The 72089-nt window shown below is 41.5% G+C and overlaps 1 protein-coding gene across 1 annotated transcript; it reads right to left on the bottom strand.

Moving 5' to 3' along the window:
• Positions 1-17109: 17109 nt before the first annotated feature.
• Positions 17110-27632, bottom strand: LOC126108395 (speckle-type POZ protein-like). The gene is made up of 2 exons (XM_049913606.1): positions 27067-27632; positions 17110-17596 (listed from the first exon to the last, which is right to left on the bottom strand). Exons 1-2 carry the CDS (start codon positions 27630-27632, stop codon positions 17110-17112), a joined length of 1053 nt encoding a protein of 350 aa, XP_049769563.1.
• Positions 27633-72089: the final 44457 nt, after the last annotated feature.

Below are 72089 nucleotides of genomic sequence, written 5' to 3' on the forward strand. Positions count from 1 at the left end.
TTAACTAAGTGGTAAAACCAGTCGACCACCATTCACTGTAGGGTCAGACCATACCGAAATGAAACTAAGGCACGGTTCACAGCAGCGGGTAGTAATGGGCTGCTCTACTTATGACAGACGAAATTTGGCACCGGTTTATAGAGACAGATCTTCTGAATTTAATTCCCATGTCTTTGCAGCTGGAAGCTACACAGAGAGCTGTGGAAGTTGTCCAGAAGAAGGAACTAGGCCACTTCAAAGCAGCTGGAAGATTCAGTTAACCTCTGTCAACTTTAGAACACTGCATCAGGTATTCACAACCAACAAGAAATGAATCTAGTACTTGGAGCATTGGCAGAAAATCCGTACTTCCAACACGAACAGAATATAATGTTACAGCGGCATTGCAGCAATATGGACCACAGGTAGCATGGACTTGGAGCTAGAGATTTCAGGTCTCCAGCATTTCGACTTGGAGAGCACAAAAGAATTACCAAATATTTTTGGCAAGTGATGTCTTCTGTGGGAAAAAAGGACTGAGAGGGTTTCCGAAACGAGAACTTGTACTGAGATTTCAGACACGTGAAAAGCTTTCTGTAGCCAGAACGAAAAGCTTCACAAACCTTTCAACTATTGAAAGGTGACACAAAAGCCCTGCAGTTTGGCGCTCACTTAATTTTCTATCGTCACGAGACTGGAATCTCTTGTCCAGGACTGATCTACTAGGGTTGCAAGTTTAAAAGGCAAAAAGTGTGTCTCAAACAAGTCTTCGGCAGGGACAATTGCTCTCATTACTTTTGTTACCGGTATGAATCCAACATGCCGTTTCCTGCCTCCATCCATTCCGTTTCGGCGCAGCAGGAGAGAACTGAATCGTCTATGTGCAATTCCTGTCGGCTCTGAGATAAAGTGTCAGCAGTCTGGTCGAAGGCAGCTTTCACTTTTCACTGACTTCTTACAACACTTAGTAAACAACGGGAAACCCACACCTGAAGATGCAGCGATGTTTATTCTCGATGGCCGTCACGCCCGGACTCGTAACAATCATATCGCTCGCTTAAAAGAACTGCCGTTCCGCAATTGATTTCCCGATCGATAGTAATGACAGTTTGAAAGCCAGGGGATGTTCCCATAGCTGACGTTGACACTTGTTGCAAAAATATTACATCAAACATGACATGTATTGAATCATCTAGTGCACTAATTGTGACCGAGGTTGTTATCAAAATAGTATTTAGTGTCAGTATACTGTGGACTGCCATTATAGTTCAATTCTTTTATCTTGGCGGCTCGCGCATGCCCGCCCAGACGCGGGAGATTGCTGCGTTGCCAGTTGCACACTACGCACGCGCCAATAGAAGCAGCGCCATAGTATAGCATAGATCGCAAGCTTACGTGTAGGGGGGAGCGCGCAATTCATGAAGTAAAGCCACCACGGCCGCATTAATCCTTTCGCTGCTACAGAGACGTGCTCCCTGCATTCCGCGCTGTGCGCGATTTTGTCACTGCACTGCTCGCCTGTGCAGACACATCGTGTTCCCACTGCTTTGACACTCTTATAAATCGATTCCACAAAAACTATTTGGCCCAAAAATTAGATTTTTACACATCTTCTTGACTGATACCTTCCCCCCATAAATGACTTAATTTTGTTTCGATGTTCAACGCAGTTATTATGCAGCATTAAATATAGTAAACCATTGCACGAAATTTTGAAGAGTTGCAGAGGTAAAAGTCCATAGAGTATACTTTGCGTATGGTCGATTTTAGTTGCCACAATGTTGAGAAGGAAATGTGGACAAGATACCTAAATTTCATATAAAATTTACTGTATAACAATAGCTCATTTAAGTACCACATAGGTGTCGTATATAATATTGAGAAATATTCCGTTTTTCGCGACTGTAACAAAAGTTTTATTTACACTGAGCACGTTTGGCTTTATTTTAAAGCACTTCAATCAATCAAAAGGAAGTAGACAAAATACATTAAACAAAACTGTGGACTTACAAAAACATTAGGACTTGAATATACCGTCTATCACTGAAGTGCTCTGAGCTATGTCAAATATAATTTTTGGGTGTGGCACAGACAAACATCATTTATTTGCTAAGACACTGATCTGCCAACACAAACGTTGAATATTCTGTTACCGCAGCACAAAACTACGAAAGGTGACTTGGCAGTGGAGGAGACAAAATACTGCCCACTGAAGATGCTTTAAAAGAGAGAAACGCATCTGGTCTAAATAAGTCCCTTATTACAGTTGCAGAAGAGGAATATATTTCAGTACCATTGGTAAAACTACGACTGTGGAACAAAAACAAGAAAGAGAACATGAGTACCATTGTGTATGTGCCATACCTTTCATTGATTGAAGTGCTTTAAAATAAAGCCAAACGCGTCCGGTGTAAATAAAACTTTTATTACAGTCGCGAAAGACGGAATATTTCTCAATATTATGTACGACACCTATGTCGTACTTAAATTAAATGAGATATGGTTATACAGTAAATTTTATATGAAATTTAGGTATCTTGTCCACATTTCATTCTCAACATTGTGGCAACTAAAATCGACCATACGGAAAGTATACGCTATGGACTTCTACCTCTGCAAACTCTTCAAAATTTCGTGCAATGGTTGATTACATTTAATGCTGGACAATAACTGCGTTGAACATCGAAACAAAATTAAGTCATTTATGGGGGGGAAGGTATCAGTCAAGAAGACGTGTAAAAATCAAATTTTTGGGCCAAATAGTTTTTGTGAAATCGAATGATAAGCGTGTCAAAGCAGTGGGAACACCATGTGTCTGCACAGGCGAGCAGTGCAGTGATGACAAAATCGCGCACAGCGTGGAATGCGGGAAGCACGTGTCTGCAGCAACGAAAGGGTTAATGAAGAGACAAATCACTAGAAATTTCAAAAAATTCGCGAAGTAAGGCACTTCGATATTGTTTTTAAATAATGAAAATATTAAATACCACACAAGGTTTGAACTCATAACCTTTCGCGTAGCAGCCCAACATCCTACCCGCTACGCTAACGCACCTCGCGTGAGTACATATCCTCATGAGGACTATAACACGTGACGCAAAATACTGACAAACACTGTTGGTATGATTATGAATTACTCACACTTCGTCGAAGTACAATAGGAAATAAACAATTACCACTGTTCTTTATTGCGTAAAAGCGGTTCGTGAGAGTGATACGCACACTTTTCCTTGCTATCGCCTGAATTAGGAGTCTTATTGCTTGTTTGGTTTAATTAATTAATAGAATATGAAGCAATTGGTATAAAGAATGCTTTTTCCAAACTTTCTATAAAAGAAAGTCTGCTATCAAGACATTGCTTTTGTTCAATTACTTTATTTATGACTGAACGTTTCTAAAACTGAAGACACTCGTCCATGCTCTGCACTGCAGTCGAGATGTGGCAACGTCGTTCTCTGTTCATTGGCTGACTGTGTTTTGTGACGTCAGATGCGCAGAACGAACCGAAACTCGGCCGCCAACATAAATGACGCGCACTTTAGATAGATGTAACGTGCTGTGATGCACCTGCGAAATTACTGGTAGAGCGGGAGAAAAATCTTTGTAATATTGTGACATTAACTGGCAGCTGGATGCTGGAGTCTGCAATCAAGGCTGGATTTTAAATTGTTGTGTAGAACAGGAGCTCGAATCGCTAAACAGTGTTGCGAGTTTTATATGAGAAGAGATCCTCGTGACTTTGTTTCTGCCGTCTCGTCGTGTGGTCGGTCTCTCTCTCTCTCTCTCTCTCTCTCTCTCAGCTGGTGTGTTCCGCCGCCGTGGTCGGACCGCCACTCTGCTCGCAGCGCCCCTACCGCCTGTTCCCGCCCCGCCCGCTGGTTCTGCGCATGCGCGGCCCTCAGCAGCATTCGTTGTCCACATTCGGCTTCGCGCCCCCACCTACGAGTTTTCCCCTTGGCGACTGCACTGCCCGTCTTCGCAGGCAGTCTGATGACAGGAAATGCGAAGCGTGAAAGTCACCCGCTATTGCTGTCCATACGCGACTAAAAGTGCTGAATACTTTTTTGCCTAAAACACAAGACCGAATGTTTAGACAGGATTTCGTTGCTTAGACAGTAACGTAGCATGTTACAGGTGTACTGCTCTTTCCAGGAAGAACTCTTTCTCGGTCTTCAGTTTGTAACGTCTATTAGCAAAGGACATATTTTGTAGTAAAGAGAGAACATTGTGCACCATATTCTGTTATTGTATGAAATTATGTATTTTTTTTATTATTATTTATTTTAGATAATATCTGTGTCGGCGAGTACTGAAACCGCACAGACGATAAATATCATACAAAGATGAAAAAATACCACTAGTATAAATAATACAGAACGAACATTAATTTCTCTGTCTTCTTCTTGGAGTTGTACGAGTAAGATAGCCTGTGACGTTGCCGTAAATGCTAACGTAGTCTTCTTTTGTCATGGTCAACGGATGTACGCCATTACGTAATCATTGTAAAAGGTGTGTATTAGTTAAAATATGTGAATGTTTTGAATAGAGTTATTTAATGAAACCTTGCATTATTATTTGTGATAGCTTGCTCGGAATATTATCCCATCCTTTTAAGAAATTTTCAGTTATTTAAATATTATCCGTGGTGCACAGCTGCGCTACGAACGAACGAGCCGCTGCCGCGGCGCATTCAAACTGCATTAAGAGAAATCTATCATACCGCAAAGAAGCGGGAAGGTAATAGTGAAATAAAATCATCTTTTTCAGCTTCCGGACTTGCAGAGCAGTGCAGCAGATTTTATGATGTGTTTTGCAGGTTGACGCGGGCTGCTGATAATATATTGCTAACAGTACAAAAGAGATAATTTACCATCGTAACATAATAGGAATTTTGCTGTGCTTAGTTCTGGTCTGGCAAACCTTATAGTAAAAACGTATTTTTCTCCGACGATAGTCTCATGTTCTTGTGCTAGTCGTGGTAATTATTGGTGTTTTACTCTTAACAAAAATCCACTGCAAAATTTTGATGTTGAACAATCTTTGCGAACTGTAACGTCAGTATTTCATAACAAAGTAATTTTCATTTTCAATAACGATAAAGTAGGGAAGATATGTTGACTTTTATAGTGAGTTACAGTAACGAGAAATGTTCCTTTAATAGAAAGCCAGATACAGAACAATAAGAACCCAATATATTCTGTTTTGTTGAAAATTAATGATTATAAAGAAATTCAAGGCACAGCATTACTAAAAGGTATTTCGCGGCTCTTTTCGTATATGCGTTGTTACGCAAATAATAATAATAAAACAAAGCAAAATAAGAGAAAAGAGTTTTTACGAAAAGCGAAACTGACACGAAAAGTTTCATTGATGACATTCGGATCTCGGGAATTTTTTTTATTGTTTTCTCCTGTTCTGGCGTGCGCCGACGTGCTGTTATCTGAAAATCAGTCCCACAAAGTCAGCGCTGTGTAAACAGGCCTCAAACGCATTTGCCGGGGACACACCTGTCTAAAGTGTACTGTACAATACTCTTGAACTTCTTCCACTGACACCTACATTGTTAGTGCTGCAGAGATTATATTTTTGTGCTGACCGCTCAGGTAGTCTGAGCTCTTGCTAAGCAGAACAATATTCCTAACTTTCTTTGTATTCGTGCTTGCGGCCTTATTCAGTGACACTGTAACGGTTTTGTGATCGCTGATTCCCTGTTCTGCCCTAACAGATTCCAAAAGTTCGGGTCTGTTTGTTACTGGCAGGCCTAAGATGTTATCTTCTTCAGGAGTCGGTCCTCAGATTAATGGCTCGAGGTAGTTTTTGGGTGAAGCTCTTGGACCAGTTTCTCGTGATTCTCTGGCCCTACCACCAGTCTTATGCTCGGTTTACACTAGCAAGTTATTGCAGCAATTTACATTCGCGGAGGAACTTGCCGCGCGATTTGCGAGTGTAAACATATCGCCAAGACGACTTGCGACCGTAGCAATTTATTGCGGAAGTGACTTGCACACGTTTTCCGCTTCCAGTGTAAACACCACGCAAGAAGTATCTGCAAGTAACTTGCAGCTTTTAGGATTTATTTCTATTTCCTGCAAGTAGGAAGCGCAAGTTATAGTAAGCATGTCGTCTTCATAACACTCATATTTAACATTTCACTTAATGTGGTGACTTAATTTTATGCAACCATCTTATGTATTATATGCAAACAAATTTCAGAAATGGGGAAGAAACGGGAATGGATGAAGCAGGTTACAGAACATTTTATTGAAGCCGTGGAGAGCTACCCCGAAATACGGAACGTGCATAACCGAGACTTTAAGGATAGAGTGAAGAAGATGAGCGCATTAAATGAAATCTCGTCGATTTCGACACATCTATGAAAGAAGTACATAGAAAGTAGCATAACTTGAAGATACAACCCCTTTGCCACCTGCATCCACTCGCTTGTTGTTTTAGGAGTCTAGAAAAAGACGATGTGTAATTATTACATGTTCTACTTACTTAGCTTGTCACTTTACATTTTATGAGCATTAGAATAAAAAAAACATTTTTATAAGCATATCATTCTGTAAAATGCAGTTTATTTCAATACAAATTTAATTTTATTGTTGTGTTTTCACATACCTTCAAATAATTTTCCCTTTTCAAGACGTTAAAAATGGCTCTACATACATCGGGTACGATCAGAGAAATCGTGCTGACGGGAATATGAAAGAAATACATTAGGGACTTGTATGAGTCTCCTACAAAGAAAAGATTTCAAAATTCAAACTTTTTTTGGTTGTATGTTTCACATAAATAAATGAAATGCCTATTTTATTCCTATCTCACCGGTAGCTATAAATCAGAGTGACTAGCAAACGTTCTTTTGCTGAAATAGCAGTACCGAAGTTTGTGTCTCGTTTTGATATGACGGGCGCTGTTAACATCAACAAATATTCCAGATCATTTGAGGACATTCTGCAAAAGTTTTCAAAAGTATCCATGTTCTCGATACTAAGTTCTTGCAAAAGGCACCAATTTGCGATGTTCTCAATATCTACTCTCTAACCCAAATACTTCTCTTTTTCTTTTTCACGTTTTGCATTACAATTACAAGAGCTGCAGCATATCTCACCCGCCTACTTGTCTTTTTACACTTCGGCTCACACTTGTAGTGGTACTGAAAGCATATGTAAACAGTATCAGCAAGTTGTTGACGCAAGTTTCTTGCCAAAGCACTTGTGGAAGAATCTTGCTTAATTCTTGCGCTGCTGTGTAAACACAGCTGCAAGAGGCTAGCAATAACTTGCAGCAATAACTTCTGCAAGCGACTTGCTAGTGTAAACCCAGCATTAGCCACCTAAATCTCCTGCTGTGTAGACGGCAGGTTAAGGTTCCCACCTAAAACTATAACGAGGCCAGGAAGTCACGAGAAACATTATCCAGGTTTCCCCTAAGACTGTTCCGCCACTGTTGCTGCTGAAGGGGGGATCAGTAGAAGCATCCCATTACCATGTTTGATTTACCTTTAACGCTAGACTTGACACAAATTATTTTACATTCGGGATGTGCACCAATCTCACTACTGTGATCTTATTTTTTACTGCTTTAAACACCAGCGTACAACCTCTCTTTATAACATACATTCTGACCGGAATTTAGAATCTCATTGCCACTGTTTTCGGGTTTCGCCCAGCTTTCTGTCCCTAGTCCTTTGTGGCAATTGTTACTGTTTACAACCGAGATTAGTTCTGCGACCTTTCCGTAGACACTCCTGCAGTTAACTAACAGCATGTGGGCTTAGAGAGAACAGTTGAAGGAAGGCCAAGTTCTCTGGATTATAGCGCGCTGCGTTTGTGACGGCGCTGGATCGGTGGTAATAAACGCGTCACGAGTTGCGCGGATTCTGGGAGCAATGGCTGCCCAAAGTCAGTCTGCAGCCAAAGGTCTGTAGCCAGAGGTCTTAAGGGGCTCCGGAACACCCTATACTTGCACTGTTAAAATAACGCTTATAAATTACATCTTTCCTCACAAAGTATTTGAGGTAGGAAGTTGAAATTTTTACAGATTATTTATTGGAATATGGGCTACAACTTAACACAGGGATTTTACAAAATTTTAGTTCAGTTATTAAAGATGATTTTTTTTCAATTGTAATGAAAATTCACAACATTTTTTTGCAATTTTTTATTTATATATTCAAAAATATACAGCTTTATGGAAAAAGGCTGTGTTAAATTATGCAGAAGGTACTGTGTAACATTTACTGAAAGTTTGAAACAAATATGTGTGGAAGATCCTTAGAAAACATGTAATTAGTATGAGAAAATAAAAGTTTTGGGAATCGAGCGACAAAGATTGGATTAACTTTTTAGTGCATTCCAGGTCCATAGGATGGATTATCTTCATGCTCTGCAAACTCCTCCTCCAGCTTCCTCTTGTTCCTCCTCCTGTTTACTCTTTCTTGTATTTATAGACTCTTTACAGCCGTGTCTGCAGCCCGAAGGCGTTCCTTGTCTAAACCAAGCATCGCTCGTACCATGTTAGAACCTATCTTCATTCCCATATTTCTAAATACCTTGCACCTTACAATGTTGCCATCATTGAAAGTCGCAACAGCATCATACACACCAAAGTGAAGTGTTTCTATTCCAACAAATACAGTCTTGGGGATTCTCGACCATATAACACTATTTACACTTTCATTGGGGTTTTGGGTTTTTCCGTGAATACACTTTATCAACAGTTCAGGTGCTGCTAAGTCTCTGAAAATAGGTTAGCCACAACACATACTTTATCTCACATCACTAAAATGTACCTGATGAACACGGACGTTAATAATAACACTATTTGACAGCAGTTTGACAGCGCCACAGTGGGTCACGCCCATGCAGAACACGTTTCAAAAAAAATTTAAAAATAGTTGTAGTCTTCGGAATTGAATAAATTATATATCTATTAAAGGTAATAGTCTGCAGATTCAGAAAACGCAAAAAAGTAAAAATTGAACTTTTCATGATTTTGAGCCTTTCCGGAGCCCCTTAATCGGCGAGTAGTCCAAAGATATTTCTCGCATCATCAGTGAGGGCTAACCTGAGACAGCCTTTTACTTACAAGATTTTCTAAAGTCCTCCGTTCCGAAATCATTGATATCTGGAAAGCATGTCAATACACAAGGCAATATATGAGCTCAGTTCTTAATTGGTGGCTCAGTTACAGTAAGTCGAGTACGCGAAAGGATTTCGTCCGCTACAGTCGTGAGGCAGATTTTTTGGAAAAGGAGATCACAATGAGTGTTTAAAAGACGCCCTCGGCACTTCTCCTAGCCGTAATGTGAACAGATACTTTGAGCTGAAACATATTAAAGCTCTCTGTTGCTATTTATTGATTTGTGGACCACTCTATAGGAAACGACACAAGCCCGAGACATACAGAAGCACTGAAAGCGGACAGCCTTGCCTGACAGGCCGACAAATTGTCACGGCACCTGTTCCTCGACCATTGTAGTACTTGCACTGCTTAGTAGATTTTGCAGTAAGTTTGGAAAACGAATGCCAATTCCCCGTTTGTGCAGCAGTTACCGTAGCTATTTGTGGCTGACAACCGAAAAACATGTGGGAGTCGGGCGAAAGAATTGCCGGCAGCACATGTGATCTTGCTCTGTGTGGTATCACTCGTCTGTACGCACAAACGGCTTCTAAAATGTTCTTGTTTACGGTTTTGCGTTGAATGGTTTTGTCTTAAAACTAAAACATGTGTTAAAGGAAGTGATTGTACATAGGAAATTCATTAAGAATTACTTCGCCAACCTCCCTAGTTGTGAGAACTTCATGAAAGGATGTTTAGTTCTTAAGGATTAATGAAGGATAGTTATACTTGGAATCTTTGTTCTCGTTTATCAGTCGTTAACTTTAGTTCCTTATTTTTCATTCTTTAACTTTATGAGTGTGTTTGCATATTTGAACTGCACATCGCGAGTTGCGTACTGCAGAAACATTTTTATGGAAACTGATAAGATACCGCTTGCATTGCATACCGCTCCCAATTACGGTAAATGAACTTTGGTTTATGACACTTTTTTCATTATCTTAATTGTAACTGGTTGCAGAACAGGTGAGACTTCCGTTCGCACAGGTAGGCCAATAAATGTAATTGCCAGCAAAGTTCATGTCCACTGTAAGGTACAGTGACTGTCAGAATGTATCTGCGAAAAATATCATATCATTATACAGGTTTCAAATAGGTAAATGAATTCAGAAAGATGTTATCTTGTGAATTTTCATGCACTTTTAGCACAAGGTCAAATGTGTAAAATTTTATGATCATTTTCTCTATAATGAGAGTAACAGTTCTGATATTGTGATTGTTTGCAACTCTAAAGATAAAGATTAACAATATTCAGGGCAGTCATTTCAACCTGAGTCATTTGTTTTGCAGTCAAATAGCATTTTTAAAAAAGGGCTGCTCTCTCGCAGGCGTATTGTTTGATTTACTGGGTAGCCTGGATTCCGCATCGTGTAGCGTCTGCTGCACACACCCCCGCTCAAAATTCAATTTTAACACAGTACTGCTGCCCTGCATTGAGATTTACGTGTTTATATATCAAAATACATTTTACCAGTTTCTCAGATACCAACCAGACATTTACAAACACGAGTTTAAATAAACAGGAACACGTTTCAGAATATATGACGTTCCCTTACTGAGCAGATACCAGCGGTGAACACAGGTGTGTTTGACGATACGGGGAAAGGAGATGGAGTTCTGGGCTGTTTCCCCTCTACTGAAGCGCGCTGTACCGCTCCAGTGTGCAGTAATAGCAGACAACACCAAATGAAGGGCGTCAGGCGCATTCCGAATTTTTGGCGAGGGGCATAACATTGCACTGTGTTAGCTACGCAAAGAGTGTTTAACATCACGGCGGAGGTGTGTAAGATTGTGTGTGACACGGAAGTTATGGATGACCACGGAGCAGTGAAACCTCAGTTTATATCTGCCACCTCTGGGGAAGATCTGGAAGAAAGAAGCACTCATGTTAACTGCGATATTTCCTGGTGACGTTCATCCTCTGTTTTCAGGCCAGCTGATGTTTTTAAGAAATTCATCTAAAATGAATGTGACACCAATGGAAAGTTTTTTAAAAAAATGTCGGCAACGAGATGCTCTGTGCTGGTAGGCCCCATGCCTCCATTTGCAGAGGATTTGTCAGAATTACAAAGGGTGATTGAACTTGCAAATAACTTGGACTTCGGAGCCACACACTGAACTGAAGGGCTTTCAGAAGTATTTGAAATTATTCCAGTATGTCTTACAAATGTTTTAAAAATTATTACCTGCAATAAACATACGTAAAGTTATACTTCCAACTACAGAAACAATGACAGATGTTTTAAGTAGTACTACTAAGAGTGTCGAGAAAGAATTAAATCAACTGACAAATGTTGTTATACTATTTACGCAGGAATTTGGGAAGTAGCAGAAAATATTGGAATATCACCTGAACTGAATGTAATGATTCATGACAGAGAGAAACAGAAAGACAGAAGAAATCGCTTTGTTGGTGAAGCATCAGAAGACGATTTAAAACAGAGCATGAAGGACAGATTTTAACTAAATGTTTACCACGTTATTACACAGCTGTGGGAAACTTAAGTGTAAAGTGTGCTACCACAGACAACACAGACACATTCTGTTTCTTGTGGAACTACATAAGCGAACAAGATTCTCCAGTAGCAGGCCATGTGGAAAACTTCAAATCTTTCAGCGGTGTAGATGTCAATAAACACGGCCTGAAAGAAGAAATTTTGCTCTTAAAAAGATCCATGAAGCCACTTCTTCTGCGCCTTCTCAAAGCTCTTCGTAAGTCCAATTTTAATGACGTACTGCAGAATACAATGATGGCCTTACGAATTGTTCTGCACTTTACTTTGCCTGTTAGCATCGCGCAAGCAGAGTGGCCACTGAGTGTTCTTGCCAGAGTTACGAACTGTTACAGAACAGCAATGGGGCAAGAGCGGCATGTTGGATCAGCTTCGATAGCTATGGGTCACAGTTTATCCAGTCGTTACACTATATTCGGATTATAGAAGATTAAGCTTACAAACGTGCGATTCCTGAAGAGGGGCAGCAGCCTTTTCAGTAGTTGCAGGGGCAACAGTCTGGATGATTGACTGACCTGTCCTTGTACACTAACCAAAACGGCCTTGCTGTGCTGGTACTGTGAACGGCTGAAAGCCAGGGGAAACTACAGCCGTAATTTTTCCCGAGGGCATGCTGCTTTACTGTATGGTTAAATGATGATGGCGTCCGCTTGGGTAAAATATTCCGGAGGTAAAATAGTCCCCCATTCGGATCTCCGGGCGGGGACTACTCAGGAGGATGTCGTTATCAGGAGAAAGAAAACTGGCGTTCTATGGATCAGAGTGTGGAATGTCAGATCCCTTAATCAGCCAGATAGGTTAGAAAATTTAAAAAGGGAAATGGATAGGTTAAAGTTAGATGTAGTGGGAATTAGCGAAGTTCGTTGGCAGGAGGAACAAGACTTTTGGTCAGGTGAATACAGGGTTATAAATACAAAATCAAATATGGGTAATGCAGGAGTAGGTTTAATAATGAATAAAAAAATAAGAGTGCGGGTAAGCTACTACGAACAGCATAGTGAATACATTATTGTGGCCAATATAGACATGAAGCCCACACCTACTACAGTAGTACAAGTTTAAATGCCAACTAGCTCTGCAGATGACGAAGAAATTGAAGAAATGTATGATGAGATAAAAGAAGTTATTAAGATAGTGAAGGGAGACGAAAATTTAATAGTCATGGGTGACTGGAATTCGATAGTAGGAAAAGGAGGAGAAGGAAACGCAGTAGGTGAATATGGATTGGAAGTAAGAAATGAAAGAGGAAGCGTCTGGTAGAATTTTGCACAGAGCACAACTTAATCATAGCTAACACCTGGTTCAAGAATCATAAAAGAAGGCTGTATACATGGAAGAAGCCTGGAGATACTGACAGGTTTCAGATAGATTAAATAATGGTAAGACTGAGATTTAGGAACCAGGTTTTAAATTGTAAGACATTTACAGGGGCAGATGTGGACTCTGACCACGATGTATTGGTTATGAACTGTAGATTAAAACTGAAGAAACTGCAAAAAGGTGGGAATTTAAGGAGATGGGACCTGGATAAACTGAAAGAACCAGAGGTTGTACAGAGTTTTAGGGAGAGTATAAGGGAACAGTTGACAAGAATGGGGGAAAGAAATACAGTAGAAGAAGAATGGGTAGCTTTGAGGGATTAAATAGTGAAGGCAGCTGAGGATCAAGTAGGTAAAAAGACGAAGGCTAGCAGAAATCCTTGGGTGACAGAAAAAATATTGAATTTAATTGATGAAAGGAGAAAATATAAAAATGCAATAAATGAAGCAGGCAGAAAGGAATACAAATGTCTCAAAAATGAAATCGACAGGAAGTGCAAAATGGCTAAGCAGGGATTCCTAGAGGACAAATGTAAGGATGTAGAGGATTATCTCACTAAGGGTAAGACAGATACTGCCTACAGGAACTGGTAGAAGCAGAAGATCAGTTTGGATTCCGTAGAAATATTGGAACACGTGAGGAAATACTGACTCTACAACTTATCTTAGAGAACCACTTGTATGAATATCAATAGCTCAGATTGAAACCCAGTTCTAAGCAAAGAAGGGAAAGCAGAAAGGTGGAAGGAGTATGTACAGGGTCTATACAAGGGCGATGTATTTGAGGACAATATTATGGAAATAGAAGAGGATGTAGATGAAGATGAAATGGGAGATATGATACTGTGTGAAGTGTTTGACGGAGCACTGAAAGACCTGAGTCGAAGCAAGGCCCTGGGAGTAGACAACATTCCATTAGAACTACTGACAGCCTTGGGAGAGCCAGTTTTGACAAAACTCTACCATCTGGTGAGCAAGATGTATGAGACAGGCGAAATTCCCTCAGACTTCAAGAAGAATATAAAAATTCCGATCCCAAAGAAAGCAGGTGCTGACAGATCTGAAAATTACCGATCTATCAGTTTAATAAGTCATGGCTGCAAAATACTAACACGAATTCCTTACAGACAAATGGAGAAACTGGTAGAAGCTGACCTCGGGATGATCAGTTCGGATTCTGTTGTAATACTGGAACACATGAGGCAATACTGACCTTACAACTTACCTTAGAAGAAAGATTAAGAAAAGGCCAACCAACGTTTCTAGCATTTGTAGACTTAGAGAAAGCTTTTGACAATGTTGACTGGAATACTCTCTTTCAAATTCTGAAGGTGGCAGGGGTAAAACACAGGGAGCGGAAGGTCATTTACAATTTGCACAGAAACCATATGGCAGTTATAAGGGTAGAGGGACATGAAAGGGAAGCAGTGGTTGGGAAGGGAGTGAGACAGCGTTGTAGCCTCTACCCGATGCTATTCAATCTGTATATTAAGCAAGCAATTAAGGAAACAAAAGAAAAATTTGGAGTAGGTATTAAAATCCATGGAGAAGAAATAAAAACTTTGAGGTTCACCAATGACATTGTAATTCTGTCAGAGACAGCAAAGAGCAGTTGAACGGAATGGACAGTGTCTTCAAAGGAGGATATAAGATGACATCAACAAAAGCAAAACGAGGATAATGGAATGTAGTCAACTCGGGTAATGCTGAGGGAATTAGATTAGGGAATGACGCACTTAAAGTAGTAAAGGAGTTTTGCTATTTGGGGTGCAAAATAACTGATGATGGTCGAAGTAGATAGGATATAAAATGTTTACTGGCAATGGCAAGGAAAGCGTTTCTGAAGAAGAGAAATTTGTTAACATCAAGTATAGATTTAAGTGTCAGGAAGTCGTTTCTGAGAGTATTTGTATGGAGTGTAGCCATGTATGGAAGTGAATCATAGACGATAAATAGTTTGGACAAGAAGAGAATAGCAGCTTTCGATATATGATGCTACAGAAGAATGCTGAAGATTAGATGGGTAGATCACATAACTAATGAGGAGTTATTGAATAGAATTGGGGAGAAGAGCAGTTTGTGGCACAACTTGACTAGAAGAAGGGATCGGTTATCAGGACATGTTCTGAGGCATCAAGGGATCACCAATTTAGTATTGGAGTGCCGGGCGGAGGGTAAAAATCGTAGAGGGAGGCCAAGAGATGAATACACTAAACAGATTCAGAAGGATGTAGGCTGCAGTATGCACTGGGAGATGAAGCAGCTTGCACAGGATTGAGTAGCACGGAGAGCTGCATCAAACCAGTCTCAGGACTGAAGACCACAAAAACAACAAGCTTCCAAAAAAAAAGCTAAAGTACAGTTTAGTAAAGTGTCGAATTTATGCAAACTGCGAGAATCAAAGTTTGTTTAAAAAAGCCATTGATTGATTATTTTTATTACCTTTATCTGGCGTTATCCGAATTAACATAGTTTAAAATAGGAAAATTTGGAGGATGCCCAAAAACATTTAGCGGGGGCCCGGAGAGTCTAGTGCCAGCCCTGCCTGTTGTTATCTGTATCAATATGGAATAGCTGCTCTTTCATAACAATACAAACGAATTACTCCGACTTCAATTCTATTTAAGGTCAGAGAAACTGTGCCATCAGAAATAAGGGAATTAAGTAACATAATAGTAATTGACATTCATTATACTTATATACGTGATGTAAATATAATTTTATTACCTGTAGTTCCACGACTTGTGTTACCGTCTCAGCTGTGCCATTGTGACTGATGAGTGTCGAGATTCGTGTGTATCGTTGTGAAATTTGTTTTGCTTGCATGTGCTGAAATTTGAGCCTCAGCGTTCTGTATCAAATAGAACTATAATTACTTTGGTTGCTGCAATCCTTTACATCAATTACAGACAACAGTACTAGAAGGACAGGATTTCCTCTACATTTTGTATGTGGTATCGTTACTTTACAACTATTTTACTGCGACTGGTGACTGCTTTTCATTAGAATCAAAAAGGGTATTTTGTGTCTTGATAAACCAAGTGGTCTACGATGAACCATCCATAAATTTTACAGCTAAGTTCTCCAAGTTCCTAGCAAGTTTATATTAAATTGCCGCTATATGAGAGAGTGAGGTACAATGTAGGTGCTGTTTGGTTCTGAGCTGTAATTCAATGTTTAACTATTGGCACTGCTGACGATATTGTTTTCTAATTTATTTTCGAAAACTGAAAGGTTTTCTCTGTGTGCATAGTTGTTTCACATAATATTAGTAGCATCATTGGTTTCGGTGCTTTTGTAGTGGAACAGGTGTGACATTCCTGTGCCAGTTGCAGAGCAGGTGAGAGCTGTAATTCTGCAGACCGCCACCTGGGGGCAGTGAGGGAGCTGCTGGCAGTGGTGTCTGGTTGAGGGAAGTGTAGTGTAGACCGATGGGAGGGGAATGTGAAAGAGAGAGCAGGGAAGTTTATTGTGTTATCCTGTAACGTGGGAATAAAGGTGCACGTGGTCCGGTAGGTTGTGGCGCGTTTTGCAAGAGCAGCGTAACAGCTGTGTGGGAACTGTGAGGTGGGAGGTTGTACTCCAATCGTGTTTAGTTAAATATGGATTGACCATATAGATCCAGATGATAGGAGCATAATATAGTGTGCATATTACCACTAATATCTCATTGTAATTAGACACGGGGAGTACAGTACTTTACAATGTTTGTTGAATATGCAGAAGTAAATTGAGTGTGATATCAGAAGTGAAAATTCTGGTGATAGAACTCATATAGCAGTGATTTCGATATGATGCAAATTGCAATGGCCGATGTGAAACAGTTTTCAGCGATCAGATATTATAGAGCAACAGTGTTTATTCATATTTAACTGTTGACTTTTGCAAAGTTTAGTGCAGAACTGTACTCGAGGCATTTTCCTTGAGAGAAAGGTTGCATGTTGTTACCTGATTTACTTTACTGTTACCTAGTGCTGTGTCAGTTTTGCCACAGCGTTCCTTAGACTATTTGTGTGCAGTATGCTACTCGAGGAGGAGTAAAATTAGTGAGTGACAGTAGGATTGAATTTTTGAATTGTTTATTGAAGAAGAATGCTAATTGTTACTGGAGAAGTTGTTTCAGTCCTTTTTTTTTTTTTTTTTTTGCAAGAGATTCCGTTGGAATGGCTGCCTCATGACAGCAACTCCATCAGCCTCCTCTCGTTTTCTTCACTGGCGAGGTCCAGTGCTGTCCGACCATCACCAGCTGTGGCCCCCCTGTCAGCCCCCGCCTCGAGCAGCACAGCCGCAACTTCTGCGTGGCGATTGGCTGCCGCCCAGTGCAGCGGCGTCCACCCTCTGCCATCCCTGGCGTTGGGATCAGCAGTCGCCCACAGAAGCAGCCTCGCCACAGCAGTGCCACCCCACATTGCAGCCACGTGCAGAGGCGTCCTCTGCCACCAGCTGTCTCTGGCGTCCACCGCCGCCCCCGCCTCCACCAGCAGCCACGCCACCTCGACGTCTCCCCTTTGTGCTGCACAGTGCAGGGCAGTCCACCCCCACACCCCACCCCTCGCCTCCACGTCGGCCCCCTGGGCGAGCAGCGCCCTCAGCTCCCCCACTGCCCCCTGCTCAGCCACCTGGATCAGCCTGCTGCATCTCTCCTTTGCAGAGAGCCTCCTGCACAGAACACAGAAACTGCCACACTTTGCTACAAACACATACAAACAACACAATGAAGAAAACTGAAAAAAAAGGTTCAAAATGGTTCAAATGGCTCAGAGCACTATGGGACTTAACATCTGTGGTCATCAGTCCCCTAGAACTTAGAACTACTTAAACCTAACTAACCTAACGACATCACACACATCCATGCCCGAGGCAGGATTCGAACCTGTGACCATAGCGGTCACGTGGTTCCAGACTGAAGCGCCTAGAACTGCATGGCCACATGGCCACACCGGCCGGCGAGGAAAACTGCCACACGAGGAAACAATTGTTGTGAATGCAAGTCTGTCCTGAAACGAACCTACCGATTCCCCCTCCCACAATAGAAAACAGTGTTCAACTGTGCATATATTAAGCTACAGCAGATTTGTTCAATCCCCCTTATAAAAAATCTTCATTCATTGTCCATTAAAAGTTGAATTATACAACCTATGAATGAATTAAGCTGTCACATTTTGTCTCACTCATTCCTGGAAGTCAGCTCCTTTGATCTCACTACGCTGTAGCTAATGAGTGAATCACCTCAACTGCAGAACAGGCTTGTTACACGTAATACTACTACTCTGTCTGCTGCTTAACTACCACATATCACATTCCATCTCAAGATTTTCAAAGAGGCACTTCCCTCATACAAAGCCAAAAAAATTCAATCCAATTATCGGTCCATTTCTTGACACAGGCTCTGAGATACTGAAAGTTTCTGCCACACAGACACACCGAATTGTTTAATACATCTCAGATATAAATAGCACCAAACTGGCAACTCTACACCCATAAAAATTTGTGTGTGTGTGTGTGTGTGTGTGTGTGTGTGTGTGTGAGAGAGAGAGAGAGAGAGAGAGAGAGAGAGAGAGAGATTTTGTGCGCCTGATAGCATATGCAAACGTATTTAACATGTACTATCATGCACAATACTACCTGAATGATCAGAATTTTGTTTTACCTGATTTGTATGCAATCCACTTAACACACGTCCTCTGCTCTCTTTTCAGTAAAGTCGTTTCACTATACAAAATGGTTACTCAAAGAGACCACAAGAGACAACTGCTTTGTGTGACTACCAGTTTAGATGCAAATTAGTACTACGATAATGCAAACATCAGAAAACATTTTATTAGAGATTACACAGCCATTACGATTGTACCCACGAATTTATTACACAGTCAACATTTCAAAAAGCGAGTTTCACCTTTAAATTGTACAACAAAAATTTTGTTTCTGCATTACACTCTCTGAATACAATCCAGCAGATATTACTCCTGTTAACAGTAACATGAAATATGATAAATATGGTTTCAGTCACAAGTGAGGAAGAGTGCCCATGTGTAAGCTTGAAATGACATGACAAAGTTGTCTGTTGACTGGGATTTCAACCCCGGACTTAATCTGACACTGAAGTAAGTACAATCAAACATTAGAAATCGTCACTTTTAACCAGTAGCGCGATGATAAACTGAAATGACGAGATGAAAATGCTTTACCTTACCAGGCTTCGAACCCTGCACCCCTCTACGTTCACTTCCAGTCACGTGTAGACGTCACATATCGGTTTACTTAAACAGCAGCGAAATGTGCATATGACGAAAATATCTGTGCTGACTATGAATCTAACATTACACACATCGTTGTTGGCTACATACAAAGAGACGTTGATTATCGAATTCCTTTTAACCGGGAGCTCCTAGCTGAAACTGACATGATATGGCGAAAAGTTCCATGTTTGACTTGCGAGTCGAAACCAGTACCCATAATTATTGTTGACAAAGTCCGTAGAGTTGTTAAAAACCACAGTAATTTGTCACATGTTGTTTTGTGTGTGCGTGTGACCTTGAAATGACAGGCCAGGATTCGAACACAGACACGTGTCTCTTGTGAAGGTCTTGAGGACTTTGCAGTCACGCAGAAACAATGAAAGGGCGGAAATGTATCATCTCAAAGGGATCAAACGTGACGAAAAGGGAGATTTGAGTGCAGCGCCAATATTTTCCACATCTCAAGCTCAAATGCAATAAGAGTCAAGTACTCTGTGACCTTGCACGTCGATTGGCTCATTGATTAAAAAAAAAGAAAATATCGTGTAAGAAAGGTAACTGGTGACAGAGTTCCGACCTGGCATGACTTCCGCCTCTGTACTGACTCTCCTCCAGGTTACCAGAGGTGGGAGAGGTGCTGCTTCTGCTTGTTAAAAATGATTGCCTGGTGTCAGAAACGAACCCAGATGTTGAGCGTAGGTAGCTCGAATCATTTCAGCTTCTTTAACTAATACCTTCATGGAAGTGGTGGGATTCGAAGCCACTACGTGCATACTTGAAACTGGCCGCCTTAACAACTTTTTTCAGTTTCATTTTTTAACCACTACAGCATCCTTTTTCTCTACACGATATCTTCCATTACAAAGCTTTACTCTTTTTTTTAGGGTGTCAGTGCCAGGAAGGTGGCGACAAAGAGGGCAGGGGCCAAGAATGCACAGACCTGTCTGCCGTGCCGCCCCTATACCTGTCTCAGCTGTCCGCTCTCTCTGTGATGTACCGACGTTCTCTTTTCGGGAGTCGCTGGTCAGCACCAGGCAGGCGGGGCCAAGGAGGCCAGCAGTTGAGGACTCCAAACTGCCCGCGATGCATCCCTCGTCCCTGTCACCGAGGCGCTCCAGTATTTTCGTGGATGATTTTTTATTTCCTTCATTTTTAATACTTCATCCAGAAGACCATGTCTGCACAGAAACTATCTCAGCTGTGAGCGACGACTGGTAAGTGACGTGTTCACGGTTGTTTGTTTTCGATTTATTTCGCAGTATCTTGTAAGTCGCCCAGTGCATCAGTTCCTGAGGTATGTTTGCCAAGTTGGTCTTCTGTTATCTTCCACTCGCTGGATGCTCCATGCTGCGATTTCTGAATGTAATGCATAATAGTAGAAATCAGGACAATCCCTTCTTCTGGTTAAAACAAGATTTGGAGTACAGAATTAGGTAAATAACATTTATTAAAATGTACGAAATCTTCTCTCTTGAGGACAAAATTGTCCTCCGAGATTCCTTCAACATAAAATAAGGTACTTCTGACCTACATATTTTAGAGTAGATTTCTGTTTCCTTAAAAATAAATAAATAAAGAAATACTGTATAAGAAGAAGAGAGCTCTAGGACGATTCGTTATGTTGTTCTTGTTTTTACGTCTTTTCCTATTCACTTTGCAGACTGTTTCACGTAACTATATTAACTAAAAAGAATTGCGAAGTTTCCGCGCCACGTCCGCTTGAGCCCGGCGTGCGTGCGGCGCCTCACCCAACGTCTGCTCGATTTGTTTCCTTCTGTTACCAGGTAATACGTTGTTTGTCCGTGTGGCCAGTTTACACCATTCCTTCATTGTAGATGGACATGACACATTTATGTGATTCAAAAAATTGACAGGCGTGGTATTGGGGGTAGTGTTCGTGTTATCGTGGCCAACATTTGTCTGATAACTCACTGGATATCCTTCACCTGAGTGCACACATACCTGTGTTCTTCGATGTCTAACAGGTCGCAATTCTCACGTGTTGGCGAATCACCCAGATGGATTGCCTGAAGTTTCGCTTTGGTTGCTACTTTCCTGTTTACTGCCCTGTAGCTAATAGTTTCCACATTTGTTGGTAGGTGAGGAGTGCTGTTGTTTATCCAAATGATCGTCCAGCTGTAGTGCGACTACTTTTGTGCAGTCACATTTCTGCTTTCGTTTTCCGTTAATTCCACGTAAATGTTTCTAACTTTTACCATATTTGACGGGCGATCTCTGGTTTGGGTATAAGTGAGTTCGAATCAAAGTTGTTCAAAATTATAAAAACGATTGGGGACGTGCTCTACTTCTATGGGTGGGTGCAAGACAGTGGAAGTAATTTCGTCTGGTAAGTGGGACGTGAGGTTCATGGGTGTCTTCTTCCATAGCTCATATGTGGAACACATGAATACAACTTGTGACTTTCTCCATACGTATGTGAGATTTAGTCCCCCCGCCCCCTCCACATTTTCAGCTGTGGAGTTAACATGTCAAACTTTACCTTCAAAATGTTACCACGAGTTACAAAATGACTCGAAGCTGAGAGAAATCTTGCTGCTGTTTCACGTGAAATGGGTACAACCTATGCCACGCAGTTGACTTTAGAAACTACGTACATACTTGCAAAGCTGGCCTTTCGGATATCGTCAAGTCTTCTCGCGCTATGTTCATTGACGCCAGCTGGCACGCTGGCAAGGATTGTCCTAGTTCGCAGATGTAGTACGATTTATATTATACCTGTAGCCGATACCCAATATTTGCATTTGGATGACCACATTGGGGTCTCCCGTGTTTTACGAAGATATTCCACACGTGATTTAGTGTTGCTCAGCTTCGCACCTGATGCAAGTTCGTGTTTGCTGATTACCTGCAATGCCTTCTCCCAGTCACTTTCGCCGGTGATCACGAGACCCACAGATGATACTCTGGCCGTGTGTGTGCAGCCCTAGTAGCGGTTTCTGCAGTGTGGCTAGCAGGGTTCCAGTGGCGATGGCAAACAAGGCCGTCGACATAGGACAACCTCGTCGCACCCAACTTGTGAACCCAAGTTGTCTGGTTAGCTGACCATTAATCGTGATTTTTGAGGGGCTGTTTATGGAGGTGCTGTTTTTCAAAATTCTACCAGTGATGTCGGCAAAATACTTGGGAAAGTCCAGTATGGTCATTGTTTCAAGAACACACGAATGGCTCACCTATCGAAAGCATTCTCAAAGTCGAGCGATATTACAGCGCACTGGAAAAAATGGCTCTGAGCACTATGGGACTTAACTTCTGAGATCATCAGTCCCCTAGAACTTAGAACTACCTAAACCTAACTAACCCAAGGATATCACACACATCCATGCCCGAGGCAGGATTCGAACCTGCGACCGTAGTGGTCACGCAGTTCCAGACTGTAGTGGCTGGAACTATTCGGCCACTCCAGCTGGGTACAGCACACTGATGCCTGGGAACATGTGTCGTAGCTAGAACGTGTCTATATTCACAGACAATTTGAATAATTGATCTGTGTCGACCTGCACTAGTTTGATATGGGCCAGTTACCTCATGCATTGACATTTTTACTCTGCAGTCAAGAACGCGCACCACAATTTTGTAATCACTATTCAGGAGAGTAACTGGTCTTAAGTTTTTTACTGGGCACTGTGTGGGTGCTTCGGAACAAGCACCACGATTCCTTCAAAAAATTCCTTTGAAATTTTTCCGTCAGAATTCATTCGCTCATTACACACTACGAGCAGTTTAGATTTCATTTTGGCCTCCACAGCCTGGTATAAGTCTGCCGGGAGGCCCTCAGGCCCCAGCGGTTTCCTTTTGGGAGACTCTGCACAACTGTGGTTCAATACAAGTCTTGTGAGGATGGGTATGGCCTATTTCGAGAATCTGATGTCTATAACAGAAGATGGAACTAGCAAGTGCAATACAGTCATGAGGGAGCCTATCTCACCTTCTCGAAAGTAAGAATTAATTCATATATTTTTATGTTTTGTGATCATACCAACCTAGATCACTTATAAAATAGCAGTACATGCACTGTTAAGTTCCAGCCTGGCGACTGGGGAATTATTTAAGTGTCTGGCTTTTAGTCACAGAATAGCACTGATCACCATTTTATACGTTGTTGTGGGTGTATGCATTGCAGTTTGCAACACTTTGGAGGATTAACTATTTCTCGCATAATTTCTAGTTCAGATACGACCATACCTTGCTAGTGATGAAATAAACTGACATTGTACTTCTATATGTGCCTAGAAAACAGGGTGATATGTGCAGCGTTCGAAACGCAGCAGGTGAATACTTTGTTGTATAATCATTTAAGTTTCATCATCCCTCTAGTGGTGAAAAATTTCGATGCATAAAATTTTATTTTCCTTCATTCACAATCTCTGCCCAAAACAAAACTTTATGCCCCATCATATCAAGTTTTAATGCTGTTACATGTGGTTAAAAGATAGGTAAAATCTCTCATGCTTCATTAGCTGAGACAGTAGTGAGTGGATTGGAGTCCTGGGTCCCAGTCCAATACAAAACCATGTAGTCTGAAGTTTAATCTTGCCTTTGGAAATGTCATTTATTTTAATGAACTTGAACTTACAAGCACTGAGGACGGTCACCTCTGGTAACAGATTTTCTGATATTTACGTTATTGTGGAATTGGTCTTCATATGGACGATAACTGTAAAGGGCAGTTTTCTCTGGTGGTCTGTTGTAGTAATAATTTTGTGTAGTGAAACGACTGTATCAGAAAGAGAGCAGACAAACTGCAAGACCCTTAGGTTATGTGGCTGCATACAAACCAGGTGGAACACAGTTCAGGACATTTGGCTTCTTCTGAGCATGATAACACATGCATATAAATTGGACAGGCACGACACTCATCTGGTTGTGAAAAAAAATTTAATGTTAATAATGTGATACTTCAATCATCAGACAGCATTCACAGTGTGTTTTAAAACCGGGCCTTTGAAAGGTACAGATAACGAAATGGTTGACAGCGTGTTTCAAAGGAGAAGGAATTCAGTACAGCAGGCAGTGCAGCAAGGTGGAACTAGTGACTTGACAACAGAAAGAGGCTGTGGCAGTGCAACAGTTACTCGTCATAAAAGTATTACAACATAAATCTAAATAATACGGCTGACAGAAATTTAAGTATTTTTTCGAACGAGGGTCCTCCCTTTGTAGGCACACATGAAACCATGAGGCAGTTAAAGTAAGCTGTGTCATAGCCCAGTCACAGAAAAACAAACACTGATGTACTGATGTGTGTGTGTGTGTGTGTGTGTGTGTGTGTGTGTGTGTGTATAGAGTGAAGGGGCTATGAGCAATGTTTGTGATTGATGATGTAGTAAGTTGTGCTGTGAACTTGCTACTGAAATAAAATTAAGTTTGTCCTCCACATACAGTAGATGCGGATGGTAAATTCCATGAGAATTGATGTCTAGAAGGCCTGGATACAATGGGAGGAGGATGAACATGGGATCATGAGACATCCTCCCTGAAGAATAGGAAAGCACTGTATCACTTCACTGTATGAAGTAAAAAATAATTCTGCTTGCATTCGGTTGTATCCATCTTATTTTAATTATTATTAAAATTCTAAGAATTTTAGTGTGAAACTAAGTATAATTTTTGAGGGGGAAGGGGAGTGAAATCAGTGAAAGACCGAGGCAGCTCCAGAACTGAACATTGTATATGTGTCTGCAACTGACAATCACAATACTTCCCACAATAGTGTGGGAAGTATGAGACAGTGAATTAGGTTAAGATCACTAATTACAGCATGGGTCTAATACACATCATCAAGAGAACTTGTAAAATATACATAACGATTACTGTTCTTTAAAAGATTAATGTTCATAAAAGCTTTTTCAAACTTAAGAGCCTGTGTCATTTCCCACAGCGTGCTGAACGAGTTTGGAGTGATATAGAGAAATGTATTTAGGTGTGATGTTTTAAGCTTTTTCAAGAATATAAATAACAATTCTAATATGTTGATTGTTTCAAACATGAATTTTCATGTTAGTCTTTACTGAATAAAAGAGAAACACACTGAATGATTTACAATACTGGCTACAAGTTCATTAAAATTGGTTCAAGGAATGCATGTAGTGTCATGTCAAACACAAGATTTCCAATATGTCAAATAGCACATAAAATGCTATGTAAGTATTACAATCTAAATGAAAAATAAATGATAATTTATCAGTTTGAATGGCTATTAGACTTGTATGGACATACGTTATTGTAAGATGGTGCAGAAAAAAAGGAAACTCTGGTCCCAGAATTCTTTAATGCTCACAGACTATCAGAGGTGGAATAGCAACAACAAGAGATGGGATATATGTAATGTCATAGTGAGTGCCACAGTAGAATGAAAGTCCATAGTGTTCACTGGGTGGCTATAGTAAAGCCATAGAGCAATCGAGACAGGCAGACAGGGGAGGGATACTTCTTCATGGAAGACACAGTAAAGCATGGTATTCTGTGTGTCACAGGAAGGAATGTATCGAAATTCTGCGTGGGCTTCATGTAATGGCTGAATAGAGAAGAGAACAATATGAGATGGGAAGACTCAGTTTTATGGGACCAGCTAGAACCGCCACGAGGATTGGCTTGTAGTCTCGTGAGGTGGCCTCAGGCTGCGAGAGGTGTGAGTAGCCGTACACTGGAGCACTGATGCTTACTTCACCTGGTTTTCTGAACATCTTCCATATAAGCCCTGACAGCAGACCATTATTATTTTGAGTAACGTGAGCAATTAGAATCTTCCATGTAGTGTTTGGATTAGGAGAGAACGAAGAAATATGTTGGGATGGTTACTGATATATGGCTTGCACGTAGAAAAAAGTGACAGACAACTATGCAACAGACAAAGCTGTAGTACTGAGGTCATGTGACTAGGGACTCCCGTCGGGTAAACCGTTCGCCGGGTTCAAGTCTTTCGATTTGACGCCACTTCGGCAATTTGCGTGTTGATGGGGATCATGATGAGGACAACACAACAGCCAGTCCCTGAGCGGAGAAAATCCTCGACCCATCCAGGAATCGAACCCGGGCCCTTAGGACTGACACTTCTCGCACTGACCACTCAGCTACCGGGGGCAGACAGTACTGAGGTGTGAATTGTGATTACTGTGATAGTCTGCTTTACTACACGAAGAAAATTCCAGAGGTCAACATCAGCAATCTAAAATTGTAAATATGTTGCCACCCTCCTATAATCATTCTGCAGTACAATACCTTGCTCAAGGTGGCGGCTGTAAGTGACTTACTCGGTCTCATCTTTATGCAGTGTGGCACTACTCAAATGTGTCTCATGGTCATCTGCCACAGAGGCACTGGACAACATTAAACGCTACTTTATGTGAACCGGCTTACAGCAACCTGTACAGGCTGCCAGCTGCAAACTACACATATCACAGTGTCTGAGCCCTTGCTGGGCAATACAGCTTTGTGTTCACAGTAGAATGGGCCATGCTCTACTCGCATATTGAGTGTAACGTTTGTCCTGACAGTTGATGCCAAAACCTAAACAACCACTTTTTGTATACATGTAGTTTAACAGAATAATGTCTACAAACTGGCTCTTTGGTGATTTTTGTGAGCTAACGTACATGGTAATGAACTGGGTTCAGTTCAGGGACCGTAGCGGTCGCGCGGTTCCAGACTTTAGCGCTCGGCCACTCCGGCCGGCCATTATGTATTATCAAGCTCTGGTACAGAAGGGCAGTGATAGCATTGTGAGCTATCATTAAACGACTGTCTATGATAGCGTATTTTACGGCAGAGACACATCTAAAGAAACTCAGTGGCAAACATTATAGACTTGGAAATAAGCACACACACATCCAGAACTGAGAGACACGAGTGAGTGAGTTGCCTCACACTTACCTGATTTTTGGTGGTGGATCGTACAGCAGCGGGCTCACTTCGATCAAGTCTTGCGGCTGCTTCCACATGGCATCCGCCCACCCCTGAGTGGCCATCACCTCACGGGTTCGTGTCTTCATAAATTCGACGGCGGCCCGCCTGAGGTCGCTGCAAGAGTGGCGGACTGCGAGGGCGGCTGCGGCCGCCGCGGTCTCCACAGTCAGCTGAGCGGCCACCTGCCGCTCGCACTCCGCCTTCAGCCCCGACACGCCGTACTTGTCCGCCGCGGCAAGCAGCTGGGCGGCCATCGCAGGCAGCTGGGGGGCCCGCAGGGTGTACAGGTAGGAGACCAGCTGCCTCAGCACGGGGCCCCCCACGTCGGCGATGCTCACCACGCCAGTGCTCGCCTCGAGGGTGTCGTGGGCGAACATGGCGGCGAACACAGGGCTCCTGTCCACCAGGACGGCCCTGTGCGCCACCAGCCGCGTGTCGCCTGCCACGAGCGTCACCATGGCGTCGTCCCCGGCGTCTTGGAGGGCACCCAGGTCCACGGCCACCTTCTCCGTGACGTCCTTCACTGCTTCCATTGCTGACGGTTCTGAAACACGACATCATCGAGCAGCCCTTTCAGCTTACAGGTGACTGTCGATACTTCTACCGGAAACAGACACACCTGTCTCCAGCGACAGTTGATAAATATGGGCTGGCCGCAGTGGTCTAGCGGTTCTAGACACGCAGTCTGGAACCGCGCGACTTCTACGGTCGCAGGTTCGAATCCTGCCTCGGGCATGGATGTTTGTGATGTCCTTAGGTTAGTTAGGTTGAAGTAGTTCTAAGTTCTAGGCGACTGATGACCACAGATGTTAAGTCCCATAGTGCTCAGATCCATTTGAACCATTTTGATAAATATGATCTGTCATCAGTGAGTTCTAGCACTATCACACCCTTTCTGTCAGATTGATGCCATTGGTGAATAACTGCAATTCTTTAATAATACCGTTTTCAAGAGTTTTCTTTCAGCTCATTTTATTAGGAGAACAAGCTCCATAAGCGGCAAAGACGTTATTTCCATAATTCTTTCTACGGTGCAATGGTGCTTGGTCTGGAAATGGTTCGAAATGGACATCTACCAAAAGACTGAAAAGGTTGTTAACAACTATGGTAGAACTTTATTCAACGAAATATTCTCTTTATGTCTCCATTTATTCAAGGAAACAACATTTAACAAGCAGTCATTCATGTACCCTTGCAGGAGTTGTTTCACACAAGGGATCAACGAGTGAGGGGGCATGCCGCCTTTATATCGCTCCTATCTGAAGCTTGTGTATTGGGAGAACGACTCATGCATGTACAGTGACAGGTGGTCTGAAGCAGGTTCAGTTGAGAACGTAGTCTCGATTCTCATCCACCAGAGTGCAGCAGTGGACAGACACATTCAACAAACAGGTGAACAGAATGTTTTTCTTAGTTCTGTTTATTTCTTGAAGACATTTTTGTTTATTTATGTTTTTACTGTTTTGTATACGTTTTTAGCAGTGTGAATGATGCGTGAATCTGCTCTAAAGTAAATATATAGATCATTGTTATACTGACAAACACCATATGAACTAGCGTGACAAATTTTTAAGACACTGTGAGTGCAGACGAGGGAAAATTTTGTATTGTAACACCCCACCCGTTGCTGGCCGGATTTTGCATGTGTTCGACCCTGACAAACAACTTACAGAGAAATTGGGCGTGGAACTGTACGGAAAAATGGATAACGCTAGATTTAAATGTGGCCCTGTCACCCATAATTAATCTGCGGTGGTAGTGTTGGCGACAAGTCACAAGTATTTTTACTTTCAAATATGAATGATCACGGACACTTGTGTTCAATGACATCAGACACGTACACACAAATAAAATAAAGCCAAAGAGTGAATTCAGGATCAACTACTGAAAGGAAAGGCTCTACCGAATCACAGTAATTTTATTCTAACCTTCAGATCAATGCTGAATAAAACACAATGAACAATTTACAAATTACCCTCCTAACTAGCATTGGCAGTGAACTGTGTTAATCGGTCCAAATGCGATCTCTCATAATTTGGCTGACCGACTGACCGACACAAAACGCAAAATACGAAGAACCTCTACACCCCAAAGTATCGTGAAGCCTCTGTGGAAACAACAATTGCACGTGATCCAACTATTTATCATTACTCCTAAGACAGGCCGAAGCAGGAGCGATCTCACCGTAATATTCCTGTTGCAGCGGCGGTCTCCGACGCCGACGGCGCGGCCGTGCGATCGGCGTGTGGCGTCTCGGAAAGTACACTCCTGCAATACTCGGACAACAGACCGCTGTCCGTAAACTTCTCTAATTACGACAGTCTTCCCCGCACCAAAGAGCTGGTTTGGCTAACGTCGTCTCTGAACGAGAGACCAAAACGGGAAACGACTTGGCTAACGTCTTCTCAGTACGAAAGCCCAGAACAGAAGACCTCGACAGAGAGTCGAGCAAGATCGCTCTTCACCTCTGTTGTCCCACCTCAACTTTACCGACTGAAACACGTCGCGAGACACGCTCAAAATACCCAGTTTGCAGGTGCCGACCAATGTACGGCCTGGGAATCTAACTCTTTTCCAGAGTTCTTCCCTTTCTACAAAATTACACGAAACTCCGCCCAAACCGGCTGGGAAGAACCACACGTGCAGGAAACAAAAATTTAACTGCAATTTTTCTTGTAAGATACCACTCGAGATTTTCCCGACAAAATTCCCCGTCGTTGCGAACACAGACTCTTGCATTGAAAGTTTCCTTATTCGGAACTCCTGGCCTACCCCAATAGAGTCACTCGAAAGCGTAAAATTAGTGGGACATAGGCGATGGCACGCGCAGGAAAGCCCGTCCAGCTACCCACTGCTCTGTTTTGGTAAACACCTGAGCACCTGCAGCCTCATAGGCTGGCGGCAGCTGCGGCCTCCCTAAACGGATCACAGAACTTCCCCAGTTCACCATTTATGACGTCAGGCTGCAGCCTTCGGCGGCTGGCCAGGGAGGTAGCCGAGCTCTGTCTCGCGTTCTGCATTTCTGCAAAATCTTATGATTAGAAAATCGCGTAATTCTCACTGTCTTACCTAGCCTGTGTGCCGATGTGTTTCCACATAGATTTCCTACACCGTAATTTAGAGTATTTACCAACTACTTATCTACAAAGCGACTGCGCCGATGTCAGTAGTTTTTATTGACCTAAAGCGCTCGCAAAGTGATTATAGTCACGTTAAATGGACTCATGTAAGGTGCACGACCGATGCCACCTTACATAGCCCCCTACGTCAAGACAATTTTGGAGTACAGGTGATCCTCCTGTATTACAAAATTAGCATGATGATCATTTTAACTATTCAAAACCGTTTCGAGTGTTATCCACGGACAACTGACTGCCAGCTGCCCTTTCTCAATCATTGTTTCACTCATTACTGGGATAATGCCTTCGATGATGGAATTTACATTTACTGACGTGGTCATTAATTTTTCTTATTGATTATTGTATTTTCTCTGCCAATTATGGACAGTTCATGACCAGAGCAAAAGAGGGAAATGTAAAATACAAGGTCTCACGTCGCAAGATCAATCTACATACGTATGCACTTTTGCGCTTTTCATCTGAATGGCAAACCCATGATTTTGACTGAAGGTCCAATGAAAACTCAAACATCCATCCCTATACAATTTGAAATAAATAAACTTTTTTATTACCTAAATGTAAATCTGAGTGACAGTAATGTCTTGGTCGTTCTTCTGCAACTAAAGTGAGGCAAATAGCTATTACTATAGTTTGTAAACACACTACGTGTCACTGTTGCTGGACATTTATTTGTTTGTGACATAAATGTCTTAATTACACAATCCTGCTAATGTCTGCCCAAGTCCAGTGCTTGGCTGGTGTACATTCGTGTAAACCCACATACAAGCAAAATTGGCAAATTTCGATCGATATTTATCTAATAATGAACGAAATACTTTGTGTATTAACCTAACTTATACACTCAAAACATGGAAATGTGGATAAAATGTACAAGTGAAATAAAATGACAAATAAAATGACACTTAAAAATGGTTCAAATGGCACTGAGCACTATGGGACTTAACATCTTAGGTCATCAGTCCCCTAGAACTTAGAACTACTTAAACCTAACTAACCTAAGGACATCATACACATCCATGCCCGAGGCAGGAATCGAACCTGCGACCGTAATGGTAGCGCGGTTCCAGACTACAGCACCTAGAACCGCTCGGCCACCCCCGCCGGCAAAATCGCACTTATAACACCTAGATTGTCTCAGATTATCAAACATCAGAGTTGTAAACAAAATATAATTGATTTCAGGATTGGCTGAGTGTCGGAGGTTTATTTATTTATTTATTTATTTATTTATTTATTTTGTATCGTGTTTATGAGGGACAGCTTCACCACATTGGTGTCTCATTGTTTGTAGCTACACACACACACCTGTTGGTAATGTTTACGCGGCAGGAATGAGAGGAAGAGTGAAACTGGTGAGTATGATCAGGAGTACATGAGAGCCAAGTGAGACCAACAATGGTAGCGAGATGTCACCTTGGCGACCAATATCTTCTTGATGCGGAGCCAACAGTACCAACTGTGTGGACCACCGTACTGCTGCATGTAGTGAGGTACTTTCCAGCCCGACCACTGGAAGGACCTCTGTCTCATTAGGGGTCGGCGTCGATGTCCCTCACACGAGAGACCAGCATTGTGTGATTTGTCCTCATCAGCAGAGACCTGATACAGACTGGCCACAAGACACAACTACTCCTTTGGCTAGTGGTGGGTAGGGAGGATATCCCATAAGATGTGAGCCACTGTCTAGCTCAGGTCCTAAGTGAAGGTGCCGTAAGACACAAAGAGATTCTGCAGTAATGTTGCACTGCCAAACACAGCGAGTTTCACCGATGATGCTTCTTCCAACTGGCCTCCCATCCACTGTGTACACACTGGGACCAGGTGTATCCCAGCTGCACGTCACAGACCTCTGCATATCACGTTTTAATGAGTCGCAGATGTACCACAGGCTACGTCGACCCAGCGGTTGGTCTGCATTCCATCCTACAGCTGTTCTCTCATCTCTTGATTTCCACCATCCTCATTCCCAAGCCATCCAAAGTGTGGTGCGCCAATTTTCGTGTCGATTCATTTCACCTAGTCTGAATTATGCTGAACACATTAACATAATGACATAACATAAGGATCATATTTTTCTACAATAATGGCTGACAAGAAATATATATTGGTCATACACAAAAATTTTGCATACATTAATTATCTTTAAATGTAACTAAATACAAAATAACTTTTTAGGTAAAACATCCACACAGAAAAACAGGGTATATATCTTACACTTTTCCTTGATCTCACATTAGAATAAACGAAACCTTCTAATAAGAAATCTTAATTTAGTATCAATTTTTTATCAGACTTGAGTGGAAAGGGAATCTCTGGATTGAGGGGATCAGGATTCCATCTCCTTTCTAACTACCACATAGAGATGGCCATCTCTACAAACTATGAAATTTTAAAAAAAAAGTGTTTTATATACCACCCTGTTGTAATCTCCCAAAGATAAATAATATTCATAATAACATCCAAACAGTAAAATATATAACCATAACATTGACATTTAGTGTAACTTCCCTAAGATAATTATATAATAACCTCCCAACAGTGAAAAATTATAATTATATAATTCACATATAGTTTAACTACCCAACAGATAAATTCCGTAACCTACCAATAATAAAAATGTGACTAACCTCCTGATTAAACTGTGCTCACCTGTAACCTTTCAATAATTGACTGTGCATTTAAACTGGTAAATTTTGGACATCAGCAGTGCTGCATCATGGCCCTGAAAGATCATACTGAATAAATTGAAAAGGTCGCCGGATAACGCATATATATCTGCTCCTATTAGAAATTTTTCTGGTACAGTGCAATGCAATGCTGGCCGATAGATTTGTCATGTATAAAAAGACACAACTGATTTTTCTTTACAGCAATTGGGATCATCATGGATTGGAGAAATTAGTAAATTTTTTAAATTGAGATGAATGATTGTCAAAAGTTAATTTTTGTAAGAAAGATTAATATTAAGAGATTTTTTAAAAAACATACATGGGACTTGATATAACAATAGTATAGTATATATGCACAGTTGAACAGAATAGACAGTGTCTTGAAAGGAGGGTATAAGATGAACATTAACAGAAGCAAAATGAGGATACTAGAATGTAGTCGAATTAAATCAGGTGATGCTGAGGGAATTTGATTAGGAAATGAGACACTTAAAGTAGTAAAGGAGTTTTGCTATTTGGGGAGCAAAATAACTGATGATGGTAGAAGTAGAGAGGATATAAAATGTAGACTTTCAATGGTATAGAAAAGCGTTTCTGAAGAAGAGAAATTTATTAACAACGAGTATTGATTTAAGTGTCAGGAAGTCGTTTCTGAAAGTATTTGTATGGAGTGTAGCCATGTATGGAAGTGAAACATGGACAATAAATAGTTTACACAAGAAGAGAATAGAAGCTTTCGGAATGTGGTGCTACAGAAGAATGCTGAATATTAGATGGGTAGATCACATAACTAATGAGGAGGTATTGAATAGAACTGGGCAGAAGAGGAGTTTGTGGCACAACTTGAGTAGAAGAAGGGATTGGTTGTTAGGACATGTTCTGAGGCATGCATCATGGGATCACCAATTTAGTACTGGAGGGCAGCGTGGAGGGTAAAAATCATAGAGGGAGAGCAAGAGATGAATACACTGAGCAGATTCAGAAGGATGTAGGCTGCAGTATGTACTGGGAGATGAAGAAGCTTGCACAGGATAGAGTAGCATGGAGAGCTGCATCAAACCAGTCTCAGGACTGAAGACCACAACAACAACAACATATGCACGAGGCTGCTTTTACCTTATACTACAACGCTCAGGCACTACCATTGCTCCATATGCCTGGCACAGCCAACTCGATACACCAGACTGCTAGCAACTACTTACTCCTGCTACTACACAGTTCCAGCTACATACAACACTGCTCTTTGGTCTGAGATTCTCTTATAGCTTACATATCGCAGGCAGCGCGCGAGCAATCCATTGAAATTACATCTGCTCGAGTGCGCTAACAACAAATTCCTTAATCATAGACCTCTTACATATCCCTCCACTGGGGGGGGGGGGGGAGGCAAAAATTTGGCAACGATGGTGAGTCAATTTGACTTGCCATGAGCAACAAATTTTTCTTTAATCTATTTAGTTACTAAGTCTACAGTCATAGAATATATACATTATTGGTAAGTGCAGAACAAAAAATGGCTCTGAGTACTATGGGACTTAGCATCTATGGTCATCAGTCCCCTAGAACTTAGAACTACTTAAAGCTAACTAACCTAAGGTCAACACACAACACCCAGTCATCACGAGGCAGAGAAAAGTGCAGAACATATTAAGAAATGAAATAGAGTGCACACACATTGAGTTCAGAGCATATTAAGAAATGACAAAATGTATATGCAATGAGTACAAAATATATTAACAAATGACATAAAGTGCACATGCACTGTAAAAGTCTTTAGCATTTTTACATGAATGAAACACATCAAGGAGTGAAATAAAGTGCACACTGTAATATCCTTAGCATATTTACAAGAACTAGGAAAGGAATGGGAAGGATAGCATCATGGTTGTAGCACAGTGGGTTGCACATAGCTGCACCGAAAGTCCATATCTTTATACAGAAGACAATCTGGAGTTCTCTTCCCTGAAGTATTTATCAGTGTAGCCAAGACACTGAAATTTTGTAAAGTAAAATCTGTATACCTCTATGATCTGTGCAAACGGTAGTATGTCTTCCATAAAGAAAATTCCTAAATTTGGTAAATGCCCATACAACACATAATGTTTCAAGTTCTGTAACAGAATAATTGCATTCAGCAGGTGACAGAACTCGACTTGCAAAGCGATGTTTTTAATTACTGTAATACCGTCTTCTTCAATTTCCTGAAAAATTTGTACGCCTAAATCGGTGTTAGAACCGTCGGTGGAAATGGAAAAATTTCTGGTAGGATCTGGGTGTGGTAAAAGTGGTGCATTCAACAAGGCATGTTTCAGATTAATAAATTCAGACTACTGGTTATTCATGTAAAAATGTGTCTCGGATGTCGTTAAAAGTAATAACATTTTCGTGAACAAGATTCTGTGTATCAAAAGTATTGCTTACTTTGCTGGAAGATGCAACCTGTACTGTATCTAGTCAAGTACTTTCTGACGTGCTGCTATTTGCAGGATGATGCTGTGGTATTTCGACTATTTTTACTGTTCTGTTATTCCTTCTTTTGATACACAGACTGTCTGGTTCATTCATGATCAGTTGTTGCGGATGATTCTGCTGCTGGTACGACCGACTGTTGCGCTGAAAACTGTGCTCATTACTTTTACGTCTGTCATGATAGTCACTGCTATACGGCGCGTTGTGATAGGAATTGAAATGATGTGTTTTCCGTACATACTGATTTCCTTGTTGTGGTGCGTTACTATTTGGTGGAGCCGACGCTATATGTGTAGGCGGCGAAACATTAAAGCTTGGTTGACCTTGTACATTACATTGTTGGTTAGATATGCTAACCAGCTGGTTTTGTTGCTGTTGTGGTGAAAACCCTCTATTGTTGCCAAAAATGTGTCTGCGATTGCTGAAAATTTTGTACATACTGATGATTAAAATTGTGTTACTTACTAAAATTATACTGGTAGTTCGGAAGTGTCGAACGAAAATTGTCACTTTCGGTAAAACTTGTCATATCAGGTTTTCTTTACTCATTCTTAATTCTAGATAGATCGATAGTTGAAGAACTGTTTTGATAGATATAAAGGATAGTAAAAGCGTAGGCAGCTGTGCGAAAACTAAAGAAGAAATAGCACTACTACGGCTCAGGGCCATGTGAATGCTACGGCACATATTCATCGAAGTGTAATGAATCCCCTGAGGTCTCTTACGCGCTGCAAATAAATTTTAGTTTCTGCATTACAGCCCAAGCTGGTGGAAATGCGAAAGCAAATTGTTGTATCCAGTCCAAAGGGTGAATCTGTGTTCTGTCATTCTTAAACACCTTAAATTTTCTCACGGTTAGAAAATCCTTGTAATCAAAATTATCGTCTGAATGTCTGAGCAGGCTCAAGATTGTGTGATAATTTGTTTGTCTGTGATTGTTCGGAATCTAAGTCACGTACTCTCTGTATATTACCTAAGTTATACTGGCTGTGTGAGTGTGACAAATGCTCAGAATGTGGCATATGCTGCGACGTGTTAGAGACTGAAACATTTTTAATTGCTATTACTTCTTGCTGTAAAGATGACACTTTTCTACGCAATGTATTATAGGACGAACCTATCTCACTGATTGTCTCCTGTAAGTTTTGGAATTCGGGCGTTTGATTGAACGAAATTGGTGACGTATCGGTTAATTTAGTCTCATTGTTATTTTCGATAACGTCAATACGATTGGCCAATTTATCAAATTTTTCAGTCAGTGCTTTAACCTGATCGTCATTTTTAGTGTCACAGGCATTAATTTGTTTTTGCATTTTACGGGTGGTTTTGTTTAATTTCATAACGTCTGCTTTAATAGCATCGGGATCCTGTATTAATTCCAATTGTTCTAGTCTGCTGGTCATTGTCTGAAAGTCTACTGTGTGTGTGTCTGTTTTTATTTTAAGAGCGGAGAATTCATTATGCAATTCGGTGTTCAACTATTTGATAGTATTAATTTCGTCTGATACTGTCGCAATGTTAGTGTCTACGTATGTTTTTGCTTTCGTAAATAACTTATGCTTATCTTCCTGTCTCTTTGCAGTAATTGTTTCCATGACTTGTTTCTTTACTTTGTTCTGTTCCCGTATGAATTTACGGTAAAGCGTTTCACTGTTTTGTAAGTGGTGATTAAAACGTTCCTCAATTCGGCTGTTTTGTTGTTCAAATTTCTTATCGACTTTCGCATCCAGTGTGCGTGAAAGTTCTGCTGATATTAATTTAAACTCGTCGCATAACTGTGTTGCGTTTTCAGAACATTGTTTAGCGACTGCACTAATTTTATCTTTAAGTAATTTCGTTGTGGCTGCATGTGTATTACTTAATTCACGTGCAACAGATATAATGTCTTCAATACTGTTCCTAGCACAAGCCTTAATTTCCTCACGTAATTGTTCTTTAGTATCATGACATTGCACGGCAACAGCTGTTTGTTCTGTTCATTAAGTTGTTGAAATTGTTGTCTTGTTTTTCATGCGACTGTCTGAGATTGTAGTCTAGTTTTTGATTACGTTGTTTGTAACTGTTGTCTTGTTTTTCATTGAATTGTAGCAATAATGCTACAACTTGATCCATGCCAAAATTACCGACTCTATTCTCTGTAGTGTGATGGTGTATCTGCATTTGTCACGTTTTGTGAAACCATTTGGTCATTGTCTGATTCACGAAAAGGTTTGCTAATTGGATGTGCACTGTGGGTCACTACATCGGAATCAAATAAATCTGACGTATTTTGACTACATTGTTGAACTTCGTGAGGAAAATTTATCTGTTCACTATACAAACTTTGCAAATCAGGTGTGTCAAACTGGGCAGCGTTCATTGTATCGGAACGCGCCGCATCATCAATTGTCGTTAAAATTAAGTGTGGACATGATTGAATTTGTTTGCTCATCATTTAGATTAGAATCATTACTGGTGGTCGGCACGCACTGATTATCTGTATTTGGGGGATTATCATTATGACACTGAATGTCGCTAGTATTATCGGTCAAATTATTCGACTCGGCTTTTTCACCCACTGCACATCACGATGTACTGTTAGCAGTTTTTCGCGGCATTTTCACACATCAAAGTTCAGCACAAAATCAAACAAAGACAAAGCAAAAATGGAACGAATACGATATCAACAAAGAGCAAAAAATTGCCTATGATCTGTGAAAGAAGGAGTGACAAATTAGTAAATGCGTTGCGCCAGATGCAAACTACATTTAGCATTAGGTAGATAAGAGCAGATGCCCAGAAATTCACAAAAATACGATCCTGGCCGGTTATTGTCAAGTGTAACCACCCAACAGTTAATTATACGTATACAACATTCACATTTAGTGTAACCTCCCAAAGATAATTATATAATAACCTCCTAACAGTAAAAAATATAATTATATAATTCACATTCAGTGTAACTACGCAACAGATAAATTCCGTAACCTACCAATATTAAAAATGGGACTAACCTCCTAATTAAATTGTGGATCACCTATAACCTTTCAATAATTGACTGTGAATTTAAACTGGTAAATTTTGGACGTCAGCAGTGCTGCGTCATGGCCCTGAAAGATCATACTGAATAAACTGAAAATTCTTACCTCGATAAGGTCGCCGGATAACGCGTATATATCTGCCCCTATAAGAAATTTTTCTGGCACAGCGCAGTGCAATGATGGCCGATAGATTTGTCATGTAAAGAAAGAAAGAACTGATTTTTCTTTACAATAATCGGGATCACCATGGATTGGAGAAATTAGTAAATTCTTTAAATTGAGATGAATGATTGTCAAAAGTTAATTTTTGTAAGAAAGAGTATTATTAAGAGATTTTTTTAAAACCTTTTACATGGGACTTGATATAACAATAGTATATATGCACGAGGCTGCTTTTACCTGATACTACAATGCTCAGGCACCGCCATGAGTCCACACGACCGGCTCAGCCAACTCGATACACCAGACAGCTAGCAACTACTTACTCCTACTGCTACACAGTTCCTACTGCATACAACACTGCTCTTTGGTCTGAGATTCTCTTATAGCTTACCTCATATCGCAGGCAACGCGCGAGCAATCCATCGAAATTCCATCTGCTCGAGTGCGCTAGCAACAAATTCCTTAATCATGAACCTCTTACACGGTATTAGTCGATGCATTCCAGGGTTTTACACCAGGTCTGATGTCCCTGCAACAGTAACTGTGCATCAAGCAGATAAAACAAAGTTTCTTATCTTACCCAATGATCCAGACTTCTTCGGTATAGTTACTTCTTTTGAATTCTCATTGCCCATATTATGGTCTCATTATACCTATTGACAGGAATTTTATTACTGTAATGCAACCACACAAAGAAAGCAAACGCAAACCACTGCTCACACACGCAGTTGTCCAGAAAAGTTAAAATTCTCGACGAGTATTCTTAAACACCGTTATCAACGTCCGCCCTTTCCGCTACTTCAACACGCTATTCTCACAGAACTATGTGTACCGAGGTGCGCTACGTACCCCACTGCGCATAGCTGACCACCTCAAAACCACTTGCACACTTTGGCATTAGTAAATCCAACGGTTCAAATGGTTCAAATGGCTCTGAGCACTATGGGACTCAACTGCTGTGGTCATAAGTCCCCTAGAACTTAGAACTACTTAAACCTAACTAACCTAAGGACAGCACACAACACCCAGCCATCACGAGGCAGAGAAAATCCCTGACCCCGCCGGGAATCGAACCCGGGAACCCGGGCGTGGGAAGCGAGAACGCTACCGCACGACCACGAGATGCGGGCAAATCCAACGGTGCACCCTCACAACGGCATGCAGGAAAGGCCAACTTAAATTTTTGCTGTCTCCTCAGACGGAGATATGAATTCTGCGATCTCTCTTAGGCCTTTCACAGAGAGCCATGTACTGGTGGAACTACCTCAGAGCGTAAGTCTACTTCTCAACTAAAAAGTGTATGCAAGGAATACTTGCCGATTACTGATTTTTTTCTTTTTTTTTTAGCTTGTGCTCTTAGTCTCTATCACACAGGTTTAAGCAAAACATGGACATATAACCTTGCATACCCTACACAAAACTAGACAGATCAAACCTAATTTCCTAACTATAAGTATCTTATTCAAATTCCAGTTCAACTATTTACCATTATTTACATATTGTCTGGGTTATTCCACGAATGGTTTGATGTGGGGAATAGTTCCTGTCCATTCACGTGAGATGGCCCAGGTTTTGGTGGTAGAATTTCTACTTCTTCTGTAGCACTGTTTCAGAAACCACCTTGCTCGTTTGATGGCCACTTCCCCACGACCTATTCGGCTTGTTATCGGGAGAGCGGCTACCGTCGTCAGTGTCTCTTCCCAGTAGACTTGGCCACTGTTTCTATGTTTCGATACAGTGTATCGATACGTGGAACTGTTTCAGTGTTTCGGAACGGCTGTGGTTCACTGTTTCGAAACAGTGGTGTTTCATTCCGCCCGTCTCGGATAACCGGACCAGATTTGATCTCGAGCCAGACACAGAAACTGTATTGTTTCAAAATAAGGCTGTTTCAGTCCACCTGTGCTTGAAACGGACTAATTGTATCGAAACAGTGATGTTTCATTCCGCTCTGTGTCGGACGAGATTCGGGCTCGGCACAGGTACTGAAACACAACATACCACTTCATGAAACTCTTTCAAGAGTGTCGAAATCTTTTTGACAAGCAATAGCATGAAGCTTAAGATATCCGAAAATAAAGCTTCGTTTCTAGCTGACTGTACTATTCCGAAATGGCGTAACATCTGATTTATAAACACTAACCAAACAATAAAACAACGAATACTAGTCACATTCAAAATAATAAATATGTGAAATCATTCAGTTAATTTACACTTTTTTATAACGTACTCTTCTCTGTTCATGTACAGTAATCATATTAAGAAACGCAGGTAAGACTACGACATTTTGAATAAAAAAAGGCATAGAGTGACAGTTATTAGACATATACATAAATGTGATGCAGGTATAATTGCAAGCAGTCTGCGTGACATATCACTGATAGTGTAACGGTGAACGGGAAGGGCTGAGAAGCATGGTGAATTTATAGTAACGGTTCGAAACATCTTGAAAGACAAAATTTTTTACTGTTATATTTTGTTATTTATTCGAATTATTTGGCGTTATTTGTGAGTCTATAGTCACTGTGCCTATTATCCACAATGATTCCCTTTGTGTAGATGGAAATTAGCAGGATGGGTGTATTACCCATACTAACGGAATGTGGGAGTCCCAGTAGAATATCCGTTGTTTCTGCAGTTTGCTCCCACCTCCAGTTCCGTTCGTGGTGGTTCTTCTGTCTTCAGCTATGGCTGTCCTCAGCCAATTGAAAAGTATGAAAGTCACACGACATGAAAGCAGCGCATTTGCTGCAGGAAATACGAAACTGCCAAGACGCCTAAGTGATAGTTTCATACTTTCTGCGACATGATTAGCGCTCTCACACCTCATTTGTGTTTATATGGACATACTTATACAGTAGACATTCAAGATGATAAAATGTGTAGGTTTATTAGATTACAAAACACAAACTGTTTCACTGTTTCGAAACAGCGTATCGGAACATTACATTGTACTGTTTCATTTGTTTTGAAACAGTTACGTGTTACAGTTTGCCCATCTCTACTTCCCAGGCTTACTGTCGCTCTTAGCCTGAACAAATCCGTTGTGCTGCTGCACCAGTTTGCTTTCCCACTGTGAGTCGTTATTTCGTCGACCGTTTCGCCGTTTCTCACGGGCTTGCTCCTCGTTAAATGCGAACTCGAGTTCCCTCAATATTCCTTTGATTACTTCTGTGTCGCTCAAACACCTTACGGCAAACGTTTGCTGGTAGGCTATCGGGAGCTTCATATAACACAGGCGTACAATTTCAGCTCCACTACAAGGATTGTCGAGATACTGGTTCCACTTTGTCATATTCTCGAAGAATTTTACAGGACTTCGGTAACCTGCGCCTTCCATATCTCTAGACATCATTCATTCTTGCTTAACGCGTTCCTGTTTTTCTTTCGACCAGAATTCGCCCAAGAAGGCATTTCGGAGTTGCAAGTCCCGGCAAATTTCATCATATATTCCGCTGTGGCTCCCTCCACATGTGAGCACACGAAATCGTGCTTATACATGGGGAGCCAGACAGGACAAATTGGCCTATAAATGTTTTGGGATGAAGACTGTAGCCTTCATCTCTGTAATGTTGAAACTTCCTCACCGAGATGAAGTGTTTAAAATCAAATCTACTTTCGGCATGATAGGTTTCATTTCTCCCTACATTTTGTTGAATCTGTATCTCCGGGTGCAAACTTCCCTGTTCAGAAACTCTGTCTTCCTCTCTGTCAATGTAGGTACTCGATAAATGTTGCGTACCACGTACTAGCAGACAGCAGTTGTGCCCCGTCGACGTATGCGTGCCCACCGAGTTTTCTAAGGGCGTCGGCGCGGCGCTACGGTATACTCCGCTGCTACCGGCTTCCGCCGTGTTACTCGAGCCGTCCAAATTACCGGACAGAGAAGTCGGTTTAAGAGCTGATAGAACTATTTGTTCAGCACTCACTACGACCCTGTTGCTATCGTTGCCAGCTATTTCGCCAAGATGGCTACCTTGAGTTGGTATTGTGGTTTTCCCGATAATGTGTATGTGGCGTGCGTACTGTAAGACCTTCGGTACACACACCATCAGATTATTTGACTTGTCGCTCTAACGAAGTAGGCGAGTGTCAGCAATATGTCTCGTGGTCTTATCGTGGCGTGTTTATCTTCTGCCGTTAGGTCAGACGATAGAAATGCCACTTGCACGCTTAGGGTAGCAGATTGACGGTCACCAACTTTAAACAGAGCTTGATTAATTTTCACACACATTTATCAAAATAATAACAAGCAATAATAAGAAGCAAGCAAGCAATCTGAAGTTCCTTTGGTGTTGGTACGTTAATCTTATTCTCACATACATCTCTGATACTTGACAAAAGTGTCTATACATTTATCTTCATGGCTATGTACAGGAATATGGTAATCTTATTAGGCGCATACTGAAACTTGACTATAGATTGGTACAGACAAATGTAGAACTCGTACAGACTGGTGCAGACTAATGCAGACTAATGCAGACTGGTACATACAAATGGAGACTGACTAATCGGAGGTCTGTACACTCATTATAATACATCGCGCGTTCAGGTATCACTGCACGCGTGTGATCCGCAAGGAGAAAAAGGATCTATGTTAGCAACAATCTCATTGGCTGCGTTACATATTAATACGCAGATCGATGGAAGCAGAATTTGGTCCGTCTATATGGCAGCGCCATCTCGTAGTGCGGAGATGGGCGAGCGCTGCGCCTGCGCCGTTGTGCTTAGCGGGGCGCGCTCTAGTGGGAAAGTTGTGTACACGCTGACTACGCGGAACTATGTTCACAACAGTGTATAACTTCATTCTCCAGGTTTCGTTTTAATTCGGAGACTTCATGTCTTAGTGCATCAGTAGACCCCACGTCCGGTTGTTGTTGTTGCTTATCACCAGCTCGCTTAATGCGAGTCTGCAATTTGGATAAGACAGCCTTCCCTACTTTCACGGTACTCTGTGTCAGGTCACGAGTTTCCTTCGCAATTTTCTTTGCCCCCATTACTATCAGCTTTGCTTCATTGGTTGTTCTTTTAATTAGAACTTTCTCCTTTTCTAATTTTACACCTAGGATCTTTACCTCCTCTTTCATTTCACCCATCATTTTTGCACTCGCCTTTTCGTCGTTCGATAATTTTTGAACTGACATCTGAATTAGATTTCTCAACGTTCGATAATTTAGAACTGAGTTCTGAGTTAGATTTTTCAAATTGTACATTAAGATCGGAGTTATATTTCTAAACGTTCGATAATTTTGAACTGATATTTGAGTTAGATTTCTCAATTTTTGTCTGCATCGCTTTCAAAACATGTATAATGTTATTTATACCTGCAACAGTTTGACTCTCCGTCTACTGTGACCTGCATTGGGCACCGTTTCCCATGTTCCTGCTAACCCTTCTGTGCTTGAAAACGAAAAGTTTCCGTGCACCAGGCGGGTCGCTCTGGATTGAACCACTCGACTGGGGTCGGAAATCATTCATTTCTGCGGCACTACGGCTCCGTGGGCTGTACCTTCCACACTTATGGACTGTGACATCCGCCAACACGTGCCTCGGTTCCTCAGTGCCGCTGTTGGACTGTTAGATTCTGCTGCGCACTGGGCTGAACCTTCAGCTTCCGGCATCTGCAATCCATACTCGTCACTTCCGCTTGCAGTAGCTTCTCGGACTGTCACCCATTTTATCACTATTACAGACGAGATTCTGCTCTGCTCTGGCCCTGGCTTTCGCTCTAGTCAGCATGTGCAATTTAATGCTAATCGTACACTCAAGTACACAATATACCCTACCGTCAACAGTTAAAGAAAACAAAACACCAATCACACAACAAAATACTAAACTAGGTGTGAGCAGTGAACACAAATGCCACCAACTTATATTTCCTAGTAGGACAGCTCCACAAATGGTTGTGCACTTACTGTTCAGCATTTTATGAGTACAACTAACATTAGCACACGCAACAAGAACAACAACCCGTTTGGAGCATAGAAACAACAAACACAACAACAACAAAAAACACAACTTATGCTAATTTTTTTATCTGCGATTCTACTATTAAAATGATCAGACAAGTTGGATCACAAAGACAACAAAACAGAGGTTTCTCCTAACTGCATCTCAGGCAGATCTCAAAATTACGAATCCTAGTGATGGGTCAGCCATATGGAACACCCCACCCGTTACTTGTCCGGATTTTGCGTGTGTTCGCCCGCGACAAACAACTTACACAGAAATGGGGCGTGTGGAACTGTACGCAAAAATGAATAACGCTAGATTTAAATGTGGCCCTGTCACCGCTAATTAATCTGCAGTGGTAGTGTTGACGACAAATCACAACTGTTTCTACTTCCAAACATGAACGATCACGAACACTAAGGGTGTTCAATGACATCAAACACACACACAAAAATAAAATAAAGGGAAAGAGTGAATTCAGGGTCGACTACTGAGAGTAAAGGCTCTACTGAACCACAATAATTTTATTACAACTTTCAGATCAATGGTGAGTAAAACACAATGAATAACTTACAAATCACCCTCCCAACTGGCATTAGCAGTGAACTGTGTTAAAATCAGTCCAAAACGCGAGCTCTCAGAGTCGAGCAAGATCGCTCTTCACCTCTATTGTCCCACCTCAACTTTTACCGACTGAAATACATCGCGAGACGCGCTCAGAATACCCAGTTTGCAGGTGCCGACCAATGTACGGCCTGGGAATCTAACTCTTTTCCAGAGTTCTTCCCTTTCTACAAAATTACACGAGTAAACTCCGCCCAAACCGACGGGGAACAACCACACGTGCAGGCAACAAAAATTTAACTGGAATTTTTCTCGTAAGATACCACTCGAGATTTTCCCGACAAAATTCCCCGTCGTTGCGAACACAGACTCTTGCGTTGAAAGTTTCCTTATTCGCAACTCCTGGCCTACCCCACTTGAGTCACTCGAAAGCGTAAAATTAGTGGGACATAGGCGAGGGCACGCGCAGGAAAGCCCGTCCAGCTACCCACTGCTCTGATCTGGTAAACACCTGAGCACCTGCAGCCTCAGAGGCTGGCGGCAGCTGCGGCCTCCCTAAACGGATTACAGAACTTCCCCAGTTAGCCATTTATGCCGTCAGGCTGCGGCCTTGCCCGCATCTCGTGGTCGTGCGGTAGCGTTCTCGCTTCCCAAGCCCGGGTTCCCGGGTTCGATTCCCGGCGGGGTCAGGGATTTTCTCTGCCTCGTGATGGCTGGGTGTTGTGTGCTGTCCTTAGGTTAGTTAGGTTTAAGTAGTTCTAAGTTCTAGGGGACTGATGACCATAGATGTTAAGTCCCATAGTGCTCAAAGCCATTTGCACCATTTTTATTTACTTTTTTTTTTTTTGCTGCGGCCTGGGAAGTAGCCGAGCTCTGTTTCGCATACTGCATTTCTGCAAAATCTTATGGTAAAGAAATCGCTTAATTCTCACTGTCTTACCTAGCCTGCGTGCCGATGTGTTTCCACATAGATTTCCTACACCATATTTTCGAGTACTTACAAACTACTTATCTACAAAGCGACTGCGCCGCTCTCAGTCGTTTTTATTGGCGTAAAGTGCTCGCAAAGTGGTTATAGTCACGTTAAATTGACTCATGTAAGGAGCAAGACCGTTAGCATCCTACAGTATCAAATAACGTTAAATAAGTTTATGGTAAAAGGGAAGCTAATTTTAGTGCAAATGAAAACAGTTAATAACGTAAAGTATAAATAAAATAACATAATGTTAAATATTTATTTCGGAAAAGTACAATTCGAAAGTGTGTAATTTGCAGATTGGTTAGTCATGAAAAGCCCGGGCTAACAAGGGAGGATAATATATTTCTATTGGCCTTAAAGAAAACTGACCAATCAGAAAGGAGTGTTTTTTGTGTTGGAGACAGATAATGGTTACGCCAGTCTAGAGGAGTCGGAGCCCAGCCTTTCAATGCTACGGTTGTGTGTAGTATGAGCTCCAAAGGAAGTTATAATTTACCAGTTTTAGTTGTGCTACATGACTCAAAAGTGCTTTACAGGGATGGCCCATTTATTCTGCTTTTTTGTGTGTGTGTGTGTGTGTGTGTGTGTGTGTGTGTGTGTGCTATTAGACACCGATGAACTTAATAGTGTGGCGAGCATTATCGTTTAAGAGCAATTCTTGCTTAGTAGCTGTTCAGATTTCGGGACATACGTCACCATAGACTTGCTAACGTGAATGAAAAGGTGAGTGCATGACTGTGTTAGGATTAGCACGGGCTTGGCAGCGAACTTGTAATTCTAAACTTCAGACTATACCAAAGTTTTTTGAGTACTTCTACCTTTCACTCAAAGTTAAGACCTTTTCCCTATTCTTAGAATAGTTGCGTTGTGTGCAGCAGCCTAGGGCGGGTCGCAGTGCGGCAGGTTTCTGCTCGGCTTTCCTACCGGCGATCTGCTGCAGCAAGTTCACCGGCAGCTGCAGGACAGAAGGAACCACGACAGGCCGGGAAAACAGTTAAAAAGCCGTAGTACATTGAATCCGTGGCTGAGATAAATTTTGTGAGAGACCTGGTAGTGAATGACAATGAAAAATTTAGTAAATCGGTACACGCAGAAGTTTGAACGGAACCCGTTTCGAGTCGCCAGACATACTTAGATGGCGTTAAGGGGCTCGGAACGCCCTATACTTGCAATGTTAAAATAACGCTTATAAATTACATCTTTCCTCACAAAGTATTTGAGGTAGGAAGTTGAACTTTTTACAGATTATTTATTGGAATATGGGCTACAACTTAACACAGGGATTTTACAAAATTTTAGTTCAGTTATTAAAGATGATTTTTTTTTTCAGTTGTAATGAAAATTCACAACATTTTCTTGCAATTTTTTATTTATATATTAAAAAATATACACCTTTATGGAAAAAGGCTGTGTTAAATTATGCAGAAGGTACTGTGTAACATTTACTGAAAGTTTGAAACAAATATGTTTGGAAGATCCTCAGAAAACATGTAATTAGTATGAGAAAATAAAAGTTTTGGGAATCGAGCGACAAAGATTGGATTAACTTTTTAGTGCATTCCAGGTCCATAGGATGGATTATCTTCATCCTCTGCAAACTCCTCCTCCAGCTTCCTCTTGTTCCTCCTCCTGTTTACTCTTGCTTGTATTTCTAGACTCTTTACAGCCCTGTCTGCAGCCCGAAGGCGTTCCTCGTCTAAAGCAAGCATCGCTCGTACCATGTTAGAACCTATCTTCATTCCCATGTTTCTAAATACCTTGCACCTTACAATGTTGCCATCATTGAAAGTCGCAACAGCATCATACACACCAAAGTGAAGTGTTTCTATTCCAACAAATACAGTCTTGGGGATTCTCGACCATATAACACTATTTACACTTTCATTGGGGTTTTGAGTTTTTCCGTGGATACACTTTTTCAACAGTTAAGGTGCTGCTAAGTCTCTGAAAATAGGTTTTATCACCTCCATTATTGCATGATGCAGACTATGCTTATGAGTGTACACTTCACCAGTTAGCAATCCTTTGTTATATTTACACCAAATGTCTTCTTCTTTGGGACACAAGCTATGTTGGTGATTTTCATCGGTTGAAGAAGTATGAAAAAAAAGAGCACAAACAGCCTTCTTCATTTCGTCAACACTTTGTGTATTTTGCCTAATAGCCATTCCATAACAGTTCTGTGTTTTGTCAGTTACACTGTCAGTTAACCTTCCCTTCCCATCCAACCCTTTACCATCACTGAGTTTTTGTTTTTTGTACGAAGCTTTCAGTCGCCGAAGTCTTGTTCCCATTCGCTTCTGTACGTGTCCAATACACTCAAATTTCTGCACTACAACATCATCACCATAGGGCTTCAGTCCTTGAACATGTTTGAAACTTTTAGAATCACCGTCACCAAGGTAATTAACATATCACACAGCGCCACAGTGGGTCACACCCATGTAGAACACATTTAAAAAAAATTTAAAAATAGTTGTAGTCTTCGGAATTGAATAAATTATATATCTATTAAAAGGTAATAGTCTGCAGATTCAGAAAACGCAAAAAAGTAAAAATTGAACTTTTCATGATTTTGAGCCTTTCCGGAGCCCCTTAAACAGTCACAATAATAACGAGGGCACATCGAAGCAGCAGACGGCGTCAGAGCGGTATCAGCGACCAGCAGTAGGGCAGGGCCGCGATGCCAACTTACACGACGGGCGGGGACCCTGAAACTGGTACGGCAGACGGAGGGGGTCGCAGTCTCAGTTTTAGCACGCCGAGGCTGCATCATTCAACGAAAGGTAAGTTTGTTGTTACATTTGTTGTGTGTGAGTGTGAGTGTGTGTGTGTGTGTGTGTGTGTGTGTGTGTGTGTGTGTGTGTCTGCTGAGAGACTGAATAACACGGAAGGTGATAAAGATTTTGTAAATACGAAAAAAGAGGAAGGACTTTCATTCAGTGTAAGTGCTTCGCAGACTAGCACGCCTGAACAGAGAGAAGGAGTAGATGTTAAAGTAAAAGAGGAGGTTTTTGACGATGTTTGTTATTTACGGAAAGTGGAGTATAATCTACTTGAAGTATCTCAGTTAATGTAACTAGTGGAGGTAATGTAGATCCTAAAAGTGACACTAAGCATGAAATCGGTAATGTCTCCTACATCTGACATCATTCTCACTGCAAAGACCGACTTCTTTAGGCGCTTCATGAATTCTGTGGTATGCCCTTCCCAACTGAATTTAGTCCCAGAAATGTAACACTGTCAACCTTTTCGATCTGCATGCCTTCATATGTTATACACATGCTGTAGCTGGAGAAATCTTGGAAAGCTCACATAAACCTTGCATTAGCATACTCACACTTTCGCCAACAGTAGTAAACGAATCTGTCACGTTACGTATATTTTTTTGTTGTATTACAAGGCTCTACACTTGTTCTATTAAGTGAGCAGCACAAGAAATTAAGCTCTGAATTTAATCTACAGTATTCTGTTTACATATTACTTCGTACTTAAAAACGCACGTTGTTAACATTTTACTTCAACAGTGCTGGCCGACCAGTGTGGCCGAGCGGTTCTAGCCGCTTCAGTCTGGAACCGCATGACCGCTACGGTCGCGGGTTCGAATCCTACCTCGGGCAACGATGTGTGTGTTGTCCTTAGGTAAGTTAGGTTTAAGTAGTTCTAAGTTCTAGTGGACTGATGACCTCACATGTTAAGTCCAATAGTGCTCAGAGCCATCTGAACCATTTTTAAACAGTGCTGTGGCGAAGTTCCGCCTACTTTCTGTTGCAGCTGCGAGGATAATATTTCTAATAGCGACCGATAACCTACACACATAAAATATGAAAGACTAATAATCCTTCTAAAATCAACTCAAGTGTATCCGGAGTTAATTTGCTAAAGTTACGACACGATTCATACGAGATTCCTGCCATTTCGCACTACTCGCAATTATACTGATAACTAAAATGATGGATTCCAACCATCTCGCTATTTAACTTAACCCCGTCGGAGTACTTGGTAGTGAAAAATAACTTGACAGTTATTGATAACCGTTAAAAATAACGGTTATCAAAGAATAACTGGAACCGTGATAACGGTTACTCCAGAATAACCGTTTGGCCCACCACTACTTCTTATAAGAAGTGTTGTCGGTGGGCGCGTAGGAGGGGCAGATGTAGTAGGGCGGGGAGGGGAGGGGAGGGGAGAGCTGCCGGCGGCCGACAGGTGGTGGGGGGCAGGCGCGCTGCGCAGCGAGGTCTGCGGTACACGGCCGGTACAGTACTGTGTGGTCGTGAGTGGCGACAGTGCGGTGACGTCTGGCGGAGACGGATATTCCACGACAGTCCTGTGGGCCCAAACTTGTTATGTGGAGCGACATTAGGAACAGCTGTTGCCACAAGCTGCCGACGAGCAACGCCTTTAAGCCGTCGGCACAGGGACTGTGCATCCGAACGTTGAGCGTACCCAGTTTCTGACGTCATAGCGCGTTCGGGAGTCTTTCCGAACGTGCAGAGCAATATCTGGCATGTCAGATATCCTGAGCGTGCGTCTGAGCGTTGACCAATGAGACGGCACAACGCCACCTACGTCACACGCACGCCGTCTCCCTTCAGTATAGGAGAATGCTAAGTTCACCGGACTTGGTTACGGTTTGACGTCATTATGACGCATACACGCTATATCGAAAAAGATAGAAACCGTATATCGACTATTCGACTTTTGTGAACTTTCGAGAGATTGTGACAGGGTAGCGCTGTGCTCTGCGCCATTCGTTTAAATGTGTTTTGCGTTCCTTGCGTTTCAATCGTGTATTGTACTGTGTTTGTACCCTTTGCGTTGTTTTTCGTTTGCTAGTCTCTAATTATGTGTTCAGCATTCGAGAGACTAATGAGTGCAAAGCTGAAAGAGTTCAGCATGGATGACGACGGGCAATTGCGTGGTTATTGTGAATCTCAAGCAGATTCTTCTGACCCAGCTGAAGTGCGTCGGTTATTCATACTCGGTAAGAAGAAGCACTCAGCAGCCAAAATCTTTAGATGCGTCAAGACACTAATCATTGGTTAAGATTACATTGGGAAATCCACTTACCCTCGTATTTCATCTCCGGTCGACGATTTTTCTTCAACAATGCCTCATATTTTTACTTTTAAGTTCGAAATTCAATCATTCTACACACCAGCCATTACTGGACACTAAGGTACCGGTCTCTGCGGTCAGAGTGTAAAATTACTTGGAATTATGGTTGATAAAAGACTGTCTTGGGACGGACATATAAATTACTTAGCTAACAAACTTGCACGAGTTCTCTTTCAGCTATATAAATTAAGAAAAAGAAGTCAGCAAGAGTATACTGCTACAATCTAATATGTACTGACAAGACCAATTGTATGAAACCATACTAAAATATTGATAATAAATAAATATTATTTTCGGCGTAAGCATTCAATACAACAATCACACAATCTAATCTGGTCGGGACATAAGAAGACTTCACTTTTTTACGAAACGTGTTGTCTGTGGTGTTTTCAAGGCCACAGTCAGGAATATTTCTATTAATATCCAGCTCTTTTACTTTTATTTTGGCGAAATACATATACACTGCCACACTGAGCTATTATCAGAATCGCACGCGTCATAACAAACCACTAGCTGACGACAGTAGAATCTCGAACGTTCGTAAAAGTCGATAGGTATGTTAATCGACTAAAGTGTATATACGTCATAATGACGTCACATCATATTCAGGTTGGGTGAACTTAGCATCCTCCTTCAGTATAGAGTTGTGAGGCGCCATATTGGCATTCATTTCAAGCCTATATGTATATATGCCGTTTCTGAGCACCATCAAATTGAGAATCACTGGAAAACCCGTTGTTAGTTGTGTGATTCGTTCCAGTAAAATAATGACAAACATCTTATTCATGGCAAAAGAATTATTGTAATGAGCGTACTATGAGAGTAGGCTATTTGAAGGCGGCGACACACTGAAGATCCACCCAAAACGCATTGTTCTTTGTACAATTTGTTACAATTAAATTTCAATTAATAACATAATAATCTACGATTAACGTTTTTAGCAAGGCGTAACAATCTTTTTTAGAAAGAGGAAGTGGTTGTTGGTTTTGCCGCCGGCACGGTAGCTCAGCGTGTTCGGTCAGAGGGTCACGTGCCCTCTGCAATAAAAAAACTGAGTTATTCGATCAACAACGAACTTTACTGGATGTCTTTCGACGTCCGCCCCAAGGAGATGCAACGAACAAAAGCCAACTAAATTGTTCGATTGGCTTAATTACAGGACAGCTTGCGGTACTTGTATAAAGATATTTTGCTCCTTTTTCTTTTACGCTTCGTAATTCACATGTTGCAAAGATTCTGCTACTGGGTAAGAGCAGTGATCAAGTAAGACTCACCTTGGCGTTTTACTAAAGTGTGGGAATGATGAAATAATGATTATCTTATGTAGAGAAGTATTCCAAATTTGTACCGCACTGTTTGTAATGGAACTTTCATAGGCCTGTGTCCTTATTGATTCGATATGGTACTTTCCTTTTCGTGGATGATGGAGGAAATGTGCGTTTTAATAGAGCTATCGTGGGAATTTTACTCGCGCCCGTTGAGTAAACAGTGTGATTTACGAAGTAGAAACATCCCTCAAACTGCCGCTGGAGTGCGTTGCGATCGCGTATACCACGCTGGGGCCCACGTACCGTGTGCACAAGTCGCATCGTTCCTGAGCGTTCTGCAGCACGTTGAACTCGGCACGCTCAACGTTAACGTTCGACAGCACGGTCCGTGTGCCGACGTCCTTACGGCCCACCAGCAGCAAATCATAGAAGTAAGATCCGACCAGTTTCATCTTTAGGCTGTACGAGGGTTGCCAGCGTAGGAGTTTTTCTTAACTGAATGAAGAGGGTTCAGTGCAGCAACTGTTATAGACTAACGTACTTTACCTCGATCATTTAGCTAACAGAGTCGTATCCTTTCGCCATTACTGACCACGAGAACAACACCAGTGAAACTATACTAAAATATTGGAAGTGATTCCTTATTTAATTTCAGTAACCAAGATAATACTGGAATACTCTCTTTCAAATTCTAAAGGTGCCAGGGGTAAAATACAGGGAGCGAAAGGCTATTTACAATTTGTACAGAAACCAGATGGCTGTTATAAGAGTCGAGGGACATGAAAGGGGAGCAGTGGTTGGGAAGGGAGTACGACAGGGTTGTAGCCTCTCCCCGATGTTATTCAATCTTTATATTGAGCAAGCAGTAAAGGATACAAAAGAAAAATTCGGAGTAGGTATTAAAATCCATGAAGAAGAAATAAAAACTTTGAGGTTCGCCGATGACATTGTAATTCTGTCAGAGACAGCAAAGGACTTGGAAGAGCAGTTGAACGGAATGGACAGTGTCTTGAAACGAGGATATAAGATGAACATCAACAAAAGCAAAACGAGGATAATGGAATGTAGTCGAATTAAGTCGGGTGATGCTGAGGGAATTAGATTAGGAAATGAGACACTTAAAGTAGTAAAGGAGTTTTGCTATTTAGGGAGTAAAATAACCGATGATGGTCGAAGTAGAGAGGATATAAAATGTAGACGGGCAATGGCAAGAAAAGCGTTTCTGAAGAAGAGAAATTTATTAACATCGAGTATAGATTTAAGTGTCAGGAAGTCGTTTCTGAAAGTATTTGTATGGAGTGTAGCCATGTATGAAAGTGAAACGTGGACGGTAAATAGTTTGGACAAGAAGAGAATAGAAGCTTTCGAAATGTGGTGCTACAGAAGAATGCTGAAGATTAGATGGGTAGATCACATAACTAATGAGGAAGTATTGAATAGGATTGGGGAGAAGAGAAGTTTGTGGCACAACTTGACCAGAAGAAGGGATCGGCTGGTAGGACATGTTCTGAGACATCAAGGGATCACCAATTTAGTATTGGAGGGCAGCGTGGAGGGTAAAAATCGTAGGGGGAGACCCAGAGATGAATACACTAAGCAGATTCAGAAGGATGTAGGTTGCAGTAGGTACTGGGAGATGAAGAAGCTTGCACAGGATAGAGTAGCATGGAGAGCTGCATCAAACCAGTCTCAGGACTGAAGACCACAACAACAACAACAACAACAACACCAAGATAAACACGTGCAATTTAGAAAACAGACTGCTATTCAAAGCCGTCATTTAACAGCAGTGAACTTTGTTGATTGCCAAAGCAACTAGTTAAAGAATAATGGCAAAGTTTCAAAGTATAAATTAAATGCCTGTTCAGAAAATATTACCACAGAATGATATGTTTTTGTGTGCGCTGCAAACTCTACTCACATTTGCAAATTACGCCAACAGAGTTTTTTTTTAATTATTATTTCACACGTCTAGTTCTGCAGGACCAAATTGAGAAGCTAATCTCCAACGTCATGCAACGTGTCAGTACATAAAAGTACAACATAGAAGTAATAAGAGTGAAATAAAATGTTTATGAACGCAGAAAATACAAGCCATAGATTTATGTAAACACAGTCAATAACACAACACAGGAACCAGTTTTTTAATATCTCAAGGAACTCCTTGACAGAGCAGGAAGAGTGAGCCATGAGGAATCTCATCAGTTTCGATTTAAAAGCGCGTGCATTACTGCTAAGATATTTTGGTTCTTGTGCTACCTTATTGAAAACAGGCGCAACAGTATACTGCACAGCTTACTGCACAAGAGTGAAGGAAGTCCGATCCGGTAAAACTACTGATTTCTTCGCTACATTAAACATTACGACCTTCCCACGAATAGAGAACTATTATTTCTGAACATTTGCATTTCTCAAGTCGGTACCACTCATTACAGTGAGTAACGCAAAGTTGTTCATTCCGCGAATTGTTTTGCAAACTGCCGGCTTTTGCATGCCATATGTTCAGTACAAATTGTTCTGCTGGTTTTCTGGCTGACTTCATCTCTGACGGCATTAACCGTGTTTCGACGTCTGAGCTAGAATCCGCAGTCAGGAGAGAACTGACTGCAGTCCGATGGTTGGCTGGTAACTGCAGTCCGGAAACAACTGCGCCGACTGTACGGCCTGCGCAGACTTTTTTCTGTTCTTATTTAATCGAATTTTTATGTTGCTCACACACTGGAACACCATCTAAGCTTTTCAAGCTAATTAAGGCCGTGTAAGCGTGGACTTTTGCGAATGTAAATCTGACCAAACAGCGATCCTGACACCTGGAGTTCGGAGTTTTTCTTAATCACGCCTTTTGCGTTCTTATGCAGATATTTACACAGCAATTTTCATCCCACAGCAAATATTTCTTTATATCTAACCGAGAAGTTAAATACCATTTTTCATAAATTTAGCTTTGAAACTTTAATGTAAGAAAATATTTTCTCAAAAATTTTCATCCGCTAATGGACTGCTTTAGGGACTGAATTTTCAGAAACACTTAAACATGTATTTCTTTATTTTCTGACAGAAACCAAATTCCAGTTTTCGCAGTTCTAGCTTCAAAACTGCCTTAATAGAGACTTTTTAAGGAATCCGTCATCCCCGTTTCATCCCCTTACGGTTGAGACTCCGGACAATCCCTTCTTAAACGACTGCTACAGTATAACATCCAATCCACACCTTTTCCAAATTTCAATTTTGTATCCTTGTATCCGTCGCAGTTTGGGCTGGGCGATAGTCAGCACATTACACGCAGCTCGTGGTCTCGCGGTAGCGTTCTCGCTTCCCGAGCACGGGGGCCCGGGTTCGATTCCCGGCGGGGTCAAGGATTTTTCCTGCCTCGAGATGACTGGGTGTTGTTGTGTCGTCCTCATCATCATCATCATTCGTTCCCATTATGGTCGGAGGAAGGCAATGGCAAACCACCTCCACTAGGACCTTGCCTAGTAAGGCGGCGCGGGTCTCCCGTGTCGCTCCCCTACGCTCTGTAAAGAAGTATGGGACATCATCATCATATATATATAATACAAATTTGGCCGTTAAAGACCGTGAAAACAGTTATTTCTTGCGCTTCTGGGAAGTCTTCTCTCTCTCAGTCCACACTTCTTTCATTCTTGCGCTGAAGGCGACTTTTCTCTCTTCAGACCATTTAGTTCCACAAGTCTTCTTAATTTTCACACCGAAACCCGTGAATGAATTCAGTTTTTTTCTACAAAGGTTCCTGTTAAATATTGTTTCCTGATCTATGTCCATTTCTTTTAGATCTCTTTCTGTGTTGATAAACCATAAATTTTTATTTTTTAGATTTGCGATGTACGAAAATATTTGTTTTGTAAGCCTATTCGGGTTCATCCTCATGATGTGAGCATAAAAGGAGCATCTTCTTTTTCTAATTTCGTCTGTAATTTTGCTGCACTTCGTATACACTTCTTTGTTGCTTTTTAGTCTGTATACAGGCTTGCCTTGATCATCTGTTATTTTCCTGTGTCCAAGAATTGTCCTCACAATTCTTCTTTCACGATTTTCTATCTGTTCTGCGTATGTAAAATTTGCCAGTGTTTCTGATGCATATAGTATCTGCGGTCTAATGACAGTCTGGTAGTGTCTGAGTTTAATGTTTTTGGATATACATTTTTTGAATGTATATATATATATATATATATATATATATATATATATATATATATATAATTTAGCCGTCGGCCGTTCTTAAGTAATTTGCAATCGAAAATACCAAGTTCATTTATTCCAAATTTCACTAACTCTTTTTTGTTACCTTTCGTTCGATCATTACAGTGCAAAAGTTGTCGCGCAATGGCAACTGTGTCTACACATACCGCGATTTTCATTCTTCTTCGGAACAGACGCCTTTCCCAAAGAAGGAACATTAGGCGTACGTGTCATTTAAAAAATCCTATGTAACGTGAAGAGTAGGTTCGTTATAACTTGCACAGTCGGGAAATTTTTTTGAACAGTTCGCTAAATTTTAGCAAAAGTTGCACCGCGATGTATATTTAGTCATTCTGCGTATATTTTTGGTGACATGCGACAGTTGTACGCCTGGTTAAAGAACCGTCCACGAAATATATGTGACATCTGGAGCAGATAAGCTATCTTTCAAGCATTTGTGCAGAGAACATTCAGGAAGTGACTGATTAATGATCTCCAAAACGACGCTGCAGTGCTGTGTTGTGGTGTTCCAGTGGTCTCAGACGGAGGGTATTACACTATCAAATTTCTTTGTCAAAAATCTTTGTCAAAGATATTTGATGGTGTAATAGGAACTTTCTCAAATGTCGTCCAATATTTGATCAAATCTCGCTGTAGATTTGATCAAAGAAATCGCTTGTCTTCTGGTCACTGTAATGTGACATGTTACCACATGGAGCGCTAGCATCGCTGCAGCGTTCTGTCGTCTGTAGTGTTTTTATAACCATTGCCGGTAAATACAATTGGTGTGTGCCGACAACTACAAAATTAATAGAGATGAATGAAGCTGATGGGGCGCTTTACAACGTGAGGCACCCTGAATACAAAAATATATTAAGAAGATTGGTGATCTGACCTGACCTAACCTAACCTAACCCAACCCTCTCCTGTAGCAAGGAATCGGAGTGTTACAGTGAGCCTGTCTTCTGCAGATGTAGCAGTTCTTAAGTGAATATTGTGCTTTTTGATATGAGGATACACTTCACTGAGCACATACAGAAATGTATGCTCATCCATTCTTAAGTAACTGATGTACGACTTGACGCCATCCACTGTAAGCTCACGTAACAAGTTTTGTTGAATGCTTTTATCGTGTCGTCGTAAAACCCACGGCTTCACCCAGATTAGATTAGTTTTTCGTTCCATAGATCCGTGCTGAGGAGATCCTCGTGGATGTGGAACATGTCAATTTTTTTTAAAGCGGAAATAACAATACTGATAGTATGAATAAATACAATACATCATTTGTTTCTATTAAAAATTTCGCCAATGGAGTAGAAGGAGTTGGCCACTAGTAAGTCTTTCAGACTCCTTTTAAACTGATCTTCATTTATAACTAAAATTTTTATGTTTGCTGGTAAATTATTGAAGATGAATGTTCCTGAGTAGTGGACCCCTTTTTGAACTAAAGTAAGTGCCTTTAAGTCCTTGTGCAGATCATTTTTGTTCGTGGTATTGTATGTATGAACTGAGTTGTTTGTTGGAAAAAATATGTTATTTAGAACAAATTTCATTAAGGAGTAAGGAGACATTATGGAATGAAAGTAGACAAAGTATGCAAGCTTTTTCATTTTTATGTTGCCTATGTCTGTCAGCACTCGAATTGCAAATACAGATGTGTTAAAGCGTTTCTGCAGTTCTGTGGTGCGCTCCTCCCAACTGAATTTATTATCAAGTTGTAATCCCAGGAATTTAAGACTGTCAACCTCGTATGTATGGTTCCTTTTTTCTCTCCCACTTCTTTTCCGCATGTGCACACAATGCAATTGCGGTACGTGCAACTGCTGAGATTAATAAGACGTTGTTGTCAGCCATATTGAACTTTGACGAAAAATTTGATGACACTGTAATACCGCTTCTAGCGCTACGTTAAAGATCTTTGTCAAATATATTTGACGGAATATTTGATCACTTCTTTGATCAAATCTTTGACAAAGAAATGTGATAGTGTAATACCGGCCTTACAGACTGCATTTATTTCAGTCAGAGACGACATGAACAGAATTTTTTATGGCCATGGAAGCACTTTTAGTAACCTTCAATTGGCGAAGAAAATTCGACGTTGGCTACACAGGTAAGGTTTCGAACCAGATAACGCATGTTGAGTGGGACGCTGCACCAGTAATAGCAGCAGAATAACGTGTTTTGTTGTTAAGTATCAACGTTAGTTGATGCACCGTTTTCTGTAACATCCGCCCCTCCCCCAAACACACACGCGCGCACACACACACACACACTACACACACACACAAAGTGCGACATCGTTAAAGCGGTAATGGACGGAAGAGTTTCGAAAGCATTACTACGTCTAGCAGAGAAGAGGCGAGGTGAACCACACACATCACGCGACAGGGCGTATCATACAACGACTCGCATTCACGGTCTGTGCAGCAGTGTCCGCAGTCCGTGGTTAGCGTCCCAGGTTCGATTCCCGGCCGAATCGGTAATTTCCTTCTCTCGGTTTGTGGCTGTTTGTGCGGCCCCCATCACTTCAGCTCGTCTTCACCGCCCACGTTGCGTGAAACAGGATGGCTTTCTCCTTAGGGCCGAGGTACCCCTAAAGCCGTCGGCACACGGACCGTGCATCCGAACGTTGAGCGTTGAGCGTGCCGAGTTTCTGTCGTCATAGCGTGGAACAGCACGCTCGGGAGTCTTTCCGAACGAAAAAATGGTTCTGAGTACTATGGGACTCAACTGCTGAGGTCATTAGTCCCCTAGAACTTAGAACTAGTTAAACCTAACTAACCTAAGGACATCACAAACATCCATGCCCGAGGCAGGATTCGAACCTGCGACCGTAGCGGTCTTGAGGTTCCAGACTGCAGCGCCTTTAACCGCACGGCCACTTCGGCCGGCTTTCCGAACGTGCAGAGGAATATCTGGCATGTCAGATATTCTGACCGTGCGTCTGAGCGTTGACCAATGAGATGGCACAACGCCACCTACGTCACACGCATGCCGTCTCCCTTCGGTACAGAGTTGTGAGGCGCCATATTGCCATTCATTTCAAGCCTATATGTATATATGCCGTTCCGAGCACCAGCAAATTGAGAATCGCTGCAAAACCCGTTGTTAACTGTGTGATTCGTTCCAATAAAATAATGACAAACATCATATTCGTGGAAAAAGAATTATTGTAACTTGCGTATAATGGGAGTATGCTATTTGAAGGCAGCGACACACTGAAGATACACCCAAAACGCATTGTTCTTGGTACAATTTGTTATAATTAAATTTCAGTTAGCAACATATCTACGATTAAAGTTTAGAGCAAGCTTTAAGACACTATGATTAGAGGTAGAAGTTGATATGTTGGTGTAGCGTAATGAATAGCGTCAATGTCCACCAAAGTGTTCATTTTGTTGGGGCGGTGGTTCGCGTCGTGACACAACCAATTTTTTTTTCTTAACATTCGCGTTTTTATTAGGTTCCGATACATTATTATTAGTTTAATACAAGTCTAGACTATAATATTTGATGTTATGTAAATACAAGTTCACCTTTTTTTGGGGGTGACTTTGTTCGATTGGCTTAATCTAAAGGACAGCTTGCGCTACTTGTATAAAAGATATTTTACTCCTTCTTCTTTTACGCTTCGGCTTCGTAATTATGCTACCGGGTAGGAACAGTGATCAAGTAAGACTGACCTCGGGGTTTTACTAAATGTGGGAATCATGAAATAATGTTTATCTTATGCGGAGAAGTATTCCAAATTTGTGACGCACTGTTTGTAACGGAACTTTTATAAGCCTGTGTCCTTATCGATTGGACACGGTACTTTCCTTTTCGGGGACGATGGAAGAAATGTGCGTTTTAATAGAGCTAACGTGAGAATTTTACGCGCGCCCGTTGAGTAAACAGTGTGATTTACGAACTAGAAACATCCTTCAGCTGCCGCTGGAGTGCGTTGCGATCGCGTATACCACGTTGGGGCCCACGTACCGTATGCACAAGTCGCATCGCTCCTGAGCGTTCAGCAGCACGTCGAACTTGGCACGCTCAACGTTAACGTTCGACAGCACGGTCCGTGTGCCGACGGCTTAACGTTATCTCCTGGCCTATAACGCCAGGCCATCACTTCAGTTCATTTTCAGGATTCCGCAGCTCTGTCGGTGAAAACGGAACCCTTGTAGGGCCACTCTGTGTGTGTGTGTTTGTGTTTGTGCCCGACTGTTAAGGTTAGGCGCAAATCGAGAGGCATACACCGTACTTCTCACGCGCCGACTGGCGACGCTCTGCGCTGACAGTACTCTGAATCTTTCTCGAACGATTTTACAGAAACTATTCAGTTGAAATATTTGATTTTCGCCTTACTTGTAGAGTTATATGTCAGCTTCGTGGGGAAGTGCTCATAATCCTGCTAATGACCGTAGTTATTGTGATATACACATTTTAGTAAGACACAAATTCGGAAAGTTTGTAATGAAAAATAGAGGTCACTATGTTTTTGCGTTTGGTGCATATTACACCATATGTTGCTGCCTATGAAATTTAGGCAACATATTGAATTTTTCTTTCGACTTGGGGAGGAGTTCTACAGGGTGATTCAAAAAGAATACCACAACTTTAAAAATGTGTATTTAATGAAAGAAACATAATATAGCCTTCTGTTATACATCATTACAAAGAGTATTTAAAAAGGTTTTTTTTCACTCAAAAACAAGTTCAGAGATGTTCAATGTGGCCCTCTCCAGACACTCGAGCAATATCAACCCGATACTCCAACTCGTTCCACACTCTCTGTAGCATATCAGGCGTAACGGTTTGGATAGCTGCTGTTATTTCTCGTTTCAAATCATCAATGGTGGCTGGGAGAGGTGGCCGAAACACCATATCCTTAACATACCCCCATAAGAAAAAATCGCAGGGGGTAAGATCAGGGCTTCTTGGAGGCCAGTGATGAAGTGCTCTGTCACGGGCTGCCTGGCGGCCGATCCATCGCCTCGGGTAGTTGACGTTCAGGTTTCACAACTAACCTTTTTCGTAGGACTCTCCATACAGTTGATTGTGGAATTTGCAGCTCTCTGCTAGATCTGCGAGTCGATTTTCCTGGGCTGTGAACAAATGCTTGCTGGATGCGTGCTACATTTTCATCACTCGTTCTCGGCCGTCCAGAACTTTTCCCTTTGCACAAACACCCATTCTCTGTAAACTGTTTATACCAACGTTTAATACACCACCTATCAGGAGGTTTAACACCATACTTCGTTCGAAATGCACGCTGAACAACTGTCGTCGATTCACTTCTGCCGTACTCAATAACACAAAAAGCTTTCTGTTGAGCGGTCGCCATCTTAGCGTCAACTGACGCTGACGCCTAGTCAACAGCGCCTCAAGCGAACAAATGTACAACTAAATGAAACTTTATAGCTCCCTTAATTCGCCGACAGATAGTGCTTAGCTCTGCCTTTTGTCGTTGCAGAGTTTTAAATTCCTAAAGTTGTGGTATTCTTTTTGAATCACCCTGTATATCTGACTTCCATCTCGACAAAATGGATCCTATGTAGCGGGTTCACTCCTGATATCACGCCCACGAGAATGAAATATTCACAACATCCCTCATATCTCATACTGCACGAGACATCGAAACGAGATTTTGGCGATTGATGGCACACGAGGAGGAGGGTACTTTGCCAGTTCGTAAAGACTCTGAACTTTCTTATCTATGACGATATATCAGAAGGTGTACTTTCTATTTTAATTTTTCGCTCCAGTGACTAATTTTTTATGAGTTATCGACAGCTAGTGAAACAATACTTTCCAAGAATGAAAATAAATATGAAATTTCTTCTCTTATAATACCACAAACCGAACAAAGAGGTTTTTCGTAAGCTATTGAGCTCTCTGGTCGCCAATTACCTGTTTAATGAGGTACTCTGTTTCAGAATTCTGTCACAATAGCTGCTGCAAAAATGAGTTTGTGCAAGTATACTGTGTTATACCAAACGAAGTACAGTTGAACCTGTCAAGAAGAGAAATGTGGCCATTACTCATAAATGGTGATGCTTCTTTGAATGAGAAAAGGTTAGCAATTCACACAAAAACAAATGGCCAATTCTGCTGGAATTTTGGTTGAATCCTCATAACCCATCGTATTTTTAAGATTGGAGGACCGGAATGGAGACTTACCAAAGGATTTAATTCCTTTTCTTCATCTGAATAGTATTAATATACTGACGGGCGTACCCTTCAGGCCGAATGACACGCAGATGCCAGATGCTGGTTACTCACCTACAGCTTGCCAAACTGACAATGTGTAAACTACGAATAAAATAGCGGTCATTGAAAACAGAGTAAAATTAATACTTAGCACAACGCAATGGTCAGTGTATCGTCAGCAGCAGAGAATAATGTGCGTGACAGGAATGCAGAAGTTAGCCAAGTGTGCTTTGTGAAAGGAAGGGTTCACGTCATTCGAAAAGCACTGTAATGAAAGAAGATCTGCCTTTGTCAGCAATACATTTCAACATATTAAATATCTAAAATCACCATACTCTTTTGGGATAGTCATACATTCGGAATGACACCGGTCACCACTTCATTTGTGTAGACTGTTGGATAATTAGTTTATTAATGCTGATGGATTGGAAATGTGACGACCACATGTATGTAGTATAATGTGTCTTATTACCTCCATATGCAAGTAACGAAACTGTACTTCGTATTTTGGACGCTTTTTGCCAGGAGCACAAAGGGGTCACACTTGGGGAAATTAAGGCCTTTCGACTTTTTGTAACAGATCGTAGGGATACATAATCATAAAAGGCAGCAAGTAGATAACATTATTTTAGTTTCTTGCCTTGCTTCTAGATCACGTGATTTTGTAGTATTCCTTACTTCCTTATTCAGTACCCTCACGATGAATCATCTATCCCTTCTCGCAACCTGAAAAACATTGTGGAGGCAGAAGATGTAGTCCCAGTGGCTAAGGGCACATCAGTTATTGAACTCTTCATTGTTCTTCAAAAAAGGATAATGAAAACAAAAGAACTGCACAGATATATGTAACTGAAAACTATTGTGTACTACCGAAAAGAGATTTTCGTAGTCTGTCGGTAAAGTGAAGAGCGAGCGAGCGAGTCCCCACTCTGCCGACCCAGCTACGTCACAGGCGGCTTCTACACGCTGTTTCACAGCGTAGTACCGGCCGTGGCGACGCCGTGTACAGAATTACGTCTCGGCTGCGTTCATTTTTATACAAATACATTAAGACCATAAGGAATACAAAAAACGATAGCTTCTTCCGAAACACAACATTATATAGTAAATATTATTAACATAAGAACGGAAGTCAGTATTAGACTACAAACATAGAACCAAATGGCTGTTCATGTGAATGTATGTTCCGCTATTGCTATCCGTAAAACTAACCCCATATAATGCAATCAATCTGTAGAATTTAAGGCTTGTTCTTATTTTGTGTTTCTACTAAAAGAGAGAAGTTTTCTTCGAAGGGCTGCATCGAAACTTAACAACTCTTGCAACACCAAGAATGTTTAAAAAGTAAGCAGAAATTTATAATTTTGTGTGATATATTAGTTCGACTTGCACTACTTTTTTGTCACTGTCTTTGTAAACGTGCCTCAAAAGTATGTGTACAATGTTAAGCATACTGGGTATTTACTGTGTTATCAGCTGTCAGAAAAATTACATGTGTTTCGGTAGCATCAACCATTATTTGTTTTGTATAAAAATAAATTAGAGAATCTGTATTAAATTTGGTTATAAGAATGGAATAAAGTGTACGAAACTTTTGGAAATGGTAAATATTGCTGTTGGTGAGACTGTTATGAGTAAAGCAAGGGCAGACAAGTGGTATAAACGTTTCAAAGCAGGCCTTAAAGGACAGCGGTTTTACAAGTACGGATGAGAATAAAAATGCACAGTTAAGAGACGTATAAACTGTCCCGAAGAAAGAGCTCCTGAAGCGTTTTGGAAATTTGAAAAAGCACTGGCATAACTGTATAGCATCTATTGGGGAATGTTTTGAAGACGATAACATTGCTGTAGATTAACAAATGAAGTTCTTACCAAAAAATAAAAATGAATGTGTGAACGCACCTCGAATGTCAAGATTTTTGCCCAGAAGTCCAGAATCGGTGTACATGTTTCGAATGAAATTTCAGCAGGGTTTAGAATAGCTATTGCGCACATGTTTTAAGTAGTATGTCTTAAAATCAGGCGAATAGTGACCGAGGTACAGATTTAGTGTTCCATAAGCATCAAAGGTTTTGTGTGATTTTGAAACTGTCTGTAACGGTGGCTTTCCTCCCAAAATTATTAGTTTTCCTTCGTGGCGATTCCAGTAAACGAAGCAGCTTATTTTTCCATTCCTAACTTATGTGTCCTACTGGGTGAGGCTGACGTTTGCATAGATTGCAGCCCTTTAATTGGGACTGGTAATGTTAGCCAACAGTTCCTTTTGGGCCGCCTCTTTCATACACGCTGTGATAACATTAGAGACGATCGAACGCTCGTTACTCCACAAATACCTCCTCTTCCTCGTATTCTGCACATTTTCTTGCAATGCTAGACGATTATCCACACTTCCGGATATCGAAGTACATCAGTAAGTATACCAAGTTAACTCACTGACGTTGGCAACTAAGGTCCCACGAACAGAAACGACGTATATCACTGCACGCCGACTGCCAGACATAACGGGCAACAGATTTTGGGTGCCCCTGTAGGCCGGTGTCAGCGTTCTTCCGGGAAAGGCCACTTCCCCCACCAAAAGCGCTGCTCGCTCTTGAGTTTACAGACAGACTATACGGACAATACTTCCACTGGCCATATGCGCCATGCCGGAGTGAGCATACGGCAGGACCGCCTTCCCGCTAACCGCCTCCCCCCCACCCAACCCCCCCCCCCCCCAGCGCTCACGCGATGCGAGAAACTGTGCCGCAACCACAACGCCGCGCGACCTGGCGCAGGTGCGTGTCGCGTCCCAGTCGCGTCCCAGTCGCGTCGCGTCGCAGTTTGCGCGGTCCCATTTGTACTTCGACCATAAATATAATAGACTGGCCCTGACGTCATTTTCGTGGCTCCAACATCTCTGGGCTAAAGTCACGTGAATGTTGGCAAAACATGGTTGTTTCGTGTTGCACTTATGGCTGTACTCAGTGTTTTGTCGGGGAAATGGCATTACATTTCACGTGTAAGTGTTCCTACGACACTGCAGATACGTTTATTGAAATCTGCTGATGTGATTTTTTATAAATTTTTCACACTTGAAATAGAGTATCACGTAAATTAAAGTGTTGAAAGTGATGCCTGTAAAGTAAGACTCATATTACATTTTGGAAAGTATCTGTGATAATTCGGTTACAGAAGTAAGTATAGCTGTTTCTTGTTCCTACTCGTAGGTTCCCTAAGGATGAAAACCGAAGGCAGCTTTGGATACAGGCCCTGAAACGGAAAAACTTTATGCCATCTGCACATACGCGCCTTTTTGTATACACAAGTGAAATTATAAGAAGGTAAGAGCACCTATAGTCGACACATGAAGAGAATTTTTTTCTACCTTCTAATACTATTAAATAAATGTAGGCTCCAAAATTATTTTCTGAAACTTCAAAGTCTCACCTTTCATCTAAAATAGCATTTTTTTAAACTGATAGTTTAAACCTTTCTAAAAATAGTAGGAACTGAACCTTTGAAGTGCACCTAAAATTGATACGCTAAAATTGACCTGCTCCCAATTTTGGCACCTATAGTTGAAATAATTGCCATAACCCATTTTCTTTTATAAGTGACTAGAGCACAAAACGCGGCGAATCCAATGTTTAAAGTTTTGACACGAGCCCACTCTTACTGTTTAAAAGAATTTAATTGATAGTTTATAGTAATTTCGCCCCACTGCCCACCAGAGGAGCGTTCGATGTATTTGTTAGATTTTATAAGTGGTACTGTGAACAAATCCAGGTCAAATGTAGTTCTAACATAATTTTTCGCAAATAAAAAAGTAATTTTTGTTGGAAGCGTTTGGCAGTCAACTGAGAAATGTGGGTAAAATACGATACAAACATAGGATGGCAGACCGCTGGTTTGAAATCCCGCCACGTTTTGCCAACAGTCACGTGGTTTATGTTGGAGCCACACTAGCCCTATAGCTTCTGCACAGCAAGGCCAGTCTACTAGTATCTATGGTCGAAGCATTTGAACCATAGAGTAAATATCTCTGGAGTGAGCATTGCGTTCTGCGCATGTTGTCAACATTAAACCAGGATTGTCACGTGTTTTCGGGACTTCGCTGTGCGTGTGTGCTTTCCGCAGAGTTTGAAGTTTATAATACCAAGAGTTTTTGTTGTGGTTCAAATGGCTCTGAGCACTATGCGACTAATTAAACCTAACTAACCTAGGGACATCACACACATCCATGCCCGAGGCAGGATTCGAACCTGCGTCCTTAGCGGTCGCTCGGCTCCAGACTGCAGCGCCTAGAACCGCACGGCCATTTTTCTTGTGTTTTCACCGTTTGTTGATAGTGTAATTGGTATGGTGAATTACTGTTGCTGCTATGGATGCAAAGAAAAATATGTGAAAGGAGGGGTAGTAACTTTTCATGGGTACTATGTTTAAAAATTTCGAGACGCATTATAGTTAAGGCTTCATTCTGTAGATCTATTTTTCTACGACTTTATGGCTATATAATATTCAGAAGTATGTTCAAAACACTTTGAAGAGGAATATTTAGACAGAGAAAAATTTGGATGTGTGTGGCTGAAGGTAGATGCTATAAAAACTATTTTTAATTTTTCACAGCACCTACTACCAAATTCTGCATTCAGCTTAAATACATTTTCTGCACAAATCAAACAAAAAACACAATAGTGTAGCTAATCAAAGTACACATTCATCTTCTTTGGTGTATTTTGCCTTCAATTTATTTTCTTCACCATTTGATTAAGAAGCCTAAAATATTATTAAACATGTCCCCTAACTCTTTTATTTGTGTCACTTTCCACTTCCTTTAATGTTGTTATATGGGTTGACTGTTACATGACCAACTGTATTTGCTTTACAGTACATTTATTCTCCGATCGCCTTTTTTTCCCGCTTCTTACTCAGTCTACTGTTTATTTAATAAACTGGGAGCAAGTACGTAAGTGCGTTAAATAAACACTTCAAAGTGTCAGAAGTAAGAAAAATTGTGCTTTCGGTCGCAGAAACGAGGAAATAAATACGCAGAAATAGCAGAAAGGAAGAATTAGCAGGGATATAATCGCTAATGTGTGGTAAATTCGGTGTTTTTCGGACACTTGCAAAAGTACTAACGCCCTGTCAAGTCGTTTTGCAAGATTATCACTTCAAAAAAGGTGCGTCAGGCTCTGTAATACTATACAGTGGCGTATCATACTGAAAACTACCAAAATTCGAATGCATCTGAACTGTGACACCTATCGCAAAGAAGCAGAGTGCAATATCACTTGCCCTTAAAATTTATGGAGCTGGTTTATTCCCGTTATCAAATGGATAATGTTAAAATGTCTGCGCAACATATATAAATAATCCAAGACACGTACGAAAAAAATCCCTCTGTACTAAGGATGTACTGACATTCGAAATATAAGGGCGCTATACGTACAAACACACGACATTCCGAGAGCTCGTGACTAGCCCGGCAATGTATGTTGACAACACAAAATCTGTTCTGCGCATGTGAATGCTCACTCCAGAGAATGTGAATGCCACACGCGCTATATGCGTCTCAATATGTGCCTAGCGTTCAGACGGCCTTTCCTCAGGAATCGGAAGGCAACAGAGACTTTTATGGGAGTGCCGTGAACTCAGTTCCTCTCAAACGCATTTACAGAAGCGTGGAACAGGAAAGGGAAGACTAAACGCCAATCGACAAACCACTTTTACTATACCTATACCGGAACGAAAAATCGTACAATTTGTGTTTTCAAACTATGTCGACATATAAACTGTTATATCATTTATAAAAGCTGAAGCAAACGTTCTCACACGCGAAAAATTATGTGGCCCCAGTGTTTTCCATCGATATGAAGTGACGCTTTCAAACGATATGGAGTATCCGAAATGCCCCGTTGTGAATGTAACTGTATGCTGTCATCTCCATAACTGCAATTCGTTATATTGCTCTTTTCCATGTCTCATGTAACAATCCTATCTAAAGATGAAGTACTATAAAATTAATATTTTGATGGAGCACGTAGGAAAAATGACGTACCACCTACATCTCCACACCTCACACCATTTTACGGTATATGGAGGAGGATACTTTGTGCACTGACATTCTATGCTGCGCCGTCACCTCAGCCTCGCTGCTGCCAACTTACTTACTTCCTTCCCTCCCTCCCTCCCTCCCCCCCTCCCCCCCTCTCCACGCCAACCAATACCGCTATAGTCTGTAAACTCAAGAGCGAGCAGCGCTTTTGGTGGGGGAAGTGGCCTTTCCCGGAAGAACGCTGACACCGGCCTACAGGGGCACCCAAAATCTGTTGCCCGTTATGTCTGGCAGTCGGCGTGCAGTGATATACATCGTTTCTGTTCGTGGGATCTTAGTTGCCAACGTCAGTGAGTTAACTTGGTATACTTTCTGATGTACTTCGATATCTGGAAGTGTGGATAATCGCCTAGCATTGCAAGAAAATGTGCAGAATACGAGGAAGAGGAGGTATTTGGGGAGTAACGAGCGTTCGATCGCCTCTAATGTTATCACAGCGTGTAGGAAAGAGGCAGCCCAAAAGGAACTGTTGGCTAACATTACCAGTCCCAATTAAAGGGCTGCAATCTAAGCAAACGTCAGCCTCACCCAGTAGGACACATAAGTTAGGAATGGAAAAATAAGCTGCTTCGTTTACTGGAATCGCCACGAAGGAAAACTAATAATTTTGGGAGGAAAGCCATCGTTATAGACAGTTTCAAAATCACACAAAACCTTTGATGCTTATGGAACACTAAATCTGTACCTCGGTCACTATTCGCCTGATTTTAAGACATACTACTTAAAACATGTGCGCAATAGCTATTCTAAACCCTGCTGAAATTTCATTCGAAACATGTACACCGATTCTGGACTTCTGGGCAAAAATCTTGACATTCGAGGTGCGTTCACACATTCATTTTTATTTTTTGGTAAGAACTTCATTTGTTAATCTACAGCAATGTTATCGTCTTCAAAACATTCCCCAATAGATGCTATACAGTTATGCCAGTGCTTTTTCAAATTTCCAAAACGCTTCAGGAGCTCTTTCTTCGGGACAGTTTATACGTCTCTTAACTGTGCATTTTTATTCTCATCCGTACTTGTAAAACCGCTGTCCTTTAAGGCCTGCTTTGAAACGTTTATACCACTTGTCTGCCCTTGGTTTACTCATGACAGTCTCGCCAACAGCAATATTTACCATTTCCAAAAGTTTCGTACACTTTATTCCATTCTTATAACCAAATTTAATACAGATTCTCTAATTTATTTTTATACAAAACAAATAATGGTTGATGCTACCGAAACACGTGTAATTTTTCTGACAGCTGACAACACAGTAAATACCCAGTATGCTTAACATTGTACACATACTTTTGAGGCATGTTTACAAAGACAGTGAGAAAAAAGTAGTGCAAGTCGGACTAATATAACACACATAATTATAAATTTCTGCTTACTTTTTAAACACTCTTGGTGTTGCAAGAGTTGTTAAGTCAATGCAGCCCTTCAAAGAAAACTTCTACCTTTTAGTAGAAACACAAAATAAGAACAAGCCTTAGATTCTACAGATTGATTGCATTATATGGAGTTAGTTTTACGAATAGCAATAGCGGAACATACGTTCACATGAACAGCCATTCGGTTGTATGTTTGTATTCTAATACTGACTTCCGTTCTTATGTTAATAATATTTACTATATAATGTTGTGTTTCGGAAGAAGCTATCGTTTTTTGTAGTCCTTATGGTCTTAATGTATTTGTATAAAAATGAACGCAGCCGAGACGTAATTCTGTACACGGCGTCGCCACGGCCGGTACTACGTTGTGAAACAGCCTGTGGAAGCCACCTGTGACGTAGCTGGGTTGGCGGAGTGGGGACTCGCTCGCTCGCTCTTCAGTTTACCGACAGACTGTACGAACAGTCGGCTTCGACTAGTGTGGCCACGTGACGTCACCAGCTGACCCTGAGCTGGAGACACGCAGTTCTGTGCACTGCGCGGACGCCCGCTTCTCCCCCCCCCCCCCCCCGACGCCCACTCTTTCGCAGTGCCGACGCGTCTCCTCGAAGCTTCAGACTTGCAGCGAAAATGACCATGACGACAAAAACCGAGAAATTGCAGCCAGTAACGAGAGCTTACCGACGGTCTCTCTACCCACGCGCCATCCACGAGCGGAAAAGGCGTGAACGGAAAACATTAAGAGAAATCTGGTTGATAACGGTATTAGTCGCTACTAATGCCCTCTGTGGTACCATCCGAAACGGACAGCATCCCTACTCTGTCGGTAATTATTATAGTACCATAGACTCCCGTTTATCCGAAATCCGCTTTATCCGAACAATTTTTTCCGAATGTCGCGGCTCACATTGGCTCTGTCTGACTCATCGCGCAGCTAGACTGACACTTGACAGGTTTCAACTTGTCTGCGCCTGGAGCCACGCATGCGCTGCTGTTCTTTTCGGCAGTGTACTGGTTGTCAGTGCAGTGGCGCGCGTCAAAACCCCGAGTGTCGCCAATCCGTGTGTGTGCTGGCTGAAGTTTTAGCGTGTTTCTTGTCGGTATTGCGTGGCTTCGTGCCATTACCGTCTATTGGAACTCCCAAACACTTTGCGCCTGTTGGTAGGTACACCAGACTAAGGCGAGCGTTTAGCAATGTAACGGTGAACATAACAACGCACTGACGTGTTGCCGCATGGGCGTGGGTAGGAGACGGGATAGGTGTATCGAACGTTCTCATGCGATGGCTGCCACAGCGAGGTTTTAAAACTCAAAACCTTCGTCTAGTGGGTCTCCAGTGTTAAGCCGTGCGTCGGTTGCTTCCGATTTAACGTTTCGTGCTCCCACTGCATGTCTTAAAATGTCCGGAGATAAAAGTGGCCAAAAACCAAAATAATCAGTCGAGTGTCGGTAAAAAACGCTGTACGTGACTACGGGCGCGAAAAGAGAACAGAATGTGATCTCACTGCTGGAACAAAAGCTTCGCGCTTTGCAGAGAATTTATGTTGGTGAGCCACCCGCGAAAATTGCTGCGGATTTGAACGTCGGTAGGAGTACGGTTACTGACTGGAAGACAAATCGACCTGAAACAGAAAAATGTTTTACATCCAAGCGTCAGGCAGCGCAGTGAAATCCCGAAAAACAACGAGAAAAGGCGCACATCCTCAGAAGAGACCTTATTTTTGTGGCACGAGCAGGTAAGAGCCAAAGGTGTGTCTGTTTCAGGTCCTCTACTT

This window comes from Schistocerca cancellata, chromosome 11 (genome assembly GCF_023864275.1).
Source record: "Schistocerca cancellata isolate TAMUIC-IGC-003103 chromosome 11, iqSchCanc2.1, whole genome shotgun sequence".
NCBI classification, from domain to species: Eukaryota; Metazoa; Arthropoda; class Insecta; order Orthoptera; family Acrididae; genus Schistocerca; species Schistocerca cancellata.

What these genes read in the sequence shown, in the direction of transcription:
- LOC126108395 (XM_049913606.1), bottom strand. Translation starts at nt 27,632, where the DNA reads ATGGAAGCAGTGAAGGACGTCACGGAGAAGGTGGCCGTGGACCTGGGT. An exon ending in GATCCACCACCAAAAATCAG is followed by an intron (nt 17,597 to 27,066) that starts GTAAGTGTGAGG and finishes TGTTCTGTGCAG; the next exon opens with GAGGCTCTCTGCAAAGGAGA.